We start from the raw sequence: 72,089 nt of genomic DNA, 5'->3' as shown, positions 1-72,089 counted from the left end.
CGTTTCATTGAGCAAAGCGCTATAAACTATGCTAAATAGCAAATGTGAACAAAGTTGGTTTGCTTCACCTACTCCATCCACTGCCTCTACCTTCGCAGGTTAGCCGCCTTCTTCTATATTAGAAGGTCACGAATTGCTTTATTCTTCTTTTCATTAACTGCCCAAATGTGCTTGTTGTTAATTCAGCTTAGGTATTTTATTTGTTCATTTACGGCATTGTCTCGCAGTATTTTTTTTCATATTGTTTTTTTAGTTATTGGGTACTGAAGAGCTCGCCTTTTGTAACTCAGTGGCAGAGGTTTTACATTTTTTTTAAATGTAGGTTTTTCTTGCGTTCTGAGACACACGACGTTCACCAAATTCTGGTATCGAAAACCAATTCTTAAGTTTCAGTGTAAGTGACGAAATTGGCCGACTTTTTAATTTGGCTATATTTTCGCTTTGTGTACGTTTTTTCTTTCCTATTTTTTTCAATGATTTCTATTTACGATGTTATAACCATCAAATGCCCAACGCGAACTGTTTGACAGTTTTGTAGAGATACAACGGCGTATCTCTACAGACACAGTAGTTTTAACGAATCTCCTATCCGCGCAACGAAGTACCATCAGAAACTAGTATTATGCACTACTTCGAGCATCCACACGACTCACAGACGGGTATTCGTTTTTTGAAAACCCTTACAGCATATTCCGGACCATTCCGCTCTCTTCGAAACCACCGAAAATAAAGCCAATATACGAACACCCCTGCACTGCGCTTACTCACATGTTCCTCGTGACGCCACTTGACACAGCCCGTGGCTCTGGATGTGAGATCTTTGGGGAGAGATGACCATTCTACGAGCATTTCTTGTCCGATGCGTCATCGAAGGGGACGATGGGGCAAGGCTGGGCGAGGATGTAAGGATCGCTTGCAAGAGTGCCTGGAAAGTGCACCCAATCTAGATAGGGAGCATTGCTTACAAATGTGAGGTCCGGTGTTGTGCCGTGAGTGACACTTGTTCACAGTAGATTGGAAAGGCTGAGGTCGATGCATAGTTTAAAAATTGGGTAGTGGGCTGCATGAAGGGGGGCCGTGCATTTCTTGGTCGCGTGAGGGTACCCTCCTGAATGCTCCGGGCCTGTGAAGCCGCCGAGAGAAAGTTGGGGTTTCTGCCAGCTCTCTTGGCTTATTCGTTCAGGAGCGGATCGATATTATCGGAGGGGATGTTTCGAAGGACGGCAGATGTCGATGAAGGACTGTAAATAGACTTGGGTGACTGGGTCGCACAGGAATGATTTCTACAAAAGCATGGGCAATCGGATAGGATATGGCGTGTTCTTCAGCGGTTAATGCATTCGCCACCAGAACCACCGTTAGGTGTCCAGGGTCATGGGTAAACGTTGCATAGCAGATAGCCGGGGTTTTGGGCCATCTGTTCCATAAACCGGCATGGTTTCGGGTGGAGTTAGGGTGACGTACCGACCCAGTTGGGCTTTCTCACTATTGAGCAAACGGCCGTGTCATTGATAGATGGTCGGTAATGTACTTAAAAAAACTAAAGCTCTTAGCACAGAGGGAGAGAAAACTTTTTTGAGCAACCGGGGTTAGGGAGGCGCGGTTTCCGCCAGTTGGAGGTCGGTGTCAACAATGGCAGCTTGCTCCACCTAGGCGATCTGAACGTCCGGGTCCGAGCTACCCAGTGCGCCCTCGCATTGCTGGCCCCGGGTGATTGATTAAAATGAAGTGATTGAAGGGCAGGCCCACATACAGTGGGCAATTGTGGCGCACTGGCCACATGCCGGGCAATTAGGTGAGGGGTAGAAGGAAGGGTGGATGTGATGGAGCACCGCCCTACAGGAAAAGGAATGAACCTGCGAAGTTGCCATGTGCCCGCTTGGTCATTGTTGAGCTGGGATGCACCGGAGGTTATTTTCTGTGGGCGAGGCGGAAATGCGTGAGTATGTCATGATACGTAATTAAGCAGTCTCTGGCAGATCGGGCCCCATAGCAAGGAACTATGCTGGCTCCCGCTCAGAATGTGAATCCTCGATTCGCGTCATGGGCCGCCTCGTTCCCCCCGAGTCCCGAATGCACCGGGATCAATAGCAGTTCTACCGGAGAAGTTGGAGTATTTTGAGCGATAATTTTGAGCGCCTGTGACGAAATATCACAACGGGCGAAATTTAAAACTGCCGTCTTTATATCAGTGATTACGATCTTGGGGGTCGGCCTTTGTGACAGTGCGAGCGCAATTACCATCTCCTCTGACGTGCCAGGGCAAGGGGTTCGAACTCTAAGGTAGCATAACGGTGGGTCGTCCGGCCGATTCAGAATAGGGCGCGTATAAGCGTCGTGGTCTCGAAATTCTGCCGCTTCCACGTATAAAATATCTGGTCTTACTGGTAGGCGTCGCTGAAAAGCCTTCGCTCGTTGCGTGTACAGCGCGGACGACACGTCGAGCGTGAATAGCGCGAGGAATGCAAAATGTATGAGCAGACAAAGTAGTTGCGAGAATCGCGCGTCGGTGTAGGAGGTAAGATCGGTTGAGGTAGTGGATAAACGTGCAATTTGTCCCGTCAGGTGCGTCTCCACAAGCTCTTCGGCAATATTATGAATAACCAGACGGTCTAATCTGTAAGTGGAAGAGTACAGGAGTATCCGAAGTGCCGCTTTGAAGGATTTTCTGATGAGCCAATTAATTTTCTGAAACTCAGCAACACTGGCATGAAGGTGGAGGAGGAAGTATGTTATTCAGCTGACCGCTAAGGCTGAATGAGTCGCGATCTCGCACTCTCACACAGCCAATGCCGGTGGTTGGCAATCCTTTTTATGAGACACATTGTTTGGACAACGTGCTCAGTTAACTGGGTGAAGAAACTGTGTATTGGTTCGATTGTGTTGTATAACGAGTCCGAGCACTTTTTGTGTTTGAATTTTTTGGAACTCAATAACCGCTAATATAGATGGAGATATCTGACATTGTAGGGGCTGCTCTTTTGAGTGGCAAAACGAGCCGCTCGGACTTGTTAGGTGAACATGTATTTCCTGATAACTCTGCTTGTTTAACTACAATATTTGCACCATTTGGTAAGGAGTCTTCAATGTGCGCATCACTGCCTCCTGTCACCCAGAGAGTGATTTCATCGGCGTACAAACTGAAGAGCAGACGGGGAAGTTTCTGCAATTGTTTAGGGATATTTAGCAAGGCCACATTAAAGAGCATGGGTCATAACACGGACCCTTGCGGTGTAGCTATTGATGGCAAATTCAAAATGTCTGATGTGATATTTTTGATTTGGAAGATTGCCGTGTGTGCCGTGAGAAAGCTTCCAACATAGTTGTATGGGCGCAGTCCCGGGTTTACATATTCTAACCAGCCGCGAATGGCGGTGGGTGAAACTATATCAAAAACCTTGGAGAGATCCAAGGTCAGGATGGCCGCCGAATCAAGCCTACTAGGTGAGTTATCACTTCGCGTGGTAGCTCAAAGAGGACGTCCTGTAGGCATAAGGCGGGGCGAAAGCCAATGATAAAATACCGAATAGCGTCTGTGGAAGTCAGATGATTTGTGAGACGCGTGAGGATGTCGTGTTCGAGGGCTTTTCCCAAACGTGAGGCGAGGAAACCGGGCCGGATACTGGGCCAAACCATATCCCGTAGGGGCACAGACCGACCACATCCCCCAAAGCAGTTACGCAGCACCGTGACGTTACTTCCTCTATGTGCTGGACTTCATGCAACGTAGATTTTTTCTACCCCCCCCCCTGTTTCCGCTGCTGAGCAGGCAGCCGATGGTTTAGCCCTGTGCGCGGGGCTGCCCTGTGGCGCTGCGACAGTTGACGAACGTGTGGACAAAGTTAACCTTTTCTACCTGAGCCCCTGAGCTCTCCGCGCTCTTCTTGCGCGCCTGCAAGTTGACGATGACCTCCCGTCGTGTTCCTAGATAAGCGGCCGGCTCGGTGAAGTTCGTGCCTTCGGAAGGTCGCTTTCACATGCATGTGGCTATTATATATGTTCCGGAAAGCAAGCACCCTCATTAAAGTTAAGACAAAAACTTGTTTTCTTCTTCCGTGGTCGCGCTGTTTCATGGCAGCTGATGGTTTCGCTCAAAGCGCGAGCCTGGCCTATGCGTTTTTAAGGTGAAGCGTCGCTCTCCGAGCTCCCCGAGCGCGCCTGCAGTCGCTCGTCGCCCATGCTGTTCCTAGGTAAGCTAGCTGTCGGCGCGTTGCTCAAAGTGCCCGCCCACATGGAATCATTTTAACACGTACTTGTAGTTATTGTTTGCGTTCCGGAAGGGTAGCACTCCCGTTACTGTGAAGACAAAAACGCTTCTTTGGTTTTGGGTGGTCCTTTGGACGCCGTACCGAGGCGCAGAACGTCTGCTCTAATTCGGTCGAAAGAACACGCGTTCGTCGCTCGCTCGCCTCCAGCAAACAGCAGCGAGCGTCTTATTCCCCATAATCGTCAGTGCTCGCACTGGCGCGGAACCTCATATTACAACGTCCTTTCTCATAATTGTGTGCGCGCCACGCGCATCCCCGGAGCATTCCCGCGATTGTCGCGCACCCTGTAACATCTGCTTTAATGTTTAGCACGAGCTGCCGCTCGAGGTCGTCCGAGATGACCCCACGTCAACAGAACATGAGGCTGTGTTCCTCTCAAACGTCCTAGACAAAGTAGCAGTGAACGCCTTCATGGACACGTACAGTGGGTGCACCAACACTACCTGGATATTCCAAAAGGTCAAGAAACGGGGCGAAAGGAGTGTTTACACATGCGAAGTGTTGTAGTACGTGAAGCGGCGTTTTGCTACATTGGGTTCTACTATTTAAATTTTATCGTAGCTATTTCTTCTTCATAAATTCGTATATTTTTGCGTGTGTCGCTTACAGTTGAGGGACAAATTGTGAACCAATTACCGCGGATTAAAAAGGCAGATCCCACAGAAATCTATATGTGGTCCAGTCTCCCATTGGTGAGACGTTTATACTCCGGTAGGGGCTATGTAATGTTACGTTTTCCTAAATGTGCGTTTATAACAATACCTTGGTACGGTTTCACTACAGAAATTGGGATGGATGACACATTCATTCTTACTACAGAGGTTGGCCTCAGCGGCTGCTATACCCGAACCGCCCACGCACCGATCCTCCACGCCGAACCAACCCCTGCATCGGCTCGAGACTGCCGTCTTATACGCTCTGGACCGCTCAAAGGGGCGCCTTTTATGGCTTGATGCCTCACTCGACGTCGACGGCGCCACTGTCCTATGGGACTAAAAAAGGCCTCCTACCATTTCCAGAACCAGTGGGCACGGTTTCACTGCACCGATGACGATCGCTACCGCGATCCGTTTCATTGCGCAGGGAAAGTCCCAACCGCACATTGCGTACTTCCCACGTTTTCACGCGTCGACGTCATCCCACGTCAGCGCGCTTCACCAAAAATGCATGGCGACCCGAGCTGTCTCCTGGGCAGTGGCCATATTTATGCTAACCGTATATCGGCGTCGGCGCAGCGCGAGCAAGCATCCGAAAGCTGGCGGCAGAGTCTGGGTTTTCTGCCCGTTTGGTGGCTTGAAGTCATTCTTTTCAGCAGAAAACAATCAATTTCTTTTAACTTGTGGTAAGTGGCTGCCTCGAGACAAATATCTGTTTTAAAGCGCTCATTATTTCGTCGTTGGCTTGCATCGCGGTGTTTGGGGATTTGCGACAGCTTTTTTCTATCTAAATATGGATATCTATCTACATCACTTTTAGTACTAGCATAAAGGGGCTTGTCTGCAAAATCTGCGCGTTACAGGAAAGCGTTATACGCCAGAAATATAACGCGGTATTACATTTGTTTTGCGGCTACTGTTGCTAGGGTATGGTAAACCCGGGATGTGCGATAAGCTTTTCTGGCCTAGATTAGGTAGGTTTGGTTACATCGCTTGTAGTATTCGCATCATTGACACCGTCGCCGAGATCGATGCGTAAGAAACATGTGTTCTCACAGACCACATTTCTTAAATACGGCGAAAACAAAACACACCGGACCATATTCTTTGGCAGCATGGCTTAGTACACTGAATTCTTGGCCTTAGACGTTCTTTTTTGTTTTGATCGAGTGGATGAGAATTGAGCTTCTGTTTTTACAGACCATCGTTCAAATCTTGGCCAACCAGCACTTCTTTTTTTGCGGTGAGGAATTGATTATCTTTTATCTACAGGGTCAGAAAAGGGTGTGGAATAAGAGGACAAAGGGCCGAGAGGTCCCGGTGATTCGATGGTGCTTCTATTTACAAAGATGGCGACTGAGATGAAGAAGAAGCATCTTGAGCGAGAGCTGTTTACGCGACAATGGGCACCGATGATGGTGATCACATCGGTGCAGCAATGATGACTCCTATAAAGTTTCTACATGTCCCCCGCCTGCAACGAACCGTGGCCAGTCCGTTTCCATAAACGAGCATAAGTTCGTTACGATCCGATCTGGTAGGGCAGTCAGACGGCGAAATCGTCCCTGTGGACGTCTTCTGAGTACACGCCGAGTCTGTTATGCATTGCACGTAGCCAGGTGAAAATCCGTACCCCGCCTTCGACAGTCTTATACTCCGACGCGAGCTCTTCACGTTTCTTTGCTGCCATCTCAAAACAGTGTCTTGGAGGCTGACGCTTTTTTCGGAAGCTATGGACTCTAGTAATTCTATTGTCGTTATCAGCTGCCTTGTTCTTCCAATGGTGTCTCTAGTGCATTGATTTCTTCAGAATGCATTGCCGACTACGGACCGCTGCAGTCTTCCTTTCATATCTTACAAGAACGTTTTTATCCCCTTCTTCAGTTCCGTGTATCACTTGTATGTAGGTCGATAATATGTATGTCTCATTTTGCCCTTTCAACATTGCCACTGGTGGAGCCTCGTGTTGTGCCAACGTGATTGGAGTCGATGAGCCGGTTATCTTAATAGCGGTCACACTGGCGCACTCGTCAAGTTCACGCAAATGTTGGTCGCCTTGCCCTTGAAGTTCAGAGGCAGCCAACAAAGGGGTCAGATTCTGAATTTCTCTCTGAGGCAAGAAATCTGACAGAGGCGACTTTTCTGGCAGCTAGGACGGTTCACCAATGGTTTTAAAATGAGGTGTTCCGTCGCATAGTTTCGTAAGGGCAAGAAACTCATTGAAGGTTTTTGAAGAATACAAGCTCTCGATTATCTAGCACTGTTAGATGGTCTCAGGTTTCTTCTCTTTCAATTGGTAGTATAATCGGATCATAATATGGGTGATTTTATCTTCATGGTCAATGCTGGTAGCCAATTCCTCATCCAAGTGGTCGATGTCAACAAGCGGTTCGATTTCCTCATTCAACAGTCTTAGCTCAACTAAAATTTTCTCCAGCTGCTGCAGCAAGCTCGTCAACACATCGCGAACAACACTGATTTGCATAGTTAGGTCTAACGTTGCTTTAGCGTCTCAGCACTGTTCTCGAGCGATAAAACGCGTTTTTTCCTTTTGAATATTCAGTTCACCAACGCGGATCGTAGGAAGAGGAATACTTTGTCCGTGCATTAACGGGCTGAATCTTCCATTGCGCGATGAGCAGCGGAGTTCTTCTCACCGTTTAGAATAACGCTGCCAGAGGTCATCGGGAAAAATCATCGCAGGTGAGGAGTCACCATTGTCTCGTAAGAGCCATTGCGTTGTTTGGCTTCGGGTAGCACCGTCGACCTGGCCATCACCAGTGTCCGTCATCGGTATCTAGGGGTCCTCTTTCTAGTAGGTCAAAGTTCGGATGCGTCCGAATCGCAGAGGCCCTTCTTGCTGTGTTTATCGGCACCAAAATGTGGAACAAGAGGACCAAGGACCGATACATCCCGGTGATTCGATGGTGCTTCTATTTACAAAGATGGCGACTGAGATGAAGACGAAGCAGCTCGAGCGAGAGCTGCTCACGCGACAATGGGCACCGATGATGGTGATCACATCGGTGCAGCATTGGTGACACCTATAAAGTTTCTACAAGGGGTGCCAGAGAATTTTGTCTTTTATTCTACAAGTGGCATTCGACTCTAACCTAAGTAGCAAGGAATAGCTTAAATTCGTTTGGTTTACGCTTCTGATGCAGTTCGTTCATCCCAGCATGAGGTTGATTTCGCCTCTACATCCTCTTGGTGATTGATGAAGACACAATATTTAGGTTCTTGAAGAAGCTCCAGCCAGACACGACCTCGACTCGCTACGATGACCGATGTCCGGTGCTCGGAGCGGGTGAGGAATGAAAACCGCCTTTCTTGCTGGGGATTATGTATGTTTACACAATTAACATACTCTAAGTATTTAGATCAGGGCATAATGACCTCCACATGGTCACTCGGCTCGCTGCATGCTTTTTTTAATTCTTTTTAATATTCTGTGTTCCCACCCTCCCTACAAGAATGAAAAAAAATAAAGTGGAGAACAATACCGTCTCCAGCAAGGCTATAAAAGGTTTAGAGCTGATAAAGAATAAATGAACGCGCTAAAAGCAAATTTTTTTTGAAGAAAAGCCAATTTGCAGGGTAAAAAAAAAGAAAACAACAACTACTTTCCACGTTCTTATGCTCAGGCAGCAGGTACATAGAACGTGGGAAAACAGTCGGCAATCAAGGATGTGATTGAAAGTAAGCACAGAAAACAGGTAGCAAAATGTCAAAATTGTGAAGTGCAACAATTAGGACATTTTGCTACCTGTTTTGCTACCTGCAGCCTGTTCGGCTAAGATCTATACTGAACTCAATCCCTCTCGACCGACGCTGTACCAAACCCAACACTCAGGTTTAATCCCAAAAAGCACGCCCTCAAAGGGGGCCTTCAAGAAAGAGCGAAACCCTTCTCAACATGAATGATATAGAGCACGGACCGGCTACAAGAACTAAGCAATAATAAAACTGTCCCTACTCACGGTCACACGGCCCAACACTCTCTTATGCAACTCCCGGTACGTTTCCTGGGTATGGTATTGCAACCGACAAGCAAAGACAAAAAATTTGCTACCCAAAGTCACTGACCACGCGAAGTGGTCCCCACATTATGGTGAGCGTGCGGCATCTGTTAAAAATCGAAAGCCGAACAGAACATCTTACACTGTACTCGCCCTGACGCCCCGAATTTGTTCGCGCGCGCTCACCGGCGGAAGAAGGGAGCAGTGGCTAATTCCTTCGCAAACTAAGGGATGTTACTGCCCTCCACCGACTCGCGGGAAGAGCTGCTCTAAGCCCAGGCGACTATTATCGAGTCGAATGACCCATCAACAAACAGCACCCGCGCCGCCTTCGCAAATCCTCAAAAACTACCCCACTCGCCTTTTCGCACTGAGAGAGGGCATCCTTTTGCTTCCCGTCAGCTTGTCCACATTAGTGACTTCCTGTCAGCTAGTCCACCTCGTCCATCCTTTCGCTTCCCGTCAGCGACTGTGCCACTTCCAAATATCGGCAAGCGATAATAGCGGCATGCGAGTTGTCCTAGACGTAACCCTGCGCCGGGGCTGCTTTCACTGCTCTGCACGCACCCGCCGTTATCTGAGGCTGCCCGGTCAAGCTGACCGCATACCAACGCTACAAAGGCAATAGGGCTAAGCTCCCCCGTCGTTAACCCCACAAAAGAAAGAAACGCAAAGCATGCACTAGGCGGCCCTAAAATTCACCTACCTGCGGTTGCATGCAAGGAACGCAGCATGACAGCTACCAGCGGAGGTGACGCCGATATATAAGCCACCGGCGGCTTTCAATAAATAATTGAACAGCCTGAACTTAACACCTCCGCACTTAGAGTGTTGTTCTTACACCAACTGCACGCACAACAATTATTCTCGTTGCGGTTATGTCTAACTACGCCGTAAGAACTAAACAAATTACATTGAAGCAGTTACGCGAGTAGTACACCCAACATTCGTGGTAACGGGGGCGGTAATAACATTCTCCGTCAGGTAAAACATTACCACAATACTACGGCACACACAAATGCTACCAACACTAACAGCCTGCCAATTGCACCAACAATGGATTCTACACGGCACACTTAGTGCCCTGGCTTAGCCGTGTCTTCCGCAACATCAAACAATCAACAGAAGCGCTCAAAGACATGTGCAGAGCCCGTGAGAAATAATTCGAGCACAATCTACCATTGAAGGCAACCAGTCTCACGATGGGTGTAAATCTTTATACTTGACGACTGATTTTATAGCACCACCCGCTCTCAAACGTTAGGCGAATGCAGGAAAATTTGTACACTCTAAGGAAAAAGAAACCGAAACAAACCAAACGCTCCAAATGAGGCTACCCTTGTACCAATAACAATACGTATAAGAAAGCTCAGCGTCTCATCACGCACTCTCGGACGCCTGTTTCAGAATTCGCAAAATATTGTTCAGCGCCGTTAGGCTTCACATGCTGTATACTTGCGGTCTACTGAAAGTTCCCTTTTCAGTATTTCAGACACTACTTTGCACACAAGCACCTCTAGGGGCACCACTTGTATATTTCATGCCCCACCATGACCACATCCCAACGAACGCAAATGATGTGAGGCACTCGCCATCGTGCCCAGAGGAAAACTCCCTACCATACTATACGAGCATCTCTACTTCTCAGGAAGATAGCGTTGAAACCGCCAAGCTGCACTACTCGCAGATCATACCCCTTTAGACAGCTGAACGCAACAAACAGAAGCACAAAGAAAAAAATACACAATAAACGGGAGAACGACCGAGCAGGTAACTCTAACAATGATCCTCGTGTGAGCGATCCCTACACACGCAGAGCAAAACACGCTAACAACTAAGCGTGCGCCAAACAGTTACCCCTCCCTGTATAGCACTGCCCACTATCAAGCGGAAACACCCCTTTCCACGGTCCCCGCAAGGGGCACCTTGACTATTGATGGTGACGGTGAGCAGCGACACCGTGGACCCCGAGCTCCCAACATAAGCCATGTCCAACCGTGGCAAGGTGTTTAAAGGTGAAGGGTAGAAGCCGTAAGCGGTGGCCGTCGGAGCCTTGGTCAAGCTCCGGCTGATGGGCTCCCTGCCTGTCGACCAGGCGGGGAGCTACGGGACCTCTTCGACTACCAGGGTAAGGTCAAAGAAGAAAGTACCCCAGTCTCCCTGCTTTTATAGTATTCAATATGGTATTATCAAACCCCCCCCAAACGTGATCCGTCCCTGAAAAAGGGCCGCACCGAAGTATCTTTTCCTTTATTGCCATCTTTAACATTTGCTGAACCGGATAATTTTTCTCGATTTCTTGTGATGGAATCGTTTAATGCAAGCCAACCTCTTGTATCGAAGTCAGTCTTCTTGAACGCAAAATATCTTGAAGCCTACTTCAAAGTACTAATCGAGGTAAATGACAAACAGCAGTCCACGCAGCTTCTAGCTCAGACTAGACTGGCAGATCTAGACATCAGGGTCACACCCCATCGGAGCCTCAACAGCTCGCAAGGTGTGATATCCGAGACGGATCTCTTGAACGAAAATGATGCGGATCTCCTTGCCGGCTTGAAGGATCAGGGCGTCACTGCCGTGAGACGCATCACTATACGCAGAGACGAAAAGGAGATTCCCACCTAGCACATTATCTTGACGTTTGACCGCGCAGTTCTTCCACAATACATAAATGCAGGTTTTATCCGTTGCTCCATCCATCCCTACATCCCGAACCCGCGGCGCTGTTTTAAGTGCCAGATGTTTGGGCACGGTACAAACTCTTGCCGCGGCTGAACGACGTGTGCAAAATGCGCGTCGCATGACCATCCCAGCGACAACTGTCCATCCGACACCCTCTCTTGTGTGAACTGCGGGGAGGCGCACGCAGCCTACTCCCGCAAGTGCGAAAAATTCCAAACTGAAAAAAAAATAATCAACATCAAGGTAACTGAGAACATCACCTTCCCAGAGGCGCGGAAGAGGTTTGCCTCTTTCTCCCTGGGGAGGTACGACGACGCAGCTCGCCGGGGGGCGGAGCGGCGCCTGGTTTCCACAGGGACCCAGTTCAGCGAGTCTGACCTGGTCCCTCTCCCGCCCCAACCTGCCACCACGCCGCTTGCTGAGGCAGCAGCAGTTGTGGTGCTAACCTCTTCTGTTGGGACCGGAGCCGCTCCCGCCGCTTCCTCCCCGTCCTCCAGAGCGTTGGAGGGTGTCCAGGGGATGAACATCGGGGGCCCCGCATCGGCTCCCACCGTCACCGCACCGCCCTTTCCACTTCTGGCGTCCCCGACGCCCGCGGCGGTGGCGGCTCAAATGAAGGGCTCCCGAAGGGGGACCAAGTCCGGGGCGCCCGGTTCGACGGGCACACCCAGGAAATCTGATGACGAAAGGGACGTCTCGCCGTTCCTGCCTGCAACGCTGCGCAAGGAGCGGCCTCCGACGGCCAAGCCAGTAGAAAGGCCTAAAAAGCCTAATCCAAGAGTAACGGCCCCGAAAGACGTCACGGGAACACACAGACACACATGCTCCAGTCATTCTTAAATTAAAATAATGGGAACACAAAAGATCATCCAATAGAACTGCAGAGGCCTCCTTAAAAATCTTGACGATGTGTATGAGATTCTGCATGCCAGTCAGCCAAGTATCATGTGTCTCAGGAAACCCACCTTAATTCTAAACAAACAAATTTCTTAAATAGGTACATGGTATTTAGAAAGGACAGGGTTGGCTGCACCCACTCTTCAGGAGGTGTGGCCATTATCGCCCGGAAATCATTAGCATGCCACCCTCTCTCTTTAAACACTGTCCTCGAGGCTGAAGCGAACCGTGTAATAATATTTAATAGGTTCATAACGGTATGCTCCATTTACATCTCTCCAAATTTTGCACTTCCGAGCTTTGATTTCGAGGCACTGCTCGACCAGCTGCCCGAACCATACATACTAACCGGCGACCTTAATGCGCACAACTCTCTTTGGGGCTCCTCCAGAACGGAGGCCCGAGGTCGCCTGATAGAGAAGTTTCTTACATCCTCCGGAGCATGCCTTTTCAATAAAAAACAGCCTACATACCATAACTTAGTATACAATACATACTCGCATCTTGACTTGGCTATTGGTTCCGCAGTTCTCTTTCCATGTCTTGAGTGGGGTGTGGGCACAGACCCATAAGGTAGTGACCATTTCCCCACTTCATTAACGTATATAGGTATAGGCCCGAGCAGTCCATCTTCCTATAAAAAGTTTAATGAATCAAAAGCAAACTGGAGCACATTCACACAAACATCTCAACTACACCACACATCCATAAAAAACCTACACGTGGAGGAAGCCACCCAACTCGTCATGGCGCACATCCTAGACGCCGCCGAAAAGTCCATTCCCCAGGCCTCCAGTGGGTCCCACACCCCAAGGAGGCCCTGGTGGAACGAGGACTGCAGGCGGGCGCGAGAGGCCCAGAACAAGGCGTGGGGTTGTCTTTGCCGGTACCCCACGTCAGATAACCTCATTTTTTTTAAACAGGCAAAGGAGTTTGGGAAGCGAGTGCGTCGTGAGGAGAAAACGGAGAGCTGGCGCACCTTCCTCACTTCCATCAACTCATACACTGATACACACAAAGTCTCGACACGAATACGAAAACTAAAAGGACAACAGACACAAAGCCTGCCCCTGGTTAGTACAACAGGGGACACACTGGAAGCACAGGCTAGCACACTTGCACAACACTTCGAACACGTGTCCAGTTCAGCACACTACACAAACACTTTCATGAAACACAAAACATCTGTAGAACAGAAGTCCCTGCGTGAGAAAAACAAGTCGCACACTTTACAATTCACCTTTTTTTATTTATATGCTGAAGGTTTCTCTGAGCACATGCAAGCCTTCAGCTCCAGGTGCAGACAAAATCACATACACCATGATACAACACCTAAACCCAGGCACTCTTGAAACACTCCTACATCTATACAACATGTGGCTTTCGGGGCCCATTTTTCGCTCTTGGAGGGAGGCCATAGTGGTGGCTTTCCTGAAGGAAGGAAAGGATCCTTCCTCTCCCGCTAACTATCGGCCCATTGCCCTCACAAGCTGCCTGTGCAAGATCCCCGAGAAGATGATAAACAGGAGACTCGTGTACTTTCTTGAGTACAATGGTCTTCTCGAGAGCTGCCAGGCAGGCTTCAGGGCGGGGCGGTCCACCAACGACCAACTCGTCGCGCTCGTGTCCTATATAAGGGATGCTAACCTCCACAAACAATACTGTATGATAGTATTCTTTGATCTGGAAAAAGCGTACGATACCGCGTGGCGGTATGGCATCCTAAGTGACCTCAAGTCCTTCGGTATAACAGGTAACATGATGAACACACTTGCCAGCTACTTGTCTCAAACAACCTTTCGTGTGCGAGTTGGAACTGCACTCTCTAGGGTTCATGTGCAGGAAAACGGCGTGCCGCAAGGTGGAGTTTTACGTTGCACCCTTTTTATTGTGAAAATTAATTTTTTTCGGAAGTCGCTACCACCGTCGATTTTATGTTCAATTTATGTAGACGACGTACAGTTATCTTTTAAGTCTTGTAACTTGTCTGTCTGCGAGCGGCAAGTCCAGCTTGGTGTGAACAAGCTTGCCGGCTGGGGAGATAGCAACGGTTTTAAATTTAATCCAGGGAAGTGCACTTGTGTTTTGTTTTCCAAGAGGCGTGGCAATCGGCCGGATCCAGACATTCAACTCCACTGTCTCCCTATTCCTGTCAAAAAGGAACACAAGTTCTAAGATAATATTTTTGACGAAAAGCTGAAATCCATCCCACACATAAAACAACTAAAACATAAATGCTTAAAGACAATGAATATCCTGAAGGTTCTGTCGCACATCTCTTTTGGTGCTGACAAACAACTTCTCTTACGTGTTTTTACCAGCTTGATAGGTTAACGATTGGACTATGGTAGCGTTGTTTATGGGTCAGCAAGTAAAACATCTCTCAAAATGCTGGACCCAGTTCTCCATTTCGGGCTCCGCCTGGCGTGTGGCGCCTTCCGCACTAGCCCGGTCCAAAGCCTATATGTAGAGTGCAGCTAATGGAACCTACAACATCAGCGAGCATACACAGATCTCCTTTATGCTTTTAAAATTTCATCCATGCCTCACCATCCTTTTAAATCAGTTTTTCATGATACGTCCATGACTGAACTCCTTTTAAATCGACCATCGTTCTCTGCGCCCTTCGCTTACAGAGTTAGAGAGGAAGCGGCAGAGTTTTCTGTCTCCTTTTTAGATACAATCCAAAGTTCTCTAACGGATTTTATAGCACCATGGCATCTCCTCCCTGTATCAAGCGACACATCTTTCACACATGTAGATAAAAACCTTGCTTCGACATGTGCAATTCTGCAGCATTTCTTGTATTTGCAGCAGAAGTATGAGTGCTCTGAATTTTATACGGACGCTTCTAGAACTGCCACCTCTGTGTCCTGCGCGGCGCAAGGGCCCGGATTCTGTGTCCTGCGCGGCGCATGGGCCCGACTAGAACTATGAATAGTCATACTAGTATCTTTACGGCAGAGGCTTACGGTGTACTTCTTGTTGTCAATCATATACTTCAAAGCCACATCCCACAATCCATTATCTATACAGATTCCCTCAGTGTTGTGCGGGTACTGTCGTCAACAATGCGTTCGAAAAACCACGTTGTCAATCTGATCGTGAAGGGTTTTATGTCTCTGTATGTACGCAAATTTGAACTGGTTCTTTGCTGGGTCTCTGGCCACTGTGGTATAGCCGGGAACGAAGCAGCGGACCCAATGGCTGCTGCTGCTACACTCTTGAATACAGTAGACATAACCACATTACCCTACACCGACGTGAAACCACACATCAGACAACAACTTCGGAAAACATGGCAAACACACTGGAGTGAACAAACAGACAACAAGTTCCACGTAATGAAACCTCACTTGGGACCATACACCACCGACACATGCAATAGATACTCTGAAGTCGCCTTGGCCACATTACGGATAGGGCACACACATGCAACGTACTCGCACCTTCTTACTGCATCTCGAAGTCCTCTGTGCAGCAGGTGCGGAGAGGACCTATCCGTAGTGCACATACTAATCACATGCAAGGCACTTCACACAACACGACACAAATACTTCAGAGAACTCTACAGACAACATATCCCACTACATCCATTGCTGTTTCTAGGTGACGATGCCAGTGTTTCTGTAAAACGTGTGTTTGAGTATTTGTCAGACGTTAAGTTTTTAAACCTCATTTCCTATCACGCATAATCAAACCTGGCCCTATACACCAGCCATCACCATTATCTTTAACTGACTTTACTATGTTCGGTTGACACTTTTTTTACCTACCTTTTGTGGTAACCACTTCACTTCATTAAATAAACTTTTCTCTTGCGCTTTTTGCCCTTAGTCGGCCTTGCGCAATAAAAACCGAATCATCATCATCATCAACCCTTGCCACGGTGGCACACGCCGACCGCCACACGGAAGTAGATTCGGTTTCATGCACCACCAGCTGATTCTAAACAAACCCTTGTGTGGCTCACAGTGTCCGGTGCTCCCGGGAGAAGAGGAACACTGTACCTGGCGGAAACGCGTAGGAGGATGTCGCACCCGCACCGCCCCACCTGCCGCCGACCTAAGTGTTCTCGGGCCCGTCAGAATTTACATACGAGCAAGATGCCACGTGCTGCCTGTGGAATAATGCTTCTCACATGCAAGCTCAACAATTAGGCGCACCAATTAGAGGCCCTTACATGACCCCTGAGCTTTCTCTGCCTCCTCTGAGAGGAGAATGCTTTCTACAGCTTCAGTCTATCTCTGCGCCAGCTGGTTTACGAAGGGCTCCTCGCGGTCAGCCGCGGAATATATGTCGGCGCTTAGGCTGGTGCTATTCTTAACACTTACTTGTGGTGCCTCGGCAACAGACAGCTGTACATTTGTCCGCCTCCACGGAAAAACCTTCAGTAGCTAGGACAGCTGTCTCCCGCAATCCCGTGATCTCGTCTGTCACCGTTGGTACGCTAACGGTTTGCTCTACAACAACAGTGGCTTTGACCACCTCAACTGCCTTCTCACTCTACTCAATCTCAGGCATTTCAAGCGCCCATGAGGTAACGAACACTGAAAACTTTGGTGTCCTGTTTCGGTTTACAAGTTCTGCAGAGCTTCGCTTTCTAGAAAGCGATCTCAGGTCTTTCTTGGGCTAATTGAGTTGTAAGCTACTCATGGCTCCCCGCACCTTTGTTACCCGCAAGCCTTGCTTTTTGTAAAGCATGCTGAGCTATTTTGACAGGTAATTCAGGTCCCAACTCGTACATTTCGGGCACAATGACACTAACATTCCAGTCGGTGCCCCGACATCCGGTTTGCTTACCGGCCATGGTGAACGCGGAGAAAACACATCAGAGCCCACATGTGCTCACACCGGGTTCAGTTGGGTCGCAGTGTCAGTGATGTTGCAGCTCGTAGACCCGATACCCCGCTCTCGCTGATTGCCGGTAGAATCACGGCTGACACCGCTCTGAGTCGGAGAACACGAGGCCTCCGGCTGTCGTGCCGCCTCGTTGAATGGTGGCATCCGCTGGTCTTAGCCGGAGCTTCGACGCCTACCTTGGAGTTGCCGCCTCGCGAAATTGCTCTTGCCGCCTATCTTAGCTGCAGCTCACGAGGCCTCCTGCTGAGACGTCACCCCGTTGAATCGCGGCTGCCCCCGCCCTGAGCCCGAGTTGACGAGACGTCTCGCTGAGGGGCCACCTTGTCGATACTTGGAGCCCGGCTGATCGTTTCTGGGAACCGAACCTTACCTTGAAGGAGTCTCTCCGGATTGCCCCACCAGCCTTAGCATATAATCGTGGTCCCCCTTTCGACTGCGAATATGATTTAACCTCTCCATCTTCTTGGTGACTGATGAAGATAAAATAATTAGGTTCTTGAAGAAGCTCGAACCGAGAGTACGATCTCGACTCGCTACAATGACCGATGTGTGATGCTTGAAGCAGGTGAGGAATGACTGCCTTTCGATTTGAATATTACGTTAATTACACTATTTACATTACTCCATAAATTTACCTCAGGACAGAATTACACTTATATTGTCACCTTGCTCGCCGGAGCCTGTTTGGCCTAGATCTATACTGAACTCGATCCCTCTTGACGGACGGTGGACCAAACCCAACACTCCGGTTTTAATCCTAAAAAGCGCCCTCAAAGGGAGCGTTCAAGAAAGAGCGAAAACCCTTTGACTACAAGAACCAACCAATACTAAAAATGTTCGCACCTACGGTCACAGCCCCAACACACTCTATATTGCAACTCCTATTATGTTTCCCGAGTACGTTTTTGCAACCGAAAAAAAGACAACACAACTGGTACCCAAAGTCAGTGACCGCAAGAAGTTGTAACACCATTACGTTGAGCGGGCGGCATCCGCTCAATATCTAAAGCCGAACGCTTAGAGCGGTCCTAGAACGGCTAACATCTAAAAGTGTGCTCGCCCTGCCGCCAAGAATTTGTCCACGCTCTCGCCATCACAAGAGGGAGCAGTTGCTAATCCCCTCTCAAACTAAGGGACAAAGTTGCTCGCCGGCGACTCACGGGATGAGCTGCTCTTAGCCCAGGCGACCATTCTCGAGGCGAATGACCCATCAACGAAGAGCACCGACGCCGTATTCGCAAATCCTCAAAACCTTCGCCGCTTGACTTTTCCACAATAAGAGACGGCATCCTTTCGCATCCGACCAGCTCGTCCAACTTGATGAGCAAAGACTGAGCACATCGCAATATCGGTGCCATATTAGCTCCATGAGCGCTGTCCGAGCGGGAACATCGTTCCGGGGCTGTTTTCACTGCTGTGCACCCGTCCGCCATTCAATGAGGCTGCCCGGTCGAGCTCACCTCATACCAACGCAACAAAGGCACTGGGGCTCAGCAACTCCGTCGTTTACCACACAAACGGCCGAAACACAAAGAATTCACTCGGTGGCCTCCAATTTCTTCTCCCTGGGGTTGCATGAAAGGAACACAGCATGACAGCTACAAACGGGGCCGACGCTGATACATGAGCCACCAGCGGCCTTCATAAATTAATTGAGAAGCCCGAACCTAACCCCTCCGCAGTCAGAATGTTGTTCATACACCAGATGTACGCACAATAATATTTCTCGTTGCGGGTTATGTCTAACTACCGCGCAAGGACTAAACAAACACACAGAAGCAGTTACGCGAGTAGTACGCGCAACATCCGAGGTAACAGGTACAAAAATAGCATTCCCACTGCCTAAGACATTACCAGACTACTACGACACACCAACGCTACCCACATTAACAGCCGCCCTACTGCACCAACAATGAATGCCACACGGCACGCTTAGTTCCCTGGCTTAGCCGAGCCTTCACCAACATCAAACAATAAACAAAAGCACTCAACCACAGGTGCAGGGCCCATGAGAAATATTCCGTGCCACTCTCAACCATTATAGGTAAACAATCCCACAAAGGGTGTAAATGCTCAAACGTGACCAAAAAATGAATAACCCCTTTCACTCTCAAACATTAGGCGTATGCAGGAACATTCCTTCACTTTAAGAAAAAAGACACCAAAAAAACCCAAACGTTCTAAATGAGGCTACACCTGTACCAATAACATTAGGTTTAAGAAAGCTCAGCGTCTCTTCACACTCACCGATGCCTGTTCTTTCAGTATTCGCAACAGATTGTTCATCCACGTTGCAGTAAACTTGATGTGCCCTTGCGGTCTACTAAAGTTCCCTTTTCAGTACTTCAGACACTAGTTCGCACACAAGCGCCACAAGGGGGCCCCACTTGTACATTCCATGGCCCACATTGACAACATCCCAACGAACGCAAATAACCTGAGGCACTTGCAATTGTACCTAGAGGTTGTGGGGTTATAGAGGGGTAAAGTAGATTGGTTTACTTTTCCCTGCAATAGCGAAACCGGCGACGAGAGACACTAATCAGTCTTTGTCTTCTCGTTTCGCCCCGCTAGCAAGCCATCTCCCACCCCGCGGCTGCGCGGTGTGCCGCGCCAGCCGCGGCGGGTTGTGGCTCACCGGAACAAAGGAAGCGGCAAGTGTTTTCGCGCATTGACATTTATTACCGAATAATAAACATTAAAAGAGCATGCAGGCTAGCTGGTCGACGGCGAGGATCTAGTTCCTCGCCCGGGCAATTTAAGGGAATCGAGAGGTTCGACTCACCGCGACAACAGTCATCGCCGGGGCGCCGCCTCAGCGCGCTCGCGTTTGCCTCGCTGGGACACCGATGGCAGCCATTGTCGCCCTCCTTTTTGCCCGATCCTCGAAGGAAGGAGATCACCAGGCGCGTCCTGACGCCTCGCTTCCCGAGCTCCGACTCCCCCCGCAGCTCGCATCCCGCGCGCGCTCGCCGGCTTAAAGACACTCCTACGGCGAGGAGGTCGATCCCCCTCGCCGACGTCTTGCCGAGCAAGTTCTCGCGAGGAGCAAGCGGCGTGGCGAGGCCGAACCAAAGGGAACGCGCTAAGGTCGCGTTCCCACATCCCTCCAACCTTAAACGTTTCCGTACGGTGGAAAGAATAGCACACGGGGACATCTAAACGCAATGTTCGTAACACTATACAGAACATGAAGGTTCGCCCCCGCGTAGTAGCCGTCCTCGCACTCGCCGTCATCAAACATGCATCGGCAGCCGCATGCACAATCTTTCGCCCATGCACAATCTAACGCTCAGGTGTCGCAGGTAACACCGAGGTTGTTCGAACACGCATGTCATGCACAGGTGCAGTCTTGTCGTCGACAGCGGTGTCCGGGGCTGCTTTCGTCAAGTCCCGCTGAGAAGACATCAGCTGGCCCAATGCAACGGGGACCGCAGAGTTCTCAGCCATAGGTTCGACGTAGCGCAGCACACAGCTCCGGCCAACACGAGCATTGTTGCTCGTACTGCCGCTCTTGTCAGTCGGTGGTGATTATCATCAGGTCCCGTCCGGCCCTGGCCGAAGACAGCAGGCCAGGGTTTCGAAGGGTAGGGCTGAAGCCAGCCCGAGCAAGTGTAGCGACTGCGCTGACAGATGACCGCCGTACAGCCGCTGCTCTCAGCCAGGATACGCTGAGGACGTATCAGCAGGCCCAGGAGCCTCCCGACCGCAAAGTGCGGCCCAGCACCGAAGTGACGCCAAGCCATGAAGCACACGACGGCGCCGCCCGCACCAACACGCCCTCCCTCATGGAGGTAAGCAGCAGCCGTAGGGAGCTCCCACGGAGCCGCTGCCAGGCCGCCTCCAAGTAGCCGCCACGCCAGGACAGGCGCGAATGCTGCCCAGCTCTCGAACGCTCGCCGACCCGGAGCAGCAGGTGGCATCACAGACATCGCGTAGCAAGCAAGCCTGGGTGACTCAACTCGCATTGCGTATCACATCAAGCATTCCCGCAAGCCCTGAACTCAGGCAAGGAAGAAATGCTATTCCTCAGCATCGGCCGCGTGGCACGACGCTAAACAATTGCGGCTGTCAAAAGACGGTTTCCGACAGCGCACAAAAACTGACTTTCTCGAGGCGAAGGAGATTTTTCTTCCCCGCTACGTGCAGAACCACTTAAAACAAGCATTCCGACGACACGCAACCCGCCATTCAGTGGAGAAGAGGAGCCGTTTCCCGTCCGTCTGCTACCGAGCTACGTCCTCCTCGGTCGTGCCCTCTCCCACGCGGTGCCGGCTCCGAAAAGCCTTCGGGCAACACGCATCTTTGACAACGACCGGCAACCCAGAGGCTTGCTCTACTGCCCCATTCGCACAGCCGTGAAGGAGACATCGGCTTTGTCGTCGGCCCAACCCGCTCGCTGCAACACAAACAGCTTAATGAGCGGCGGCGCCCATCGCGTCTCGCGATGTCGGAACGCCCGGTGCCGAGCCGCAATACCAGACAGCCCATACGGCACCCGTGGCCCCTGGCCACACGGCTCGAAGAGCCCCAACTCCCGGAGTCGATAAAAGAGACAGCAGAGAAAAAGAAAATCGGGCCAAACAACGCAGCTTCCGTACTCACTCACTTCGGGCTTGCAATTACAGCGCGGACCTTATGCCCTAGCGCGTCATGGGTGCTGGACATCAAAATTTCAGTGCCTCAATTTGCCGCGGCAGAAACGTCCCGCCTAAACGGCGCACTGAGAAAACTCGGCGCTCACATGTTCTAGCACGATGTAGAACGTTCACTCCGCTCTCAAGAAAGTACGCCTGCCTCCGCTAGCGATCTGATTCACGCTAGCAGTAACACTTGACAGGTTCGGACAAAGAACTTTTCTCACACCGAACAAAGACATGTTCCATGTTCTGAGAGCCAGCCCCACGTTGATGCGCCAGATGTCGAGTTATAGAGGGGTAAAGTAGATTGGTTTACTTTTCCCTGCAATAGCGAAACCGGTGACGAGAGACACTAATCAGTCTTTGTCTTCTCGTTTCGCCTGGCTAGCAAGATATCTCCCACCCCGCGGCTGCGCGCTGTGCCGCGCCAGCCGCGGCGGGCCGTGGCTCACCGGAACAAAGGAAGCGACAAGTGTTTTCGCTCATTGACCTTTATTACCGAATAATAAACATTCAAAGAGCACGCAGGCTAGCCGGTTGACGGCGAGGATCTAGTTCCTCGCCCGGGCAATTTAAGGGAATCGAGAGGTTCGACTCACCGCGACAACAGTCATCGCCGGGGCGCCGCCTCAGCGCGCTCGTGTTTGCCTCGCTGGGACACCGATGGCAGCCATTGTCGCCCTCCTTTTTGCCCGATCCTCGAAGGAAGGAGATCACCAGGCGCGTCCTGACGCCTCGCTTCCCGAGCTCCGACTCCCCCCGCAGCTCGCATCCCGCGCGCGCTCGCCGGCTTAAAGACACTCCTACGGCGAGGAGGTCGATCCCCCTTGCCGACGTCTTGCCGAGCAAGTTCCCGCGAGGAGCAAGCGGCGTGGCGAAGCCGAACCAAAGGGAACGCGCTAAGGTCGCGTTCCCACAAGGTAAACTCCCTACCATGATATACGAGCAGCTCTAATTCTCAAGAAGACAGTGTTAAAACCGACAAGCTGCACTACTCGCAAATAATACACCTTAGGACCGCTGAACACAACAAACACATGCACACAGAAAAAAATACACAATTAGGTAAAATCGTAATCTGAGGGATCGCTACACAACCAGAGCAAAACACGCTAACTACTAAGCGTGCGCCAAACAGTTACCTCCCCCTGTATAGCACTGCACACTATTCAGCGGAAACACCCCTTTCCACGGCGACACACACCGACCGCCACACAGAAGCTGATTTTGTTTCATGCACCACCTGCTGATTCTAAACAAACCCTGGTGTGGCTCACAGGGTCCTGTGCTCCCGGGAGAAAAGGAACACCTTACCCAGTGGAAACAGGCATGACATTGTCGCAACCGCGCCGCCACACCTGCCGCCGGCTTAGTGTTCTCGGGCACGTCAGAATTTACCTACCCGCAAGACGCCACGTGCCGCCTTCGGATGCATGCTTGGCACACACAAGCTCAACAGTTAGTCACACCATTCTGCGGCCCTTACATGACCCCTCAGCTATCTCTGCATCCTCCGAGAGGACAATGTTTTCTACAACTTCGGTCGATCTTTGCACCAGCTCATTTACGAATGGTTCATCGCGGTCAGCCGCGGAGTCTATGAAGGTGCCTGGGCTGGTGCTATTCTCAACACGCCTCTGCAACAGACAGCTGTACATTTGTCCACCTCCCCAGAAAGAATTTCAGAAGCTGGGACAGCTGTCTCCTCCAGTCCTGTGATCTGGTCTGTCGCCGTGGTTAAGCTTAGGGTTTCTCAACAACTAGAATGGCTTTGACTACCTTAACTGCCTTCCCACTCTGCTCACTTTGTGGCATTCCAAGCCCCCATGAGGTAACAAACTTTGGGAAAACTTTGGTATCCTGTTTAGGTTTACCAGTACTGCAAAGCTTCCCTTTTTCTCAAGCGATCTCAGCTCTTTCTTGGGCTTACTCAATGCTAAGCTACTCAGCCTTTCATTCAAATTGGCTACCCGCACCCTTGCTACCTGCCAGCCTTGCTTTTTCTAAAGCGTTCTCATCCTTTTTGAGAGCTATTTCGGATGTGAACTTCTCAATTTTGAGCACAATGGCACTCACCTTCCTGCCTGTGCCCCGACGTCTGGTTAGCTTGGTGGCCAGGGTTAACCCGGAGAAAACAAATCAAGGCCCACCTGTGCTCACACCGGGTTCGGCCGGATTGCAGTGTCGCTTATGATGCAGGTCGTTGACCCGATACTCCGCTCTCGCCACTGGCTGGTAGAATCCCGGTTGCCGCCACTCTAAGGCGTAGATCACGAGGCCTCCCACTTAGCTGCCGCCTCGTTGAATGGCGGCTTCCGCTGCCCTGAGCCGGAAATCTCCTCTGCCTACTGCTCAGTTGCCGCATCGGCAAATCGCTGTTGCCGCCGCTCAAAGACGCAGCCCATGAGACCTCCCGCTGAGTGGTCTCCCCTTAAATCGCGGCTGCCGCCACCCTGAGAAACAGCTCACGAGACGTCCCCCTGAGGTGCCGCTTCGTCGATGCTTGGAGTCTGACTCATCCTTTGTCGGAACCGAACCTTACCTTGAAGGAGTCTCTTCCGATTGCCCCACCAGCGCCAGCATATATTCTTGGTCACCCTGTCGACTGCGAATATGATTCTTGGGGACTGCTTATTGGTGACAGATGAAGACGAAATAATTAGGTTCTTGAAGAAGCTCGAACCGAGAGAACGATCTCGACTCGCTACAATGTCTGACGTCCGATAGTTGAAGCAGGTGTGGAATGAGGACTGTCTTTTTTAATGAATATTAGATTGATTGACACTATTTACATTACTCTAAGAATTTACATCAGGGCAGAATGACGATTATATTGTCACTTTGCTCGCAGAAGCGTGTTCGGCAAAGATCTAAAAGGAACTCGATCCCTCTCCACCGATGCAGGACCAAACCCAATACTACGATTCTAATCCTTAAAACAACACCGTCAATTGGGGCATTCAAGAAAGAGCAAAAACTCTTTGGCTACAAGAACGAACAAACTAAACTAGTTCCCACCCACGGTCACATGCCCCAACACTCTCCATCGTGCAACCCCCATTACGTTCTCTGTGTACACTATTGCAACAAACAAGCAAGGACAAGACATCTGTTACCCAAAGTCTGTGACAGAACGAAGTGGTCACACCTTTATGTTGAGCGTGCGGCATCTGCTCAAAATCCCTCCCCAAACGGTTAGAGCAACTTGAAGTGCAGAGGTGCGCTGCCTGATACGAAACGTAGGACAGGGTGAGAGCAATCCTCGCGCGTCTAACATATTAAAGTGTACTCGCCCTGCCGCCCCGCATTTTATCGCGCTCTCGTCGGCATACGCAGGGAGCAGTGGCTAATTCCCTCCCAGACTAAGCGACAATGCTGCCCGCCGCGGACTGACGGGACGAGCGGCTCTACGCCCAGGTGACCATTCTCAAGCCGAATGACCCATCAACAAACAGCCCCGACGCCGGCTTCGCAAATCCTGGAAAACTACGCCACGTGCCTTTTGACACAAAGAACCGACATCTACTCGCTTCCGGTCTGCTCGTCCACCTGGATGAGGAAAGACTCAGTGACTTCCCAATATCGGCATGCCATAATAGCGGCATGCGCGCTGTCCTAAGCTTCATAGCCTATCCTGCGCCGTATTTCTCCCTCATGTTTGGGGTCAGCAGTAACAATCAGTTCGATGTAGTTATATTGTATTACTTCCTCAAGCGTTTGGTTTCTTAAGCGGGAAAAAAAGTTCTTGCGATGCGTATTCCCCATTTTTTAGAATTATTTATAGTTAATTTGAGCTCCATGGCCGTACTTTATGATTGTCGGTCTTCAAGCATTCTTTTCTGGCATGTACAGTCTCACTCAGGAAGGCTACTTTGTCCACAAACCTCAAATGGTTCTAGTATTCCCCGTTGATTCTTTGTCCTACGTTTTCCCAGTGAAGCTTTCTACACACCTTTCCAAACATCCTGTGAATTGTTTTGGAGAGATGGTATCGCCATGTAATACACTATTATGGATCTACCGCTTTATTTTGAAGGGTTATCCCACCTATGCATTCCTTATACATATACTAGAACTTTTATTGAAGTTTTTTTTTTCAATTCTCTGGCATCTTAGTGCTTCTAGAACGGCTGCAGTGAGTACAGAATCAAACTCTTTCTCGTAATTTATGAATGCCACGTAAACAATTGGGTATTCGGGAGATTTTTCTATCACTTGTTCGACGAAAAGGGTGTGATCTATAGTTGAGTAATCTGTCCTAAACCCAGCCCGCTGTGTGGGTGGATGGTAATCCAGGCTGTCACATATGTGCCTAAGTATAACTTTTTAAGCAGCTTGTAAACAGCGAGAGTAGGTTGATAGAACTGTTATTCTTGAGTTCCTTGGGATCTCGTTTCTTATAAATAAAAAAATGATGGCATTTTTCTAGGACTACAGCACTTTTCGATTTTTTTAGCATTCCGGAAATAGTACAGCAAGTTTTTCACGAACCATACCTCCTCCCTCCTTCAAAAGATCTGCTCTTATGCCGTCGCTACCTGTAGTGGTTCTAATTTTCATGACAGTGAGAGCCTTTCTTACTGGCTCTTTTGTTCTGAACTTAACTTTGAACATACCTCGACCTTTTCAAATGCAAGGCAATTTGAATAACTCATACTTCAATGCTAACTCCTAAGTACTTTGTTGAAGGGATACCATTAGAATCAGTCGGGTCATATATATATCTAGGAGTCTCACTGACTAATATTTGAAGTAAGATATAGCTATCAATCACATTAGTGCCAATGCACACCATTCTTTGAGCTTTATAAGACGTAACTTTTCTCAAGTCCCATCATCCATAAAACATTTTCTGTACGAAACGCATATGAGGTTAAAGCTTCAATATGCCGCCTCCATCTCGGATCCTGACTCCGCTTTTCGATTCATCAACTGGAAATGGTTCAAAACAATTCTACCCTTTATTCTTTGCAACTACACTCGAGCTACCAACTTACGTTTTATGAAATCAACATTTATTTACAAAGCTTAGCGCTCCATAGAAAATTTCGTCTTTTGTGTCTCTTAAACAAAATTTATTATCACCCGCACTTGAAAACAAATTTTATGCATCCCCCGCTTACGTGTCTGAACGACTTGTCATGCGCACAAAGTTGCTGCCCCCATGTCACTCTCGTTTTCACGCTACTTCATTTCTTCCACGGACTTCAACTGACTGGAACCACCTTCCCGCCACCACAGCTGCTATAGCCAACGTTAATATATTCAAGGCTGCTATCACCAGTGAAATTAAAACTCCAGCCTTCCATTACTTTTTTTCCCAATTGCCCTTGTTTTATTTTTTGAACTACAATAAGCAATTCTTGTCGAAGTTGAATAGTATTGTTTTCGAGCGTACTTGAATATTATAGCTATTTTTCACTGCTTACCGTTTTCTTTTCAATTGTTTGTACTTACCACTCCCCTCTGTAATTATTCGGCACTGAGGGTACGTGTAAATAAATAAATAGTCGAACGTCAAAGGTTCAGTTTGTACTCTCAGCAATATCCTCTGGTATAAAGATGCTGGCATACAGTCAGTTGTAGTACTGTTAGGCAACCTTACCATATAGCCCCATTTGTTCGTAATGTTACCTTGCTTGTCTCCGAGTGCGTACATCCTATTTTTGGCCATGGCTAGATTTCTTTTTGCTACTTTGAGGCTTCCCCCTATTTCCAGTCTTTCCTCGACCACTGCCATATTATACGCACGAATGTGTTTCGTTTTATTTCTCTTATTCAGTTTTGAGAACTCGGCCAATTCAATCTGATCTACCGTACCTATCACTGTCACGTTCATACGTTTCGCGATTACTTCCATCGTTTTCTTTATTTTTCTAGGGATTTATTTAAATGTTGCTTCTCCCACTGCTACTGCTAATTCACTCATTGCTGATGTCAGGTTCTCAGCCTGTCTACAGTTACTTCCTCCTACTCATTCAAAAGCGAAATATTTTTTGAAGAGGTATTTTAAACTCCTGCAATCTGGCCATGACTGATTCCATGTGTCATTTCTTAGTCTTCACGAGTTTCATTCTTTCTCTTCTAAGATTCAGCCTGATCTTGCATGGAACCATCCTGTGATCCCTACTCCAAATCATACTTAGCACTTCTACGTCTTGGACGATAACCGCATTATCACTCAGAATGAAGTCGATTTTATTTTCAGTTCTACCATCGGGCCTTTTCCAAATCCATTTCCTCTGCTTTCATTTGTATAAGAAGGTATAAGAACCATATCATCACCAGCCTATCTACGCTCACTGCAGGGCAAAAGCCTCTCCCATTATTCTCCAATTATCTCGGTCCTGTGCCAACTGTGACCAATTTATCCCAGCAAACTTCTTGATCTTATCTGCCCATCTAACTTTCTGCCGCCCCCTGCAACGCTTGCCTTCTCTAGGGATCCACTCTGTTACCCTTAATGACCACCGGTTATCTTGCCTTCACATTACACGCCCTGCCCACGTCCATTTCTTAACTTCTACTAATATGTCTTTGACACCAGTTTGCTCCCTGACCCACTCCGCTCTCTTCTTGTCCCTTAATGTTACACCTATCATTTTCCGCTCCATTGCCCGCTGAGTCGTTCTCAATTTACGTTGAACCCTCTTAGTGAGCCTCCAAGTTTCTGCCCAGTAGGTGAGTACCGGTAAGATGCAGCTGTCATACACTTTCTTCTTCAGCGACAATGGTAGGCTGCTATTCATTATCTGAGAATGTCTGCCATATTCACCCCACCCAATTCTGATCCTTCTAATGATATCTGCCTCATGGTTGGTATCTGGGGTCACAACTTGACCTGAGTAGATATATTCGCCTACCACTTCCACTGCCTCGCCACCTATCTCAAACTGCTGTGCTCTCCCGAGGTTATTGATCATTGCTTTAGTTTTCTGCATATTAATTTTCAGGCCCACAGTTCTACTCTGTTCGCCCAGTGCGAAAAGCATGCTTTGCAATTCGTTCCCCGAGTTACTTAGCAAGGCAACGTCATCAGCAAATCTGAGGTTACTGAGGTATTCGCCATTAAGCCTTACTCCCACCGGTTCCCCAACCAACGTTCTGAATACTTCTTGTAAGCATGCTGTGAATAACGTTGGAGAGATTGTGTCTCCTTGTCTGACACCCTTCCTTATAGGTATTTTACTGCTCTGCCTATGGAGGATGATAGTAGCTGTAGACCCATTGTAGATATCCTCTAGTATTCTTACATAATGCTCATATACCCCCTCGTCCTGTAATGCCTGAATGACTGCTAGGGTTTCGACCGAGTCAAATGCTTTCTCATAATCTATGAAGGCTATATATAGGGGTTCAGTATACTCAGCGCACTTTTCTATCACCTGATTGATCGTGTGAATATGGTCTTTTGTTGAATAACCTTTACGAAACCATGCTTGTTCTTTAGGTTGACTGAAATCTATGATTGCAGAGATTCGGTTAGCGATTACCTTGGTAAATACCTTGTAGACGACTAACAGTAAGCTGATCGGCCTATAATTTTTCAATTCCTTCATGTCGCCTTTCTTATGGATTAGGAGGATGTTCGCGTTCTTCCAAGATTCCAGTACCATTGCGGTCATTAGGCATTGCGTGTACAGGTTGGCCATTTTTTCAAGTACTATTTCTCCGCCATCATTCAAGAGGTCTGCTGTTATCTGATCCTCACCAGGTGCTTTGCACCCTTCCATTTCTACCAAGCCTTCCTCACTTCTTCGGTCGGTACTGGTGGGATGTCTATCTCCTCTGAACTATTGTCTCGTTCGGCATTATCCTGTATGTCCCGGCTACTGTACAGATCCCTATAGAACTCCTCGGCCACTGTGACTATTTTATCCCTATTTGTGATGTCATTGCCTTGCTTATCCTTAAGTGCACACATCTGATTTTTCCCCACGCCAAGACGTCTCTTCACTGCTTTCAGGCTACCTCCGTTCTTTACAGCGTATTCGATCCTCTCCATATTACACTGCCGTATGTCAGCTTATTGATTAACTTCGAGAGCTCGGCTAGTTCTATTCTGTCAGCTGCGGAAGAGATTCTCATAGTTTGCCGTTTCCTGATTAGATCTTTCGTCTCCTGCGAAAGTTCACAAGTATCCTGTCTAGCCATAGTGCCCCCTACTTCTACTGCAGACTCCATAATAATGCGTGTAAGGTTGTCGCTGGCTTATTGTGTCGTAAGCTCGGCTTCCTCATTAAGGGCGGAATATCGGTTCTGCAGCGCTATCCTGAATTCTTCTACTTTACGCCTTACTGTTAGCTCATTTATCGGCTTCTTTCGTACTAGCTTGTTGCGCTCCCTCCTCAAATCTAGCTTAATTCGAGATCTTACCATGCGGTGGTCACTACACCTTACCCTTCCGAGCACATCCACATCCTCCACGACCGCAGGGTTATCTCAAAATATGAGGTCTATTTAATTTTTGTGCTCCCCCTTCGGGCTCCTCCAGGTCCCCTTCCGACTCTCCCGCTTACAGAAGAAGGTATTCATTATGCGTAGGTTATTCCGTTCTGCAAACTCAACTAGTAGGTCCCCCCGGCTATTTATACAGCCCAGACCATAGTTCCCAACTGCCTTGTCTCCATCCTGATTCTTGCCTACTTTTGCATTGAGGTCCCCCATAACAACGGTATACTGTGTTTTTACTTTAGCCATTGCCGATTCCACATCTTCATAGAAGCGTTCCACTTCTATGTCGTCGTGGCTGGATGCGGGCGCATAGCCCTGCACCACCTTGAGCTTGTACCTCTTACTGAGCCTAATTACAAGACCTGCTGCCCTGTCGTTAATGCTATAGTATTCGTCTATGTTGCCAGCTATGCTTTTATTGACTAGAAATCTCATTCCCAGCCCTCTTCTGTCCTCTAGGGCCCGGTAACATAGGACATTTCCATTTCTCAGCACCGTAAAGGCTTCGCCTGCCCTCCTAACCTCCCTAAGCCCTAATACATCCCATTTATGCCCTCTAATTCCTCGAACAACACCTCGAGACTTGCTTCGCTAGATAACGTTCTCGCGTGAAACGTTGCCAGGTTCAGATACCAGGGATTCTTAGCACCCTCTGCTGCGTCGCAGGTCTGACCGCCGCCGTGGTCAGTTGCTTCGCAGCCGCTGGGGTCTTCGCAGGGTCTTCGCAGCCGGGTCTTCGGGTCTTCTGACGGCTGACAAGACGGGTCTTCGCAGCCGTCTTGTCAGCCAACTCTTATTTCTGTGTAATTTTCAACGTGCCCCTCATTTTCTCTTCTGCATTACTAAAAGGAATAGCGAGGACCTCTGTTCTGGCAGTCTTGATGCCATAGGGAGCTTAAGAGGGTTGAACGCTGGCACACCACTTTCGAAATGTCGTAGACAGTCGAGGAACGGCCTGGGGGTTAAAAAGAAGATCCCCTTCACCCAGAGTAGTCCGTGTGGTGCTGGCTACCCCCCCACGCACAGGAAACAAAAATACCTCAACATAAATACCCCAGAAAGAGGATGGGAAAATCTCCCCGCCGGTAGCGAAGTAGTTATCACACCAGACCGGTATTCTGGAGGTCGTTTGCTCGAATCCCACCTGGCGGACATTTTGTCCCACCTTTCTTTGTTTCCAAATTCTTGACGTTTTACAATGACCTACCACATACTCCCAATTGCTTATAAATATATATATATATATATATATATATATATATATATAAGCAGTAAAAGAAAACTTCTCGAGGAGCCAGAAAAAATACTTGAGAAAATGGTAGACGCACGATTAAAAACAAAAACAGTGGTTTACTGACGTTTCGACTGCGGGACCAGTCTTCATCTTGAAGACTGGTCCCGCAGTCGAAACGTCAGTAAACCACTGTTTTTGTTTTTAATCGTGCGTCTACCATTTTCTCAAGTATATATATATATATATATATATATATATATATATACGGAAAGATTGGTAGGCAGTCTGTATTTCTTCATCTGTATTTCTGTATTTCCACAACGACCCCCTTATTTCCTTACTATATATATATATATTGATATGTATATAAATATATATTTATATAGAAATAAGGGTTGGCAGTCAAGAAAACCTCAGAAACAAAGGGGAGGATGTGGTAGGTAATTGAAACAGATAAAAAATTTGGAAAGAAGCAAAGAAAGTAGAGAGAAAAAAAAAGCCCGCCGGGTGAGATCCGAACCCACGACCTCCAGAATACCGGTCTGGTGCGATAACCACTACGCTACCAGCGGGGCTATTTTTCCCCTCTACTTTCTGGGGTATTTATGTCAATGTAATTTTTTCCTGTGCTTGGGGGTGGTAGCCAGCGCCACTCCGACCTCGGGGTGAAGGGGACCTTCTTTTTAACCCCCGGGCCGTGACTCGAGTGTCTACGACATGTCGAGAGTGGTCAACCAGCGTTGAACCCTGTTAAGCTCCCTATGGCACCAAGACTGCCAGAACAAAGGCCCTCGCTATGCATGTAGCGAATCAGAATAGGAAATGAGGGGCTCGTTGAAATAAGACAGAAATAAGGGTTGGCAGTCAAGAAAACCTCGGAAACAAAGGGGAGGTTGTGGTAGGTAATTGAAACAGATAAAGAATTTGGAAAGAAACAAAGAAAGTAGTCCGAGGTTTTCTTGACTGCCAATCCTTATTTCTGTCTTATTTCAACGAGCCCCTCATTTCCTATTCTGATTCGCTATATATATATATATATATATATATATATATATATATATATATATATATATATAAATTGATATATATACGTAGAAGATCACAATGGAAACACAACAATATTATTTGCCTCGACATTTCGGACGGACGGGGACCGTCGTTTATGAATAGTAATATCATACAGAATGCAAGTAGTTTATATAAGTTCCAGCAATTGAGGTTCCGGGGGCGGTGACATAGGTTTAAGATTGGAAGCGAGCAGGAAGAGAGAAAACCGTATTGAAACATGACAGAAAGCCAGGAATAATAAAGGACAAACTAGAAAAGCTTAAATACGTGATAGAGGGTGATGGAAAGGAAAGAGTAACGGAGAAATAAATTGAGAGAGAAAGGCAGCGGTGGAGACAGGCAAACTAAAAAGTTATAAACAACCGAGAGGACATGCCAGACAGAAGCTGAGGAGCGATAGGGGACACATAATTGCGCGGTCGACAGGGGGTGGAGCGTTGTAAACGCCCGTGGTCTGCGCCGGCGAACAATATGCAAAGCGTGTCATACGTAAGGGCGGGGTGTTCGTATTTTTGTAAAGAAGTTCCCCCATCCACTTCCCTCCACTCTTCCTGCTCCGAACACGCCGGCGCCAAAGCAAGAATGTGTCCACGTGTCCGAGAAACCTGGAAAGAGCCGGCGAAAACAGGGGCTAAGCTATCCGAAAGTCTTCCCACGGTTGTCGAGGGGCGGCGCTAGTTGACCGGGCTCTGAGCATTCGTAAATACAAAACCCCGCGGTATAGTCGAGAGAGGAGTCGCCGCGGAACTAGCTCAACGGTAGAGCACCGCGCGCGTTATGCGAAGGTTGTGGGTTCGATTCTCGCTTCCGAAAAAAACGGCGCATTTTTTCTCGACTTGAATTTTCAATTATTTATTCCTGCAAAAAAAATAATAAAAAAGGCAAGCATACTTCATTCGGCACTAAAACACTTTAAAACGACAAACAGCTCTGGCAATAAGGACTGCAACTTTGATATGTGTCCTTACGGAATCCCTCGTCCCGTACGTCTCTCTCTCTCTCTCTCTCTCTATATATATATATATATATATATATATATAACAAAGAAATAAGGGTTGGCCGTCAAGCAAACGTCGGAAAGCAAAGGGGCGGTTGTGGTAGGTCAATGAAACAGATAAAGAATTTGGAAAGAAAGAAAGAAACCGGAGAAAAAATGCCCGCAAGGTGGGATTTGAACCAACGGCCTCCAGAATACCGGTCTGGTGCTATAACCTTTACGCTACCGGCGGGGCGATTCCCCAGCTCCGCTTTCTGGGGTAGTTATGTTAATGTAGTTTTTTGCTCTGCTTGGGGGTGGTGGCCAGCGCCACCCTTATTTCTCGGGGTGAAGGGTACCTTCTTTTTAATCCCTGCGCCGTGACTCGAGTGTCTACGACATGTCGAGAGTGGTCAAAGAGCGTTGAACCCTCTTAGGCTCCGGAAGGCACCAAGACCGCCAGAACAGAGGCCCTTGCTATGCATGTAGCGAAGCAGAATAGGAAATTAGGGGCTCGTAGAAATAACATAGAAATACGGGTTGGCAGTCAAGAAAACGTAGGAAAGCAAAGGGGAGGTTGTGGTAGGGTATTGAAACAGATAAAGAATTTGGAAAGAAAGAAAAAAAGCGGAGAAAAAATGCCCGCCAGGTGGGATCCAAACCCACGGCATCCAGAATACCGGTCTGGTGCTATAACCACTATGTTACCTGCGGGGCGATTTCCCCCCCCCCCCGCTCTGCTTTCTGGGGTAGTTATGTTAACGTAGTTTTTTGCTCTGCTTGGGGGTGGTAGCCAGCGCCACTCTGACTTCTCGGGGTGAAGGGGACCTTCTTTTTAATCCCCGCGCCGTGACTCGAGTGTCTACGACATGTCGAGAGTGGTCAAAGAGCGTTGAACCCTCTTAGGCTCCCTATGACACCAAGACTGCCAGAACAGAGGCCCTCGCTATTCATGTAGCGAATCACAATAGGAAATGAGGGGCTCGTAGAAATACCACAGAAATAAGGGTTGGCAGTCAAGAAGACGTCGGAAAGCAAAGGGGAGGTTGTGGTAGGTCATTGAAACAGATAAAGTATTTGGAAAGAGAGAAAGAAAGCAGAGAAAAAAGGCCCGCCAGGTGGGATCCGAGCCCACGCGCGCATTTTGTCTCGGCTTCCTTTTTAGTGGCGAAGCTCCTTAAGGCGTGGGTCTGTCCATCCTCGTCGTATGTATGTAGCCACCTCTAGTTTAGTTCTTGGATTGTTTACTAAATGGCGTGGCTACCTGTAGTTTAGTTCTTGGATTGTTTACTAGATGGCGGTACTTGTATATGATGAAAAGATGCGCTTGGATTGTTTATCAGATGGCGTGGCTACCTCTAGTTTAGTTCTTGGGTTGTTTACTAGATGGCGGGGAGCGTTGTAATAAAATCCGTTCGCTGTTGGTGCGCGCTCCGAGTCGCCCGATGGATAAGGCTGCAGATGTGCGAGCCCGCGAGGCAGAAGCGCTCCGTGAAGCTGCGCGACGCCGCCACCAAGATCCTGCCGTACGAGAGCCGGAGGCCGAAGCGTGTCGTCTGGCTGCGCGACGCCGTCGCCAAAATCCCAGCGTTCGAGAACGAGAGGCCCAAGCGTCACGGCAACGGCGCAAGGACCCTGCCTTACGCGAAGCGGCACGGCTGCGCCGCGAAGAGGATCTCCAAAACGTCAGAGAACGGGAACCGGCGAGAAAGCGCGCGTACCGGCAGGCAGACCCCGATGCAGTGAGAGCTCGTGAGGCGTCTGCAAAACGCATCAGGCGAGCTCAGCCCCAAGGTGTCGATGCGCGGTTTAAGCGAGACTTTCTAGACGTTACGTTCGGACACAGATGTAGTGGGCGAACTTTCACTGAAGAGTCACAGTTTTACCGATGATTTCCCCTCAGGAGCTTTGCCCACTCATCATCATTCACCCCGTGGATATGCTGTGAATTTTTTTTCTTTCCAAATTCTTTATCTGTTTCAATTTTTCAAGAAAGAAAGCGAGAAAAATTCCCGCCAGGTGGGATCCGAACCCACGCGGGCATTTTTTCTCCGCTTTCTTTCTTTCCTTCAAAATTCGTTATCTGTTTCAGTGACCTAACACAACCTCCCCTTTGCTTTCCGACGTTTTCTTGACTGCCAACCCTTATTTCTGTGTTTTTTCTACGAGCCCCAAATTTCCTATTCTGATTCGCTATATGCATAGCCAGGGCCTCTGTTCTGGCAGTCTTGGTGCCATAGGGAGCTTAAGATTGTTCAACGGTGGTTGACCACTTTCGACATGTCGTAGACACTCGAGTTACGGCGCGGGGATTAAAAAAAACGTCCCCCTCCCCCCGAGAAGTCAGAGTGGCGCTGGCTACAACCCCCAAGCACAGGAAAAAATTACATTGACATAAATACCCCAGAAATCGGGGGGGAAAATCGCCCTGCTGGTGGCGTAGTGGTTATCGCACCAGACCGGTATTCTTGAGGTCGTGGGTTCAGATCCCACCTGGCGGGCATTTTTTCTCCACTTTCTTTCTTTCCAAATTCTTTATCTGTTTCAATGACCTTCCACAACCTCCCCTTTGCTTTCCGACGTTTTCTTGACTACCAACCCTTATTTCTGTGTTATTTCTACCAGCCCCTCAATTCCTATTCTGGTTCGGTTAGGTATATATATATATATATATATATATATATATATGTGTATATATATATATATATATATGTAAATATTTAAATATAATATATATCGGTGTGTTTGTACGAGTGTAAACAGAAAGCTCAAAAAACAATACTTCCAGCAATGTAGCGACTAAAATTCTTGCCAAAATTTGGACAACGATACATGGTTTCGGCAAGAAAAATACTCGCCTGGCTGGAACGCCATACTTAGGCGCACTTGCACAGAAGAACAAGGGCTGATGTAGATGGTGATGATCATGAGTTACAATTTTCGGCGCAATGCCAGCAGGGCGTATTCACGTTTGGGGAGTACACACGAGTGCAACGGCCGCGTATGAACTCCCGATTCTTCACTGGTTATCAGCGAATCACCTCAATCTACCACTCCACCTGTACCACCAACGAATTCCTGACGTCCAGCGCCATCGTTTAACACCTTGACGACCGACCAGGAACGGCTGCTCCTCAAAACGCCGGTCCCCAAGTTTTCAATGCCCGTACCAGCACTTGGCATAGAAATGAGGCCTTGCGCTTCAAGCTCCAGCGACGTCGCAGCAACAGGAAATGCACGCAGGCCCGCAACACCAACTCCCAGCACTGGCTCCGTCTTCGGATGCTATGGACTTTGACCAGCACAGCGGCCACACCATCCTTTCGGAATACACCTACATTAAAGTCTCACGCTCCCGAACAGAACGTGGCATCACTGCCCCAGCGGCATGCCATGACAGCTTTCAACCACTAACTGGGCAATCCGCTCACAGACCTTAGAACTGACTCTCCGCAACAACTACCACCACGACTAACAAGAGATTAGAATACCGTGTATCGGCCACTATCTGAACTCAGCGTTGCCACCTGGGCCCACTGCAAACGCACTCAAGCCATCGCCACCGCCAGCCACACCCCTCTGCACAGTTTAAGGACCACGTAATTAGGCAAGTGCAAAATTAACAAAATCTTGTCGTCGCAAGCCACGCCCATGAGAAGTACGCACTCACACTAAGCAGGCTCAAGATCGTCTAACTCAGAGCAACAGAGTACGAACCCATGCCAGATGCGAAAACCCCACGTGACACCAACCGCCGTGTTAACCACAGCCTGGATTCGGACGGCCTCTTCAATACATTCCTCGAACTACTCCAAGCCAACAAACCTAACGTTCTTCATGCCCGGTCAATGAGCCGAGAGACCCCGGCGTTACTGACTGTAATTATGTCAAGTGCTCAGGTGCTATAAACAAAATGGCCCACACGTGACAAGCGAAGTACTAGCGGCAACGCGGTCCCGAAGCAAACTATACACGTTTAATAAAAGCTCAAGAAACTGCATTCGCTGAGAGTCCACTGAATCAGGCGATACTAAACACACCCTCCACAAAAAGTAAAGTTGAATCGTCCTATAAAAAGAACAATAGTTCCACGACCTATAGAGGTAACTAATAAGACAAAGAACTAGCTCACTGTTCTTCAGGTTTGTCGCCAGGCGCATAACTGGTAGACCGGTACACTTCCCACCCATATTCGAGTTCTGGAGTGCCTGCTGGCCATAGATTTGCGGTCGGGTGCTTGACGCCAATGCCTTGACTGGCAAGAACGGTAGATCCACCATGGACTGTAGTGGCCTCTATGACTAGATGCGAGCCGATGCTCCCTGGCGCAAGGGATGGGGGCCTCGTTTTGTGGGATGACGATTTGGTCCGCCCCACGCCGTGCCTGCCCCCGCGATATGCCAAGGTGCCCGGGCATCGAAGCGCAAAGCCCGGGAGCTTGGAGGTGGAGGAGTATCCAAGCCTACGGCTCGGGCATCGCTGCGCCGGTAGAGCGGGCCATCCCAGTGCGGCTGCATGGTCGTCGCCCTCTGCAGAATGTCGCCTTTGTGAGGGCACTCTAACTCCAGAGGGTTTAGCGTTGTTGTTGTTGTTGTTGATCCTGTCTTGCGTTGTCGGTTCCAACGTCTTCCTCTCCTTGCACGCACGTCTAGCACGCTCTTATATTCTGGCACATACCCGCATGCTGGCGATTGTCATTGTCTTTGCATTCACTTCTTCGCCTTCGTCGCTACTTCCTGGCATCTCACTGCGTTTTGTTCTCTTGCTCGGCGACTTAAGGCTCTCTCCTTTGGTGAAGCTTGAACGTCAAGCATTGCGCTGCTGCTTACGCCTGCCCGCTTACGTCCCGATTAGGGTGTTGTGCTTACAAGCCGGAGTCCCAACGCTGAACTCCAGGTTCAAATATCTAACAGTCAATGCATTCGCAAAGTTCTTTGAGTTCCCGTTGGCAAGACCACAGGCTGTTTTTCTCCAGCATGCAATGCCGTTTTTTTTGTTCATATTTGCCTCGTCTCCGGCACCAACGGGTAAGTTTGGCAAATTCCTTGCTTACTCCATTAAACACCACCCTCCATTGAGTTTCCGCCTTGCAGTTACCATCTACAGTAGTAAGGATTGCGTTTGACAATATTTTCCCCAAAAACGCTAAGCTTCTCCTGCCTAACATAATCAGTAACATTATTCTTGCTCACCAGTCCGAATACCCATCCCAAGTGGCCATTGCAAGTGACGCTTCGAAAAATGAGGAAAAGGTAGGGGTGGGTATTTTCTATCCGACATTGAACTGGTCCTTTTTATTGCGATTACCAGATACCATCCCCATTTTGTATGCGGAATTTCTTGCTCTATTCCTTGCAATCCTGAAACTTGATTTGGAGAATTCTTCCGTCATGTTGCTCACCGATTTGTCCGTGTGCAGGGCTCTCTCCTCAGAAATTTACATCCTATTCTCAAAATGTTTTACTCCTGCGTCCCCACTCACGTGCGGGATACCCGGATCGTTTGGCTGCCCGGTCACTGTGAGTTAACCCTCAACGAAACCACTGACATATTAGCTAAAACAGCTCTGGATTTACCGATTGTCGAGGTTCTCCCCCCGTTTACTTGCGTGTTGTTGGCACGTTATCGCCAATACCTCCCCAATCAAGATACTTGAGATCATAGCCTGAACACTTCTCCTAACCTGGAACACCTCAGGTACCGCTGGAAGAGACGCTTATGCCAAACTCGGCTGTGCGCACTAGTGCTGATTTCTTTTCGTTGTGGTCTGCCCCCCCCACTTAATCGGTATTTATATAGGGCAAATATGATAACCTCCCCCTGTGCCACTTTTACCAAGAAATTGAATTCGAAGAGCATTTATTTTTTTCCCGCCGATTTTTTCACCATCGGAGAAGGCTTCTCGAGATTCCCCTGCTATGTCTTGGACTGCCTTTGACTGTACCGGTGCTTTTGTCGTTTGGGGTGACTAGGCTGGGTCTATGCCGTAAGGACGTGTGCAACGCCATCCACTCCTTCATTTCGGAGACAGCTCGTCTGCAGCATGCCGGCGAACTGATATCGGCAAACCTCTCTTCAATTTACTCTTTAATAAACAATTTCTCTCTCTCTCTCTCTCTCTCTCTCTCTCTGCAGTGTTAAAAACATTTCGATTAGGCTGACTTTTACTATAGTTTTCCGACTTCTCTCTGTTGTTTTCTTTTTTTCGTGTTTTTTACTCTCCCCCTATAACCTAGACGAAATTCTCTCTTCTGCTCCATTATTTTGCCTCGCATAATTGATTCTAACATAACCCTTCTTGGCCAATCCCCCTAAGTGGGTATGCGCCGTTTTTCGGGCCACCACCACCACCACTGCATAACACCTGGTCCTAGAAAGCTGTTGGGGGAAACAACACACTTTCATGGAATAATTCCAGGCAATGTGCCCGCATTCAAAGTCACTGCATTCAAGTTGGTTATAAAAGTCCAGCGCTACGCGAAATCGCCAAAAAATGTCCTCAAATTACAAAGAAAAGTGCAGTTCCCATCCATCCAGTGCAAAGCACAGTATGTACAAGTAGCAACACAGCAACCGGTGTCCCTAGCAAGCATGACGCTCCCTCCCAATTTGGCTCGAAGCATTCACTTCTCTCCCACTGCAAATACGGGTGAAACTACCTCACCACTCGCATGAGAAACCAAAATATGTTAGCAGTACCACTAACTGTTTCTTTCCTGTCAGGTACTTTTTTTTCTAGATGTTTTCCCGGTACTTTGTCTTTTTCCTGTACTTGCACCATTAGTGGCTGCGACAGTTTATACCGTTACCACCCTTACAACCTCACAAAAACAATTTATTTGGAATGGCGGTTATTTCGTTCACGATTAACTGTTTTCAATGAATCTTTGGGAAACACATCATTTTGTTACTTGTTCTTCGTCAGTGCTTGCTACACTTGCAAAAGAACGTCTTTTTGCATGGCTCGAAAATTTACGAGTCTGAGCAGTAAATCTTCCTTGATTTTGCTAACCGTAGGGTTATTCCTTGAGGAGCTCAACTCACGCATTTGTGTGTATGCATTCGTATTAGATGGATCGGTCTCCTAAGAAGGAGCTAACAAATGCCGTCGACCAGTTTACTTTATTTGAAAATTGCCTCTCTTTAGTACCTCTTGAGATTTAGCAGTTGTACTTCAGTTTCGACAGAGCAGTGTTTTCGTTTTCTGAATTTTCCGCTTACGAGGTTTAACCGGAACCCTTCGAACCAAAGACATCCCTTCGGGGTCATCGGAACCACTCCGAGATGCGACGACGTCCGGAGGAGCCAAATCGACTTTTTTACTGGTTGCACCTTCAGCTACATGACTTTCTTAGCAGACCGCAAGAAGTTGCGTGTCCTCGTTTGCTATAGGGATACATCTCTCACATTTACAGTACGTACAAGGGCAACTATTCATCCTTAATATTGAACATGGGACTGAACAGACTCTGAGTGTAGTGGTACAGGTTAGTCTTGGGTGTCTTCTACGACATTAGCAATGACATCTATTCGCGCACTTGTTATTGCTGTACGTGCCTCGACATCTCTTATATGCCGAAGTAGCTCTTTCCTCTGATCTGCAAATTAGGCAAGCTTCCGTTCTTGCTCTGTTTAAGGACTGCCCTTTCAGCCATACGCTGGGCATCAAGCTTTTAGTGTTGACCTCCACCCATGAGGGAAGTTCAAATCCCTGAAGCCTAGACCCCTGCCTGCAGTTATAAGCTCCTGGAGCAACGTGATGCCATCCGTCTCCGCCAATCTCGTGTGTTGGTCTCGTTACCTCTCGAGGTGTTATTGAGAAGTCCTGTCGCACACGATACATGTGATGATGTCAGGGTTCGGTGGTTGGAACAATTACACTCGCACTCGTGAGACGCATACACGGTGTAGCAGCAAGTACCAGAACACGGGAAAACGACATTTGTGCAAAGACTGACGAAAGACAGAAAAAGTACATGAAGAAGATATACCGACTCAGATAATACTCGCGCTAGCCTTACGAGCGACAACAGTTACCAAACTAGGCAAATCAACCCACAATCTCACAGTTTATGCTGCCTGGTAGACTCTCAGGTTCAGGCAAGCGTCGACTTGCTGGAAGTGAAGCGGCGAAGGTGATGTGGTCGCAGGCGTACTGATAGATGGAACGCAATAGCGCCGAAGCCACTGCCCTTGACTGGCTGGAGCAACAGACGACCCGGCACAGAGGTCAATATGGAAGACGTTCCAGCACCAACGAGGTGCCACGAGCCGAGGCGTCCCGGTGCACAGCATGGGTGCTTCGGTAGGTGGGAGGACAGGAGGTCTGCCGGACGATTGGGCGGCCCCCACAGGGCAGAATTAGGGTTAGGCTAACCGGCGCAAAACTCGGGTTCATAAACATTGGCGGGTGACCAGCCTTATGGCCCATGCCGCTCACCGCCTACAGCAGCTGTCGATGTCCCGGCAGTACAGCACGGTCCCCTTTATTTGGGTGCTTGCCCTCGCAGTGCCAGGTCACCTTCGATCACCAGCCCTTCACTACAGCCGGTCTTGCTGGTTCCGCACCTTCCAACGTCTTCTTCCTCCTCTTGGCTTCTCTCCCCTATAGAGAGTAACCGAGTCGGGGGGGATAGGCCTTGTTGTTCCACTTGTTGTCCTCAACTTTTCCTGGTATCGTCACAATAAAATTCAAAAGGCCCCACGTGCCAATATTCTATGTGAAGGTTCCAAGCCTTCACATTCCGCTGTTCCGCCTTTAGACGCACCGCCCAGGTGTGTCGACCACCCTACGTGCCCTGACTGTGGACTGCGAGACCTCCCAAAAGACGACGCGTATTTGCTCAACTGCAAACTGTGCCATCTTCCACACACCACAACCAGCGAAGCCTGTCCCAAAAAAACTGCTGTAGCTCTCCCAGTGTCCAAATCTTGTGCCTCCTTTTCCGGGGGCGCCCCACCATCCGCTTGAGCCTACGACCCAAACTGGCCTCGCCTGCCATAGTATCAGGCACTGCAACGGCTCATTCCTACCCTCCAATCCCAAGACAATCCCTCCACCCTCGGCCTGTCACCGTTAATTCTATTCTCGCTCCACAATATAGCAGCTACAAGTGTAAATCAAGCAGCCAAACGCCTTAATGTCCGGTTGCATAGAAGCTCTGAAAGCCGCCAATCGTGCCTCCGAGAAATGCCTAAATATTGCTCCAACCCCTGCACCTTCTAACCGCTTCCCACATCATCTAATGCCCGACCTCGCCGCGTCTCTCGTTTGCACGTCTCTCAACATGTCCAGATGGTAGAAAAGCATATAGCGTACGCTCTGCTTACCCTCAACTGAACATTCAAAGAAACACTGACACCCTACTTTATAATAAAATTCATCACCCAACGTCTTACTGTGCTCGAGCACAAAAATCAGAAGACCATGAATCCCAAGGTCACGAAAGGCCAGCTCTCCGCAGAATACGATGCCGACTTAGCTGACAAATCCCCTTTTCCCTGAGGGCAAATTATCATACTGCAGTGGCAATCTATCAATAAAACTTCCGTATGTTCAGTAGTAAGGAAGCCCAATGGGTCGCTATTTCACCCTATCCCCAGCCGACATTATGGCCCTTCATGAAACAAATATCCCGAAACCGCAACTCTCCGGCAATGTCACTTTTACCCATGACCCCGACACCGGAGAGCAGTTCTGGTGGCGAAGGCATTAACCACCAAATAACACCTCATATCTTCTCTGATTGCCCATACTTTTTAAAAATTATTCCGAAGTCACGCGGTCACCCAAATCTGTGAAAAACAGACCTCCATTTATATATACAGTCCTTCGCAACATCCTCTAAGAGCTATCCATCCGCTCCACAACGAATCAGCCAAGAGAGCCGGCAGAAACTCCTGCGTTTCCTCTGTGACTTCAAGGCCCCTCAATTCATGGGGGTACCCTCAAACGACCAATAAAAGCACAGCACTTATTCATGAAGCCCAACATGGCATGTTTACTCAATGTAATGACCTCACTCTTCCAACTCAACTGGGAACAAGTGTCACTCATGAAAAAACGCCGGACTTTATATTTTTCTGGAATGCACCCTGTCTAGAGTGAGAGTGCTTACCAAACACTCTCGCAAGCAATCATTACATCCTAGATCTCGCTTTGACACATCTTCCCCTTCGATGACGCAACGGACAAGCAACGCTCATAGACAGGTCATATTTCCGCAAACATCCCACGTCCCATCCTCCTGCGGACAAAGACATCGAACTATAGACGGCCAAGCCAACAGCTCTAGGGTGGAAACATCCTAAAATCATTTCCCTCATAACTGCTAATACTTTAGTCGACTTTCACTTTGCTCATCTGTGGAACACCCAGCAAGGCCTCCTCAACAGTTGGAAAACTCCAGAACATAACCACGCCCTCAAACGCAGGATTGCGAAAATAACCAAGCCGGCTGATTAATACGCCGACCTGCTTAGAACACGAAACTGACGATCTTTCTGAAACAAACTTGAGGTACTTTGAGCACCAAGCACATATGGCATATTCTGCGCCACCTCTTGGGGTCCAAACGCTCCAAAACAACAGCGCAGGAGCCGCTACAACGACTAATTCATCACCATCCGCATCCACATAACCGCTAAAAGAAGTTTGCACAAAGCTTTTCGGTTCCCCAGAAAACTCGCTGATTACGACGACCTTACCTTATCTCCACCTTCCAAACATAATATCGAGGCTTCCTTCACGATCCAGGAATTGGAACAAGCCTTCATCCGCTTGACATGCAAAACCGTCCCGGGAAAACACGTATAACAAAAAACACGCTTTGAAATCTGCACGATGAAGCTTCCTCATCCATCCTTACCCTCTCTACAAATAGTTCGAAGGTGGAACCCTCCCCCAACAATTGGGGTATTCAGACATAATACTTGTGCGAAGGGACCTCAAAGCGGTAGCCATCGACAACCTCAGCCGGATTTCTCTTCGTGCCTGTGCAAGCTGTTCGAACGTGTGGTACATTATCGCCAAACAATCTACCTCCAAGACAACGATCTCTATCCCCATCCTCGGCTTCCGTGACCGCGTATCTGCTCGAGCCGTACTCATCTAACTAAAACAACAAATTATCGACAACCTATGCAAAACCCAGCCAGCACCATCCTCGCTCTTGAAATCCAAGGAGCCTTTGATAACTTCGCGCACGAGGGCATCTTGCGGGGCCTTTAAACAACCAACTGTTTCCCGCAACTTATAACGACGTCGTCTGAGGTTTCGTGAGAGTTCGGGGTCCCATAATACGCCTTTGAGCCACACAATACAACGGGTCGCACCCTCTCCAAAGGGACTGCCTTCCCAAAAGGCAAGAGGCACCCTTCAAGGATCTTCCATTTCCCTCTTACTTTTTGTATCGCCCTCCTCCAAATTCCAGCGAAACTTTCCACAAATAAACATCTACACCACGCATTCTACGCTGATGACAACATACAGGAAGCCATCAATTGCATGCTCGAATATCTACTGCGTCGAGGCTTCACCTGTGCACCCCAAAAATCTGCAATACTTGTTCTCCGCGCGTCCACATGCGGCCGTTCTCCATAACAAAATGCTGACCCAGTGACGACCGTATCCTCCGTTCCTGTCCCGCAAGTGAGCACTCTTAGAATTCTCGGCGTTCCCTTGCTGCCCGACGGTTGGGGAGCCGTTTTTCTTCCGTACCTCCACCTGACCGTCGCCAGCGTATGCACCTCATTAAAACAGTGTGCACCCAGCAATACGGCCTCCGGGAGAAAGACACCTTCCAACCTACTCATCCGGTCTTGTTAAGTCGCACCATATATCGGGCATCATACGTCCAACTTATACCAAGCGAAAACTCCAAACTCGACGCACTAATTCCTAAAACATACAAAATTGCTCATGGACTCCCTCCTACCACCCACGTACTACGACTAGGTTTCCCCAATACACTGTCTGAACTCCTCAAAGCACAGCAAGTCGGCCCTCTCGCTCACCTATCCATCACCCTCCAGGTCTGCCCCGTTTTAACACACCTCTGTCGTTCCGTTCCTATTTTATTTGACGTACCACAACGCATGTTCCCCAAATCCTCGCACACTACCAGGTGTCGCTCTTTCAGCGCCATATGCACCCCACTTATAACGTGGGTCGAAGAGAAGCACGTGTTTGGGTCCCAGAGAAACGACACTCAAACGACCCTGGCACCCTATGCATAGACGTCGCTACCTTCTACAACCGAACAGCACGAGTAATGATTGCCCTCAAGGCTCAATGCTGTATCCGGACATACGCCCCCATCGCTGATACCAGCACCACTACTACCGAAGAGACAGCCATAGCTCTTGCCGCCACCACGGCATCTACCGGCCGTGTGAGCATCTATACCGATTCACAGCACGTTTGGGTCACTTCTGTTCGGATTCATTTCCCCTCCACCCTCAAGGTTCTGGAGACAATAAATACCCTGCCCGACTTCCAAATTGCATGACGGCAGGTCATTCCTCACCCCCACGGAATGGATATCGTGGCCGGCGGCGCACACCGCTGTCCCCGATATCCTGCTCGGGGCAATCCCATCGGGGGCGGGCAACTAGGCAGCACCATCCTCGAACCTGGCCATTCCAAGTCGCTGAACCGATATACTGCACCACTACCATCTGAGCCGCCGACGTTGACCACCCATTTGTCCCTCCCTCCACACATGCAACACCCGAATATGGGGCAGTCTCCAGACGGGAACATACTTTAACATCCCGATAGTTCCCCATATATCCCCCAATACCTACCCTTTCAAGTGCCCTATCTGCCATACTCCGAATACCACTTACCATCTTGCATGGGCATGCTCCGAACTCCCGAACCCCTCTCCTCTCACGCCCTGAAGCAGTAGGATTGCGGGCTGACCAGCGCTAAGCTCGCGACTCAGGAACACCTGATCTACTGCGCCAGAGCAACAGCAGTGGCTCGCGGTTTTCTGAACGGAGAAGAGGCCACCCACATTATTTTCTTTGTTTTTTTGGCTGAAATAAAAATGTTTATCTAACACCACCACCACCACCATCTAGAGCAAAGAGAGAAAACCGAAGTGATTAACCAGAAAGTTCTCATTAAAACCTGTACGCCAGTCAAATAGCAAAATCGAAGAAAGACAATGCTCATGGCGGGTATATAGGGCAAGTTTTCGGTTATGCATGTTAAGAAAGAAGGTTTGAAAGGGTACCTATTCAAAATACAAAAAACACGTTTTATGGATCACAAAGTATATAAAAGCAATAAACAAAAAAAACGTCCTATGATCTTTATATTTTCATCTAACACGCCTTGTATTGCCATGGTAAAAACGAAAAGAAAAGCAAAAAGGGAAGTTGTGTTGCTATGAATGCATGCTATCAATTCTAAAAGACAACACGCACGTCGTGTGCGCCAGCCACCTATCTTTACTGTGTGCAATATAACATGTATATATGGTAAGACCACTGGACGTTTTTGCTTTTCTTTTTTTGCCGTCCTTTTGCGCTTTGCAATCCTTCCCCGCCATCTTCAACACTTTTTGAACGACTGATGCAATGAATTGATCCGGGTACCACGCGTCCTAAACTCTCTTTTCCTGCAAGATGATGGTCTTGCCCACGTTCTCACAACTTTACGTCTTGGTGGTCTGCCGATGGCTTCACTGCCGAACTAATCTGTGGTGCAAAATACAATTGGATGTTTGTGAAATGAGAATTAGCTGTTGCCTACAAAATTACGCTTTTCACTGGCAAATCATACATCTAACAGCCTGCCTCGCAGGCCGAGTAAAAGCCTCCGGGAGGATACGTACGCTTGCTCGGTAACAAACTCGCCAAACAACTTGGCACCGCATCGTGCACAATATCAATGCACGCCGGAGTGCCATGTTTATGGTACTCCGGCATGCATTTCTGGATTACATCGGGCAGGACAGAATGACGGTTACAATAACACTCTGCCCGCAGCGGCCTGTTCGGCCAAGATCTATACTGAACTCAATCAATCTTGACCAACCCCGGACCAAACCCAACACATCGGTTTTTATCCTAAAAACCATGCCTCCAAAGGGGGCCTTCAAAAAAGAGCGAAACCCCTCTTCAACATAAATTATATGGAGCACAAATTGGCTGCAAGAACCAAACAATACTAAACATGTTTCCACCCGTGATCCAAAAGCCCCAAATTTCTCTCTCATGCAACTCGTATTAGGTTTTATGCCTACTTTATTCCAACCAACAAGCAAAGACAATACATCTGCTACCCAAAGTCACTGACCGCGCGAAGTAGTCACTCCCTTACGTTGAGCGGGTGGCATCTGCTCAAAAGCCAAATCCACACGCTTAGAGCGGTCCTCGAGCAGCTAAAATGTAAAGTGTACTTACCCTGCCGCCCCGCATTTGTCCGCGCGTGTTCGCGGGCACAAGAAAGGAGCTGTGGCTAATCCACTCCGAGACTAAGGGACGAAGCTGCGTGCCGGCGACTCGCGGGAAGAGCTGCTTTAAGCCCGGCGACCATACTCGAGGCGAATTACCCATCAACGAACAGCACCGACGCCGGATTCGCAAATCCTCAAAAACTACGCTGCGTGCGTGTTCCACACTAAGAGACGGCACCCTTTCGCTTCCCGTCAGCTCGTCCACCTTGATAAGGAATTACTGAGTCACTTCCCAATTTCGGCAAGGCATAATAGCGGCGATACGCGCTCTCCGAGGAGGACCCTCTGCGCGGAGGCTGTTTTTCCTCCTGTGCACCCATCCGCCGTTCACTAAGACTGCCCGATCGAGCTGACCGCATACCACCGCAACAAAGGCACTCCGTCTAAGCACCGCCGTGCTTTACCACACAAAAGAAAGAAACACAAAGCATGCAGTAGGCGTCCGCCAACTTCCCGTCCCTGTTGTTGCATGAAAGCAACGCAGCATGACAGCTACAAGCGGAGGTGACGCCGATACATGAGACACCGGCGGCTTTTGTCATTTAAATTAGGAGCCCAAAGTTAACAGCAAGGTAGGATGCCCTGTTACATGTAAATATACTGTTCGAAGTGCGTTTTTTAAGAAGCTTTGTTATTGCGATCAGGTTCGATGGTGATAACTGCATAAGTTTTACCGAAATTCAAACTTGGTCCACAAGAATTCGAAGCAATTTAAATATATCGGAGGTGTATTTTTTGGGGCGAGGCAGTAGAAATGGTAAGCGAATAGCACTACTTACTCCAAGATATGACCGCGCATCCCAACCCTGAGGCAGAGATAACTGCAAAATACGACCACTCTACGAACCGGCCCTGCCGTTAAACCTTGTATTATTTGGATTACCGGACGCCGACGGCGAAACGTTGGACGAATCCTAGGGCAAGATAGTCGCATTTTGCTCCAATTATCTTATTGCTGAACAATAATACCCCTGACATTCAACGCACGCCCAGGCTAGGACGTTTTCGCCCGGAAAAAAATCGGCTCTTTATCACTAAACTTACGCACTTAAAAGGTAAGTAAAAAATTATTTCAGCTGGACCAAGACTTGAGGGTGTGTCATTCTTTATTCTTAGGGATTTCTCTCAACGCACACTAGTCCGCAAGAACGTGCGTGCACACGGCGCTTATTCCAACGCCTGCTTCAAAATACGCTTTGATGGCTCATAATAGGCGACAAACATTTCATGTACAATGCGGAGTCCGAAACCATCGTCGATCTGATATCACAGAGGTCCGAGAGTGCTTCAAGCCTTTACCTCGCCAGTCCCCATAGTCATCATATTCGAGTATTCTTACCTACAACCCCACCTTTCAGGCAACCGCGGACATTTCAGCTGAAGTCTCATTTCCAGCGATGTCCGAGTTGCCTGGTACCCAACAAACGTTCACATCAAGATTTGCTCAACATGCCGACATAATTGTCTTAAGAAAAAGATTGCTGAATTATTTTCCACATTTTTTGGGCATAATAACGTCCGTGTAACACTTAAAGAATAGGTGTAAATGACGGAGTTTGGAATATGACGTTTCACAATGTGATTTACAGCAAGCAAAACTTCATAAGCGTCTGTTTGAAGAAGCTACAAGTTACATTCATGAATTCAGAAACATCAAAATTGGATTCATGCACAGCACATGAAACCGTGGAGACAGTTTTAGAGGCGTCGCTTGAAATTCTGTACACTGGTACTTCTCCTGAAGTGACGGAAAGTGCTGCAGAAGAGCATTCTCGAGTACTCTATTTTTGTCAAGATGAAAGACAAGTCGTGCGACACAGCGCGAAGCTTCCATGGCGCCATAAAATCAATGCATGATGATTTGAAGGTGTTTAAAAAGGGGACGGAGCCACCTCCTCTCTCACTCTTTGTGTGAAGGGAGCAGAAATGAATGGGCCATTTAAAAAGATTGAAGATGTGAGTGTATCCATACAAACATGTTTGAAAGCATGGTTATCTATTGATGAGATTTTAGAAGCATATAAAATAATAACATAAGTTCGCTGGAGCACAAGGCACCATTCCTCGCATTCGACATACAGGCTTTGGACAGGGCCTGTACGGGCAGGGCTTGTACATGCACTGTAAAGTATATACGTTCGTATCAGTCATAAATCTCACTAAAATTTTTGTTACGGAAGTATCCCAATAAAGTCTTGCTATAAAAACAAAAAACAAAAGAGTTAAAGTAATTTTAGCTTTTCGTGTAGATCATTTCAATATTTGGGTTATCAGCCTACTCACTGTTGCTACAATATTTTTGTACACGATCACGAAGGCAAAACGTTTTCGTATTGCTCCATCGGCCGGCAGGAGACACATAAATGTACAATATTTTCAGAAAAATATTGTTGACAGTGCTTTTCCCCTTTGCAACATACAAGCGTCTTAAATTTTCTTTTATTCTTTTATTCTATCCAAGATTTTCTATAAAACTACTTTTAAGAAAGTACTTTGTGTAAACGCTCAAAAGAGAGCGCTCAAATTCTAAGTCAAGATTAAACGGCTTCACCAATTGGTTTGTGTTATTTATTAGTGCTACATGCACTGTCGAATATTTCTTCCGCTTAAATATTCATTTTTGTCTCCGAGAGACGTGTAAGCGTTATTTTCTAAAAAAGATGAACATTTTCTCAAGCAAGAACTACAACTTGATATATCAACAAAAAATCACGGCAAAACTGCCCACACGTGGTATTATGTCACAAAATATTGAAACATTTGTGCCTTCGGAGGAAAATTCCAGAGCAAAGACGCCAGTGCTCCTATAAATGTTGTCCTATAGCGATTCATTCATTGTGCCACAAAACTACTTGTTCAACGATCACAAAAATGATTTAAAGAACCTCACCATTTTCAAAACCTCGGCGTTTTTATGGCCTGCTGCTTTAAGTACCTTCCGCATCGAGTATGGAGAGCTCCAGACACAGTTCAAATTCTTGGTTTCGAAGTCCTATAGGCGCATTTCACGTCATTCCGGAAGCGCCAAACGTTTTATAAAACCTTTTGCGGAACTACAAAAAACACTCTTTGGGAGGAAGGCTGCCAACAAAACTTCAGCTTTGCGTAAGTGTGTGTTAAACATAATGCGAGATTTTGTTTGGCTAGAGCTAAGTTTAACATTAGTGAAACAAAGTGAGGAGCCTGGGCAGTTTGGTGGAAACAAATAGCCGTTTATTGAGCTTAAGTGTACTCGTCCTTGGGGGTCAAGCAGAATTTTCCGTTGTCTTGGAAATCCAAGCAATCCAAACCGTAGCAGCAATCCCTGTGACGGTAACACTGAAATAACCACGTCAAGCATAAAAAACTCCGAATACAAACATAAATAATGTTCAGAATGAAAAATGGCTTGAAGAAAGTGCGATGAATTGAGTTTCTTTATTAGTGTGTAAACTGCAAGTTCTTGCATTATTCAGAAACACCCCAATTTCTGAAACGTAAAATATTTTGGCAAAACAGTATCCTATAAATTGCACTTGCGCTGCATGCTGAAAAGCGCACAGTATTACAGATAAAAAGACCGAGACAAAACGCGAAATAAAAGTGGATTTTTTTTTCGCGAACAAAAGTGGGTAAACTAACCTAGTACCCGTAATCAACTTAAAAACATCGGTAATTTATGGAGTGTGACGGAATGTTGTACCTTTAAAACTTCTTGTTATGCTATAGGGCATGCTCTCGCCATTAAAAAAAGTTAAACCAATGTTTTCATATTGAAAGCTAAACCTGAACTTAAGTGGTTCTCTAGCATGCAACAATTCGGCGTGTGGCCGATGATGCAATAAAGTGAATATCTTAAGTGTGGAGCTTGTTTTCAACTAACCAAAAAAACCTCGTTCGCATCATATTAGACTTCGTTGCCAATTCTGGGTGAAACAATGTAATTGTAACAATCAGTTACTCGAAAGAACATCATAAAAAACACACAGCGCGCAAGATGGCAACCAAACATTTTTCTCACATTTAGACAGGAAGGACTTCATTAAGAATGCTAAATCTCCACCATCAATGTTTTCACCTTGCAGTGACAGCTTCCTGCCCCTCAATGCAGAGGGCACAACTGAAACCGACAGGACTGAAAATCCTGTCAGCGTTTGACAACCGAACCCAAACAGTACTCCGTGATCGAACACTATCTCGGCATAGACTTTCAGCATACTGAAGTACAACCGGGCCGTGCCCTGTATGTCAGCGTGACTAATGAGCAAACTGTGCATTTCAGGGAAACCAAAGCAGATGATGGTACGATGGTAAGAGAGAATGGGTGTGCTTTGCGCAGCGCTCTTGGCTCACCTTGCGCGGTATGCTTCAAGTTTTTAAGCAAGAATTTCTCTAAGCGACATGGGTGACGTGTTTGCTGTCACCACTTTGCAGCGAACTCAAAGACGCCATCAAGCAATCGCTCTCTTCCATGTCAACGCTGCGCTGTCGAGCCCAAAACACAGAATTCGCTGCTTTGTTAAACAATGGCAGCTTGTATTTTCTGCCGAACTCAGCATTACAAGAAAAGTTTAGGGCGAAGCTCCGAATGCTCGCTGAGGAAGGAGGCGGTCCTGCTCCAGAGAAACCTCACCACGTGTCTTCAGCAGAGTGTGAAGCCAGCACGGACACGATTTGAACACATGCAAGATCACTAAAGCACACATCCTTCCATCGTGCCGTTTCTTCATATAACTAGTAACCCCTTCTGCACGTGTCTGTGCGTGGCCGCTTGAAAGGATCAGCCCCCGCGGAAGCCTGGAGCACCGGCTGTCAGCATGCAAGCTGTGTGCCGCAAACGTAGCCCGCAGTTCTGGAAGGAATTGTGGCCCGAATCACATGAAGATATTGAACAAAATATAATAGCGTACTGCGCCCATTCCTATTGAACTTGATGCTTGTTTCTTTCCCCGACTCCATCCCTCTAGGCTTGTGATACCCGGTGGAGGTGGCGGTGTATGCGGACCCACAGCCCCATCAAAGACAGACACACAGCCAAGGCGTACCTCCAGGTGACTCTGGGGGCAGTTGCAGTCTTCCTCGAGACCCGTGACCTGCCGCTCTCGGAGGCCAAAACGCAGTCCCTTATGCTACATTCAGGAGTATGCAGGGCTCGACGGGCAACACCGCCCATCAAACTCAACGGGCGTCCTCTTCCCTGACGGCTTGCGGATGATCAACGCTGGCTTACATGGCTGCCAACTGTTAAAAACGTCTGGGCACGTAGCAGACGGGTGCTCCAAGGGTGCGGGAGCTTCTGGCTCGAGGCAATGGCTGCTCCCACCAACCGGCGCAGCGCGTGTTTTACGGCATGGTCTTCGCAGCTGCGCTGTACGCACTTCCACTAGACTACCTGGGACCTCGATTCTGGCAGGACCTGGAGATCGACCAGCGATACGCCAACACCTGTGCTTGGGCCTCCCCTCCACGTCCGCGGTTGTGGTCAGCAAAATACGTGATAGGCAAACCCAGAGCCGCGGGTGAAGTAGAGGCGGGCCATCGAGTCAAATTCGGGAGGCTGGGAATTCTAACAATGTCGTTATGTTTAGAAGCACTCTAAGCTCGACTCCACTTTAGAGATATCCCGCAAATTCAGAGAAAAGCATATCCTGATTGAAATCTAGGATCAACCACAGATTCTTAAATGAACATCTTTGACCAACATTGAGGGTACTATTTCCGCTATCTATAGTCAAGAAACAGGAATGCTGATGATGGTTCGTTTGAACTAAGAATGACAACACTGTTGCAAGCAATCGGAAAAACATCGATAGAATTTGCATTGTGACTGACGCTGACGTAACCCAAAAAGTGCAATCCCTGCTGACATCTAGGTGGCAAAGTAAGGCCCAATCAACATGCAATACAAGAAATTAGCATTTCCAGAAGATGTGGGATTTTTTTCCAGTGAAAAAAGCGTAATCTCAGCCATTCATTATATCGCTAGCTCTCTATTACACAATAGGATCATGTTTTATATACCCTAGTCAAACAAATTTATTTTTAAGCCACGTGATGTTTTCAAAAATGTGGTATCCCCCAGATAGCGACGTGATAGTAGTGCGATGTTACAAACACTACTTTTTTAATTGGGCAAAATTACGTGGTGGAGGAGTACTGATGCATCTTCGCCCGGGGTAGGTCTTGTGAAATTACCACACAATTCAAGTGTAGTACTTCTGACTAAGAAATACAGTAGTTACAACACAAAAGCGAGCGTTTTCCGCTAGTTTTACGTGCGTTCATTGTGATTATGAAACAGTTACTTGGCGACGAAACAATAAACAATACAACAGACTTAGAGCAGGTGACTTAAACATAATTTTGATAGTTGGCAATAGTGTTACGCGACATTTTAGCATAAAAATCTGCGCATGCGGGTACTGCAACGCAATATCAACGCCCGATAAAGTGGCACCAATCAGTCGTTCCCGTCTTGGTGTTTTTGTCAAGATTTCGGATGCCATGGTTCAAATCGCTGGTCCCATAACATTTCATAATATGAGAATGTCCCCACATTTCGCGCTTACGCATATATCAAACCAACACCGACTTGGAGTCCTCCGTTTCCGTATAGGTAGTATTAAAACATTACCTTGGACACCTTTCGGTTGAATGTGCTGGAAAAAGACTGGTAAACTGTATAAAATAGAAACAGGGCAAATGACTCAAACAACGAATTTTGGGCAGATATTCTTTCGTGCCTACAAATTATCTTTCGTTTTAAAAATAATTAAGGGTAAAAAATATTAGGACGGCTTTGATAGGTTTCTATCATAAAAATATTCGTAAAAACAAATCTTTATAAGCCGTGTTTGTATACGCCAGATTTCTCATCAACTGTCTGAAATTTAAAAATATACACCTAAATAAACAGTTCAACGAAGAAAAGGAACCATGATGTGGTATGAACAGCCCTTCCTACACGATACTGAACAAAAAAGTAATAATGTTTTGAAAATTATCGATAAAAGCTTGAAAAGGCAGGAAAAATACGGAGGCAATGATAGAGCTACGAGTACCAAATAAATGGCTAACAGGAGTAGCACTAGCAGAATATTTCAATTTCCATTTTGTGAACCTCGTGAACAACATCAAATTGCTCTCGAATTACATACAAACCAATTACCACGGTATTTCCTTGAAGAAAACTACTAAGAAATTCTGCCGCACGTTCACTGCATTAAATACACAAGGGCTACAGAGGTACTATCGCCCCTGTTTCGCAAGTACAGCCCACTTATCTGCTGGGTGATGCGGAGCAGGAACCTTGTGTGACTTGCAACGCTTTGGAAAGCCCGTCTGTGATCACTCATTTTTACGAAAACACCTTTTGCGCCGCGTGTCCGCCGCGCCGAGACGATTACGACGACGAAGGCGGAACCACGAGGCGCACGCTCACGTGCGCTTGTGCTGGAAGAATAAAAAATCTGTTCGAGCCCAAACGCTGTCGTGGCTGGTTGTCACTGCGCCGGTCACGACATGATTTGGTTATGTGGACCGAATTCGCCTCTTCTGACCGCGCCATGTCGGACCCTTCGGCTTCGCCGGATTCTGCGGGTCAACTACAGCCCGGCGCAGCTCCCCCCGCCCACGAAGCAGCTCCGCCTGCTCACGCCAAAACCACAGCTGAGCGCAGCACTACGCTACCCCCGTCTTGGACTCGGAACCCGCGGACATGGTTCACGCAAGTTGAAGCGCGCTTCCGTCTGAATCGCATTACCAGCCAGGAGACGAAATATAACAGCGTCGTGACCTCCTTGCCAGGCAGCATCGCGGACGAGCTAGCCGACATCCTCGATGCCCCACATCCTGAAGCGTGGTACGACCACCTAAATGCAGCGATCATCCAACGAAAGTCGACGTCGGAGCGCAGCAGGCTGCAGCAGTTTCTGAACAGCGATGCTCTCGGTGACAGGAGACCCTCGCAGTTGCTACATCGCATGCGACAGTTTTTTGGCGATCATGGCCAGGACCTCAACAATCCACTTCTTCGGGACCTCTTCTTTCAACGCCTCCCCCAGAACAAGGTATTGGTACTTGCGGCAGCCGCTCACATGCCACTCGACCAACTCGCGGAACTGGCTGACCGCACCGCGGACTATTCCCGGTCCCCAATGTGGGAACGGCGTGCAGAAAAGGAGGAGAAAGAGGTAGTTCGGGGCACGTGCAGCGTGTTCGCGCTGGAACGAGACGAGGGACTGTGGCAGTGCGTGCCTGGGCTTCGAAGAGATCGGACGTCTGAGGACGGGTTCGGTTCTGACCTGACTAAAGGTGTGGTTTCTGGGGACTCGGTGTCTTTCTTGGGAGCCGCGGCCGGGCGCTAAAACCCCGGTACCACATTTGGGGCCCTGAACGTGGGGCCGGCCGTTGGTTCTCGGGAAAGACATTGTGGTCTTCTTCCTCTTTGTTCTAGAGCGTTCGCTGTTCACGTTGCAGGTGTCTGAGGTATTCCCCGGTAATTCTCTGGAGATTTTTGTGTCGCTTTTCTCGCAAACAGTGTCATTTCCTTTGTGATAGCGCGGCGGCGATAATCGCTGTGTGCCTTTTTTTCCGCTTCATGGTGCACTGGATTCCATCATGGAGCGTAGGCCTCGCCAGGGTGCAGCCACGCCTTCTGCTTGACGGAGCCTCTCGGCCGATCCTCACGGTGCCGGCTTTGGATCGGATGCCTCGGCGGTCGTCGCTACCCTAGGCCCGATCGCACGCCTCTGCGAGAATCTTGTTAATCGCTTGGAGAATTTGCAGGTGGGGCCCGCTGGTTCCGGGCATGCGCCCCCCACGAGCCTCGAGGCTCCGCAGCGCGTGCCGGCGTTAAACCCGAGCCTTGCAGTGCCACGGTTCACGGGCTATGACTACTTCAAATCCGTGGCGGACTTCTTGAGCGATCTCAATGTTTACAAGACGGCGTCGGGTGCTTCGGACGAGTTCGTGTTTACCCGTGTCCTGCCGGTTGCCGTCGAGGCATCGGCTGGTCGTTGGTGGCTCATCCAGACCCCGTTCGCGTCCTGGGCCGACTTCGAGGCCCGCTTTCGCGAGGAGTTCTTCCCTCCCGACTACGACTACCGCATCCGCCATGAGCTGGAGGCACGTACGCAGCACCCGCGCGAGGGCTTGCTCGAATACATTCGAGCTATCTAGAAGCTCTTCAAGCGAGCTATCCCGGGTGCGTCTGACGCGGAAATGGTAAAGCACGTCTTGCGGCGTTGCCATCCGCGCTTCCGACCTTTCCTGCACGGTCGTGATTACTCCAGTTTGTAGGAGATGGCTCGATCAGCTCGAGCAATCGAGGACGCTCTGATATCAGAGCTGAGTTATGTACCCCCTCCGCCAGTAGGGGAGGCACTGGAGCCAGCTTGCGCATGGAGAGACACCTATGAGACTTCGCCACAGCGAAGTCCACAGCCGAAGACGGCAGCGGCGGGCTTCAATTCCCCCGCAAACGAGGTCCTTCTGCCCTTGGCGACAGGCAGTTGGAGCGCGGAAGACCACTATTATGGTGCAGCTCACGGCGGGAACTCCCCGCAGCGGTTAGAGCCAGGGTTCCTGCGTTGGGAAAACAGGCCCTCTTTACTGGCAGGCTCACCGCTCCCCGACCCGAGTCTCTTCCTTGGGGGTCGGCAACGAAATCCTCCGAACTCCAGAGGTCCTTCTCGTCCGGTCGTCGAGACGGGAGGGTCGTGGGGCTACGTGCCCAATGGAAATTAAGCTGGCGGCTGTTACCGATGTGAACAGCCTGGACACTTCCGTCGTGAGTGTCCTGAGGTGATGGCTCGTCGCCAAAATATCAACAGCCATCAGGCAAACGAGTACGGCCCGCGATGCTAATGGCCACCAAAGCATCGCTATGGGCGCCGGATATGACGAACGGCGAAAACTTGTGTTTTTCACCCTCTGCTTGTCGTGTTGAAGCGCCGGCGCAGCCCATAGCCCCGCATGTTTCTGTTTACGTGGTTGGAGCGGACTTTGACGCTTTGATTGGCACTGGCGGCAGTTTGTCGCTAATTGGCGATACAGTGTTTGAACTTTGCCGAGCACGTGGTGTCAAGTTGCGCAAATGCAGCACCCGTTTGCAAGTGGCCAATGGTGCTGTTGTTCAAGCATGTGGTGCTGTGCGCTTGCGCATTTCTTACGCAAGCAGAAGGTGTCGGCAGCGCTTTACGTACTGCCCGGTTTTGGCGGTGCCCATGATTTTGGGCAGGGAATACATTATTCGCGAGGGCCTCCTGCTTGACTTGGCGGGTGGTGGTTACAGATTGGGCAATGACGCAGAATTGATACCTTTTGTGGCGTCAACGCATATCTGTACGGTGCCAAGGTCAGCCGCAGTCCAACGAAATCGGTGTTGCCTGAGGGAATGAGGCAGTTACTTGAGGAGTGTCCTTGCAGTGACTATGAGAGGGAGCAGCTCGCCTATGTGCTGGAGCCGTTTGCCCAAATGTTCACGGAGGCCCTTGGGCGGACAACCGTCCTTCAACATCGCATTGACATGGGAGACGCCCCTCCTTGGAGCTGCAATCCACGGCCGCTCAGCATTCCGAAGAAGTTGAAACTGGATGTCGTCCTTGACGAGATGCTGAACACGGGGGTTGTGCGGCCGTCGCAGAGCGCCCATGCATCTCCAGTCGTGTTGGCGCCAAAAAAAGACGGCAGTGTGCGTCTCTGCGTGGACTACCGTCGTCTCAACGATGTAACTGTAAGAGACGCATATCCTTTTCCTGCCTTAGAAACCATCATTTCCTCGCTTGGTGGTGCCCGCGTGTTTACCACTCTAGATTGCTCACGCGGCTTTTTGCAAATTGAAATGCACCCTAATGATATTCCAAAACAGCTTTCACATGCTACAGGGGTCTTTTCGAGTTTGTGCGCATGCCGTTAAGGCTGAAGAACTCCCCGAGCTCGTTTAAAAGAATAATGGACATCGTCCTTGACGATGTACGTTATAAGTACGCGATGGCCTATACGGATGACGTCGTCGTGTTTTCGCGCACCTTTGAGGAGCATCTCGTGCATCTCAGAGATGTGCTTGACCGCATGAAACGCACCGGTCTCACAATCAATCCTTAAAAGGTCCAACTCGCGACAAGAAAGTTGACTTGTTCGGCTTTGTCGTGGACAAGGGAGAGCTTCGTCCTAACGATGCCAAACTGAAAGCAATTACATAGTATCTGTGCTCGCGTGACGTTAAGAGCTTGCAGCCCTTCTTTGGCATGATAGCCTTTTAACGCAGCTTCATCCCTCATTGTGCGGAGCTATCACGTCCGCTAAACAAGCTACGACGGAAAGGCGTGAAATGGCAATGGGAAGAGGCTGAACAGCAAGCTTTTGAAGCACTGTCTCGCGCAATCGCGGCAACAGCGGCGTTAAGGATACCGGACCTTAACAAACTATTTGTGCTGCAGAACGATGCCAGCGACTATGGACTGGGTGCAGTGTTGATGCAGGAGTTTGAGGGCGTTCTCCGTCCGGTCGCATTTGCTAGCCATACGCTCACTCCGGCTGGACGCAATTACATGGTCACAGAACGTGAGTGTCTAGCAATTGTGTTTGCACAAAAGAAATTTTACATGTATCTTGACGGTGCCTCTTTCACCATTCAGACAGACCACATGGCGTTAACGTGGCTGCAGCGTTTGCAGAACCCTGCTGGTTGTCTTGCGCGCTGGGTGCTTGCGTTTCAGCGCTACAATTTTACTATCCAGCACAGGAAGAGTTCGCAGAACCAAGTCGCTGATGCGCTATCGCGCGCGCCCCTGCCGCCATCTTCGGACGCAGAAGCGCCGGCGCTGGTGGCTGCAGTGGATGCTGATGCACCCTGGGGTACGCTGGTGAGCAGGGTAGAACTTCTCGCGGCGCAACGTGCCGATGGACTCTGCTGTAAGATCATTCAGCACGTCGGGGCACAGGGCGTAGCTCCCACCAGCAACAGCGGTGAGTTTGATACATATGTGTTGGCGGAAGACGGTCTCCTGCTACGGTATATCCCGCAGGACGATGACGAAGCTAATTCCCCATTGCGCGCTGTTGTACCGCGTAAGCTTCGGAGAGCTTTCATCCGTTACTTTCATGATTCAGCTCTGGCTGGACACAGCTCTGGCAGCAAAACATATGAGAAGTTATGTCGGACTGTCACGTGGCCGGGAATGAGGCAGGATGTGCTGCGGTACGCCAGCAGCTGTCACGTGTGTCAGACAGCGAAACCCCGAGTTGGTTGCCCGCCCGGGTTGATGCAGTCTTTTGAGGGTAAGAGCCCCTGGCAAATCGTTGCTTGCGATATCATGGGCCCTTACCCCCGCAGCCCGCGTGGGAATTGTTATTTGTTTGAGGGGACGGACCATTTCACGAAGTGGGTAGAGCTGTTCCCGCTACGTACCGTAAATACACCGAATGTATGGAGGTGCCTAATGGAAGTGTTTTCGCGCTTTGGGTTCCCCGCACAGCTTATAACGGATCATGCTACGTATTTTACGAGCAAATTGTTTGAGTACAACTGCCGAGCTGTAGGCGTGAAACACAAACGCACGACCACCTATCACCCTCAGGCAAACACAACTGAGCGTGTGAATCGCAACCTCAAGGCGATGGTAATTGCTCATACGGAGCAACACAACGATTGGGATGCTAAGCTGCCTGAGATTGCATTTGCCACTCGCACCACGATGAATCGTTCAACCGGGTTTACGCCGGGTTATCTGAATTACGGTAGGGAGATGCCTTTTCCTCTCGACAGGACGCTTCCAGAAACGGACGCGGGTTCTGGTCTGCCGCCTCTGGCCGTCCGCCAGCGCCTGCGTGACGCGATACAGGCTGCCCGGGAGCAGCTTGATGTTGCTCCTCTCCAGCAGGCGGAGCAGTACAGCCAGGGTCGTCGAGATGTTCAGCTTGCGGTTGGCGATATGGTTCTCCGTTGCACTCATCCGCTGAGCGACGCTTTACGCAAGTTTTCCGCGTCGCTAGCTCCTAAATGGGAGGGCCCTTTTACCGTAAGCGAGAAGCTGTCTTCCATCACGTATCTTTTACGCAACAACAGGACAGGTAAAAACATGCAGACCCGGGTTATATAGCCGACCTTAAACGGTACCATGCAGAATGATCATGTTTCTCTTTTCAGAGGATGCCTTCGCCTAGCCTTGCGTATGGGGGCTAGCAAAATAACAGAATTAGTTTTTTTTCTTTTACTATCCACATTTTCTTTTTTCTCCTCTGTTTATTCTTGACCTGCCTTTTCTTTAAAGCCTTGATCAGTCCTTTATGGTTTTTGTGGGGTTCACCTGTTCCGTAGTACCAGCTTGGCTTCGTCTTTTTTGTTCCCTTTCAAAATTTTATTTTTTATGTTCTTCTATACACTCTCGTAGATGGCCCCGCCACCACGCAATCTTCCTGGGCCATCTCGGGGATGAGGTCATTCTGCGTACGCACAGGCCCGTTTCCATCCCTGGCTTCCACGGGCGATACGTCACCGCCCTCCAACACTTCGCACCGTGGCCACTTGGACGGTCGTGGAGGCAGATCCCTCGGTTGGCTGGGTGTCCCGCCACCCCTGGGAACTCCAGCCCCGTCCTGAACGTGGGGATCCAGCGGCCGATGTCCCAGATTCTTTCCGGTGCCGTTTAGTCTCGGATCGACATCCCCAGGAACCTCCATCTATCTACACGGCAGAGGAGCTCCGTAGCCTTTGCCCTTACTGCCGGGTGCCGCAAATCCATGTGCCCACGCACCTGGCAGGTTCTCTGGACCGTGACTGCATGACTGCCACCATTGCTGCATCGTCGGCCTCCGCAGGCCCCCGAACTGAAGACTCAGTCGCTTGTGCCTTTGCCCTGCTGCTTCACCACCGCCCGGACCTCCTCTACGACCCTCTCCCGACCGACCACGTCATCGACATGCCCGACGAGTCTTGACTTTGTTTCTGGAGGGGGCAGAGTGTGGGAACGGCGCGCAGAAAAGGAGGAGAAAGAGGTAGTTCGGGGTACGCGCAGCGTGTGCGCGCTGGAACAAGACGAGTGACTGTGGCAGTGCGTGCCTGGGCTTCGAGGATATCGGACGTCTGAGGACGGGTCAGGTTCTGACCTGACTAAAGGTGCGGTTTCTGGGAACTCGGTGTTTTTCTTGGGAGCCGCGGCCGGGCGCTAAGACCCCAGTACCACACGAAGCATCGCCGCAGTCGCCGATACGCCCACCACCTCAAGGGACGACTCCAGGCTTGGTCGACTTTAGAGCCGCATTGACGAACTCAGCCATCAGCTGTCATCCCTCGCACCCCTTTTGCACCGACTGCCGACGTGCATCCCGCGACCAACGGTACTCGCCATCCCCGTCCCGTTCTTTACATCGCTCCTCTGCAACACGCGGTGAGCCTCGCCCTTCGGGCGTCTGTTGGTATCATCCTACCTTCGGCACTGCCGCTCGCAAGTGCAGTCAGCGTTGCTCATGGACGGGAAACTAGGAGACCGGACACTGGCGGCGGCAAGTGAAAGCGGTCATGCATTCAGCCGCCTCTTGTACGTCACCGACAAGGTTGCCGGCCACCGCTTCTTGGTCGATACGTGAGATGAGGTCAGCGTCATTCCGGCGTCTACACTAGACCGACGCCGCCGAGAAATGACCTCTCCGTTAATCGCCGTCAACAACTCACCGATCAACACCTACGGCCAGCGGTCGCTCACAGTCACGTTTGGCCTACGTCGCACCTTCCGGTGGCTTTTCACAAATGCCGACATCAAGCAGCCCATTCTCGGTGGTGATTTCCTGGCTTTCTAAAATCTGGCCGTCGACGTGCACTCTCGACACCACGTGGACATGACGACGAGCCTTTCAGTTCATGGCGTTTCTCCTCTGCCACGGCGACCGGACTTCGAGCCTTCGTGCCATCTTGCGTGTACGAGAAGATACTTGCAGAATGTTCCGCGATCACAAGACCCCACACGAGAAAGTCGACGGTGAAGCACACCATCACCCACCACATCATCACGAAGGGACCCCCTGTCTCCTCGAGCGCGTCGTCTCGCCGGATGGCGTTATGCCATTGCTTGTCGGGAGTCCGAGCACATGCTGGATCTGGGAATTGTCCGTTATTTCCCGAGCAACTACGCGTCAGCCCTGCATATGGTACCCAAAAAGGACGCCGGTGACTGGAGGCCATGCGGTGAATACCGTGCCCTCAATGCGATCACCGTGCCGGACCATTACCCGCTCCCTCGTTTGCATGAATTCACCGCGAATCTGGCAGGCTGCAAGATATTCAGCAAGGTAGACTTGGTCAAAGCTTTTCACCAGATACCTGTGGAGCCAGCAGACACACCGAAGACTGTCATCATTACACCATTTGGTCTCTTCGAATATGTCCGCTTGCCCTTCGGCCTGCGCAACGCCAACCAGACCTTTCAACGTGCCATCGACGAGGTTACCCGCGGTTTAGACTTTGTCTTTGCCTACCTCGATGACATCTTGATCGCAAGCTCATGACCATCGGAGCACGAAGTGCACTTGCGAGGCCTTTTCACTCGGCTTGACAAATAAGGTTAAGTCATCAACCCCCAAAAGTGTGTCTTCGGCGTGCAGATCATCGAGTTCCTGGGCTAATTGGTCACTCCACAGGGCATCAGACCTCTTGACACCAAGGGGAAGGCCATTCAGGACTTTCCACAGCCCACCTCAATTAAGAAGCTGAGCGAATTCTTGGGCCTGCTGAACTTCTATCGGCGGTTTATTCCCAACCGTGCCGAACTAGTCTAGCCCCTCACTGATCTGCTGGCCACCAAGACAGGACCTGCAGAGCACTTCGGGTTGAGCGCGCAAGCAGCGTCCTCCTTTTTTGCGGCGAGGAAAGCCCTCTCCGACGCTGCCATGCTCATACACCCCGTTGCTGAAACTCAAATTCGCCTTATCACCGACGCCTCGAGCGTGGCTGTAGGTGCTGTGGTTGAGCAGTTCGTCTCCGGTTGGGAGCCTCTTAGATTCTACTCCCAGAAGCTGAAATCTGCGGAGACCAGGTACAGCATTTTCGGCCGCGAGCTACTGGTGGTCTACCTTGGTATCAGACATTTCCGGCATTTCCTGGAAGGTAGGGACTTCTACGTCCTTATAGATCACAAGCCCCTGACGTTCGCCTTCCAGCGTAACCACAGCTCGTACTCGTAGCGTGAGAGTCAACCCCTTTCCTTCGTTTCACAGTTTACTGCCGATCTCCGCCATATCAGCGGCCCGACAAACACTGCTGCTTACGCACTGTCTGGCGTAGAAGCCCTTTCGACTTCACCCCAACCGATTTGCATGGAAGAGCTTGCTTCTGCACATCAACAAGGCCCCGAGCTCCAGCAACGCCGCTCTGAGACGTCCATGCTGACTTTCACAGACGTGCCATTCCCGTTTACCGAAGGCACAATCATATGCGAGATATCAACCGGCGTCTCCCGACCTTACGTTCCACCGGCGTTTCGTCGAGCCGTTTTCGACGCCCTACAGGGCAAGAGTCACCCCGGCGTCTAAGCAACTCAACACCTCGTCACCGCTTGGTGGTTCTGGCCCTCCATGAATGCAGATGTCCGCCGGTGGGCACGCACCTGCCTCCAGTGCCAACGTTTCAAGGTAACCAGGCACACAGTCACTCCTGCCTCGCCATTCTATCCACCGGACAGCCGTTTCGCGCACGTACACATTGACCTGGTCGGCCCCCTGACAGCGTGCGATGAGTCGCCTATTTGTTGACGTGCGTGGACCGCTTCACGCACTGGCCAGAGGCAATCCTGAGTCTTGATATCACGACAGAAACAGTCGCCAAAGCAATTGTTGGTGTTTGGCTGTCCCGTTTCGGCTGCCCTGCTGTGGTCACCACTGATCACGGGCGCCAATTTCAATCCGCCCCCTTCAACGCTCTCGCCAACTTCTTGGGAGTACGCCACATACACACCACCTGCTACCATCCGTCCGCCAACGGGATGGAGGAACGTTTACACCGTCAACTCAAGGCAGCTCTCACCACCTACGAGCCAAGAGAACACTGGGCATACCACCTTCCTCTCGGCTTGCTCGGACTACGCTCGGCTTTTAAGGCGGACCTGCGTTGCACATCGGCCAAACTGGTGTATGGCTGCCCTCTTCGTCTCCCGGGTGACCTCCTCACACCTCCGCCTGCCGATGGTCCTGCGGACCCCGTCGGTTACTTGGCTGACCTTCGTCGCCTTTTCGAGCCAATCCGGCCCGCGCTTCGTCGACAGCGCAGTGACCACTCCGTCTCCGTGAGTCAAGACCTGTCATCGTGCCCTCACGTGTTCGTGCGCCGCGACGCCGCCCGTCGACCCCTGACTCCCGCTTTCGATGGCCCATCCCGCGTCATCGAGCGGCACCCGAAGACTTTCACACTCGATATCAACGGCCGCCAAGACGTCGTCGCCGCTGACCGAATAAGGCCTGCATACCTCGCCTCTCTCCGACCTAGCCAGACCTTACCTGTCTCAACAACCATGCCCAGAACTTTGCACCATCAACCGTCGAAAGCTGTCACGTGGGCTTCAACAACAGACTCCGGCTCTACGGGGGAGCCCTAAGCGGCGAACGTCCGTCGCGCCGAGACGACGACGACGACGACGAAGGCGGAACCACAAGGCGCACGCTCACGTACGCTCGTGCTTGAGGAATAAAAAATAAGTTCGAGCCCAAGCGCTGTCGTGGCTGGTTGTCACTGTGCCAGTCACGACACGCCGATACAAAAGCGTACAATCGCCATTGATGTACGCGTGGGTGTCTCAGTTATCAAAAGGTGGCCGAACTTGTGTGACCTCATGTCGGAAACGCTGATGTTTAGTGCGAAGCTGGTGGCGTTCCCCAATCTAAAAGCTACCCTTCACCCAGCTGTTTATATACAGCAGATTGACTCTTCTTCCAGCTCATGCCAGCTCAAGGTATCACTGCGCTCACAAAGGGCATCTTCTTTTAGAGGACACGCGACTTGAGCCACTTTCAGAACACTCAGAAGCCACCACAAAATGTATTCATTAATATGCGCGCCTCTTCTAACCACGTATTCTGCACGTTCTCCAGTTTGCCGTCCCCTCTCATCCGCTCCTTCAATCTGCCCTCCTGCGCTCGGCTTCCGCTCCCGCTCTCCCCTGTACGCCGCGCTAGGCGATGCTCTCTCCAAATAACTACGGCCACATTAGCATGTCTTGTTTCATGAAAGTTTCAAACAAGAGCCACTTCGCTATTAAAAGAAAAGAAGACGAGAGAAACTATTCGCATATACCACACCTGACCAGTCGAAAGTAAAAAATCTCCTGAGCTTGCGAGAAAGAGGCGTTCCTATTATAACGGCTTTTAAATATTTTGATCTTACGTTTATAGCAAACATTAGTGTTTAAGACAAAGTCTTCTGTGATATAATGGCTGCTCAAATCGAAGAACTATTATGACCATATTGAGCATAGAAGCCTGCGCCTGCATGCATGTGATATTAGCATCATCTACAAGTCCAGCAAGAAATGCTTGAAGGCCGAATGCATCTTTGGGCACCCATCAATCTACCACCCCAGGAGTTTTATGACGATGGTGCGCTTTTCAGAACGGTGGGGGTGAGTGAACTGCAATTCCAGCAGCCCGCCGCCAACACATTACGCTTCATTATCGATTTTGTCGACGGACGCGATTTCGCCGTCCCAATGGCCTTTATTGAGCACTAATAGCTCTGTCCTAGACAGAAAAATGTCGGCTATCTGATAAAAACAAATTATTTTTTGTCCTGCCCAGGGATCTTCGTGCAAAAATTTGAGATCGTTTCATGCCCCTACTCCCCCCCCCCCCCCCCTCGTAATCGGGTAATGTTGGCACAGCAAGCAAGCCTTCTGCTAACCGGCAATGTCTTTCGAAACAACCAGAGCTGCCGTGAACACCACCAATGCAAAACGCCGCTGTCCTGCAAAGCGCCACAATATACAACGTTGTTTGTCAATAATAACACATAATGGGGAATTATTCAGAATACAAAGAAATAATATGTCGGGGTGTGTCATAGACCTTCCCTACCTAGCTTTATTTGCAGCCGATGAACCTAGGGTTTGAAAACGAAATTAGGTCTGTGCCACGAGGGAATAATCCTGCCTCATGTGACCAAGTTATTAAAATACAACAAATGCACCGGCAAACATTCAACTGCGCTACAATAAAGGTAAACATCATACTCACTCTGAAGAATTTGCCTTTGCATTTTCGGTATGCTTCAGCAAAGACGCCGTTCAGAGCAAGAAAAAAGATCACGGCCAGCAACATCCTGAAAATCTGTTCAAAATTGATACTTCGTTAGCTAATTTTGACTCACTTTGGTGGTAATAAAGTGAATACAAGCATTCAAGCCAAACTTTCCACCAGTCCTGAAAATCACTCTAAAAATCCCACCTTTGTTTTTTTTTTTTGCACAAGCGCACTCTGCGTTCCTGACAACTTGCCTTTTCTATTAAACAAAAGTTTTACACGGAAACAGGAAAATCAGTCCGCCCTTTAATTGAAGAGAGATGGCTCGGTGGTAAAACGAAGAACCTAGCAGGTATCTACCAAACTGTCTACCCAAGAGTTATACCACTACTATGATACGCGCATTTTCTCTGCTCCCGTCACGCTTCACACAAACGACGCGCCTCCAATGTGATTTTCAAAAAAAAAATTATTAAACAATTGCAGTAGTAGTGCTCTGTTTATACAATTCTGAAATGATTATTTGGTAACGTTTTAAGGATTTAGAAGCTCAGGACGATACCCTTCTTATTTGTCTAGACTGTTATTTTTATTACGTTAAGCTGGATCGGCGAATGATTATAAAGCACCTCGTGAAAATCTCATTTCTTTCTATTTAATAAAATATACGAAAGATGGTATCAACTCTTGTTATCTTATCACAAGACAGCCACAATTCTACATTATTTCCGTCCAGCTTTACGACTCTCCTGAAGATGCTTACCAAAGCCAAGTATTTTTCGAACTACTACGGGTGAAGGTGAAATATTTTACAACACTTCAATTACTCTGTGAGACCTAGAAAATATTATTCAATCAATCTGCGTAATCTTAGGCATTGAAAGATGGTAAAATCATATTTTTTGTGTCAGCACTTGGGATAATTGCGTTTTGCAAAAGCTCAAATTTTAGGTGTTACGTTAATTTTTCAAACTTGTTTAGCCTAAAGAATGATACTTCACTGGAGAAGAAAGGGTTGGTGCAAGACGTAGAATCTGAGCCCGCTCTTAGAGTAAAGCAAGTATTGCCTAAGCTTGCGGAAATCAGTTTGGACAACAACGAAAGCCCGCTTTCTTCCACTCAAAGTTAACTTGACATTAATTTACTTTTATTGTGAAGGACCTGGATAAGCATCTAACTTACTAATGGTAATGTTACAATGGAGTTCTGCACCAGAATTGCGTTTTTTATTATTTAGAGCGCAATTCGCAAGATGTGTCAATTAGTGTTTAACACGATAGCAGTAAAAGTCAATTCTGGTTTTCTTATAGAAACGTGAACAGAGACTTTTTGGCGCTTTACACCTTTGGATTTGTTTTCTTTGTGGCGCAATTTCAATAGCTAGAGGTTTTTATTTACCACCACTGGTTGCAAAAATTTATTACGGTATATATATATACACAATAATCGAAGTAATATTTTGATGAGAGTCGCAATGAAAGGAGTCGCTTGGGCAAAGAACGAATAAGCATCTATGTGTACTAAACGTATATCACTGAGCAACAACAGGAGACATCAAAAATCATTTGTGCGCGATGCGGGTGCTTATCGTAACAAAGTGGCTACATTGCTATTTGCGAGAAAGGGGGCAAGGGTGTATTTATGAGCGCTTTTATAGATTAAAATATCCCTGTAAATATTTAAATTTTTGAATAATTGCTGATATTAAAAACGTCGGTAACAGTTTTTAAAGGCGAAAGGCAAGAACACTATTTTAGATACGACTGCATCTCATTCACTCGCCTTGTCCCTCCATACGGCTTTGTTGTTGTTCGTCCACACCCCTCCCCAATCTCCTCGCCGCTCACCCCCTGTCCTCTCCTATAGCGAACACTCTCTCGCGAGGGGCATTGGATTGGATTCGATTGAATTTGCTTGGCTTGGCTTCGCTTAGCTTGGCTTGGGTTGGATTCGATTGGGTTGGATTGGGTTGGATTAAAGTGGATTCTGTTGGATTGTGTTGCGTCAACGCCGCGCCACGTTGCGTCATAGCCGCGGCATGGGGTTCAAGGCACGTTTCACGCGATGGGAGAATCAACCTAAAGGAAACAACAACGAAACCCCCTATGCATCGCATCTACACAGGGGTTCCCGCGAGGGGAGGTGGGAGAAATTTACTAGGCATACATACGTAATGCAGGTTCATATTGTTCAGTCAGAGCTGAAAGTGCAATATTTGTTAGGTTACACCGGGTACTATTATTTCCGTAATCGTTACTTTTGCGATTGCAATGAAACGATAGTTATATTTTAAATATTATCTTACGTACGCAGGCCATTTCACACTTCCCCTCAATGTTTGAAACAAAACCACTCGAAACATGGTATTTCCCCTTAAAATTCTCAGCGAACACAAGAATTGCTCTTTTTATATTGTAGCTTCGAAAACCTCCTACTGGAATAACACTTTCATAAAAAGCAGGGCTTTTTAACGAACTCGCATTTGAAAAATTTCCGATATTCCCAAGAGATATAAATTACGTATAACATTACCTGATTCTTAAATATTCCTCACGGTTGTAGACACCACCACGACGGTACAAGACCTACAGCAGAGTCAACGTGGCCACTGATCTTGGTTTGCTATTAACCGGCAAAATCTAAAGTAATAAAACAGTTACAATATTACGTGATCTTCATTCAAATGAGACACGAGAACAGCTGCAGTTTCTAAGATACAAGGCTCCATCGAGGGTATTGTTGGGTAAAACTCAGAGATTTTTTTTTTGCTTTGGTTTTTGCAGAATACTATGAAAGACACGTATCCCGTTCAGAGCAATTTTTTTCAACGCGTGGTATTAAAAGGTGCAAGTTTTGCGTCAACGCCTAAACAAAAACATTAGGCAAAATTATGAAAACAGGCACGGTGAAAAGGTTCATGTTAAAATTCTTCTGTACCAGGAATGCGTAAGAAAAAGATCCGCAGAAGTACACCGCAGAAGAAGTACACCCAGAAGTACATCCGCAGAAGTCGGAAGCGAAACTTCACGAGTTGCGCAAACTGTACCCGTGGCCCTCACATTGATTTGCGCATAAAATTATCCTGAAAGTAATGATGGTTGTTTGTGTTCCGTTTGGGAGCGGTCAGACTATGCTTTCCGCATTGCGAGAATTTATCGGAAACATAATGCTCATATTGTAGTTCACAAAATCCTAAATGGCTAGGTGAGCCAGAAAACTCACTTTGGTGCATGCGTGGGTGTCAGAGGAGAAAAAATGCTTCCCAGACAGCGTGTCTTCAAAGCTTTCTATCCCGTGAGCGATAAACTCGGCAGTATTGACGAGTTGCCAGGCCCGCCGGTGCAACGGGAGACGAAGTGACGGGAGACTTTTTTAAAATCTTTGTATAGTGTACTGTGTACCTAATGCACTTTGTACTGTGTCAGTGTACTGATTATGTTTAGTTGCCGTACCGTACAGGCAACAGTGTAAATAGATTTCACCATTGTACACCTCGCAGTATTTTTTTTTGTTTTTATTATTATTATTATAATTTTGGGTGCTTTTACACTGAACAATCGCTATCGGGAATATGATCTTGCCTGTACGCTCATCAAAAACTCCGTGTGTCACTGTATATCTCTCTTTTTTATGTGTTATTACCCTTATGTACACCTATTTTTTGGTGATTATGTGATCTAGCTGAAATTATTGTTACTTTGCATTGTATTCTTCTTGAATTGCATAAACTTGCCTTTCTGCGTCCGCCTTGCGGACGGCTGTGCCGTTTTAAGCAGGAAAAGATTTCCGCGATTTCACTTTACCGCATGTCGTTTGGGGCTTTCTTCGAACCTGTTTCATCCTCGCATTTCCCCGTTGCGGTTCCCTCGCGCCTCCCGCCTAACCCCCCGCCCTTGTCTCAATCCTCCCACTCCTTCGTCTCTTTCTTTTTTTTGTGTCTGTTAACGCTTGCACAAGACGTCCGTAATTTACTGTTCAAAACAAGAAACACAGGTCACTGACCAAGTCAAAAACAACAAATCGACGTTTCGGGAGCGCTACGGCTCCCTTGTTTGACGTTTCGGGAGCGCTACGGCTCCCTGGGCACTCCTACCTTTTATTCCTAACCAGTTATTTTCCAGTCAAAAAACAAGCAGAAAACGAGCACCTCCTAAGTCCCTCACTTTCTTGCTTGCCCGTGGTGTTTTCAGTGCCATGCAACACTTTCCTGTTACTCATAGCCTCGCCTCTCTGGATTGCACCCCCTTTCCCCTCTGTTCCCAGGCACCACTCCAACGCCCTTTTTTAACACCCCTTTCATTCTGGGGCTTCGTAGGCTTCTGTGTCACCTAGAACCTACATTTTTCTTGATACATCTTTTTGCCCCGACAACAACTCAAATGTATGAAAACCCAGCTTATCTGCACTATTTGTATGTTTGAAAAAGACCGGCTCCCGTTCGAAAGGTTAGAAAAAATATTATAGTGGTTTGCAATGTGACTTCTCTATAGTACGTATATACATATACATATATATATAGTTTGGAAATGAGGGGCTCGTTAGGAAATACAGAAAGAAATGCTGGAAGTCTACATCTCCAAAGAATTCATAGGGGAATGGTTAGACCATTTGATCCGTTAGTGAGGTTACAATATTATTTTTTTATTAATTACGTGCCCGGTCCC

General features: G+C 48.7%; 1 long non-coding RNA gene across 1 annotated transcript; it reads right to left on the bottom strand.

The window, feature by feature from the left end:
• Positions 1-51,418: 51,418 nt before the first annotated feature.
• On the bottom strand, positions 51,419-70,061 carry LOC144142097 (uncharacterized). Its single transcript, XR_013316828.1, has 4 exons — positions 69,958-70,061; positions 69,596-69,625; positions 67,420-67,512; positions 51,419-51,543 (listed from the first exon to the last, which is right to left on the bottom strand). It is a non-coding gene; the product is annotated as an uncharacterized LOC144142097 (long non-coding RNA).
• Positions 70,062-72,089: the final 2,028 nt, after the last annotated feature.

This window comes from Haemaphysalis longicornis, unplaced genomic scaffold, assembly GCF_048455015.1.
Source record: "Haemaphysalis longicornis isolate Haplotype H1 unplaced genomic scaffold, Haemaphysalis longicornis Haplotype H1 scaffold_6, whole genome shotgun sequence".
Classification (NCBI taxonomy): domain Eukaryota; kingdom Metazoa; phylum Arthropoda; class Arachnida; order Ixodida; family Ixodidae; genus Haemaphysalis; species Haemaphysalis longicornis.
Note: the sequence above shows the minus strand (reverse complement) of the source record. Positions and strands in the feature narration are given on the sequence as shown.